Source organism: Sphaeramia orbicularis, chromosome 8 (assembly GCF_902148855.1).
Source record: "Sphaeramia orbicularis chromosome 8, fSphaOr1.1, whole genome shotgun sequence".
NCBI classification, from domain to species: domain Eukaryota; kingdom Metazoa; phylum Chordata; class Actinopteri; order Kurtiformes; family Apogonidae; genus Sphaeramia; species Sphaeramia orbicularis.
The window spans coordinates 5,750,304-5,805,271 of NC_043964.1; the positions used below are offsets into that span (position 1 = coordinate 5,750,304).

Below are 54,968 nucleotides of genomic sequence, written 5' to 3' on the forward strand. Positions count from 1 at the left end.
TAAGAAAAACAAACTAATCAGGAAGAATATTGTGAAAATTGCACTTATTTTTCTTAGTAAAGTTTATTTTTTTTATGGTTCATGCTATTCACATTTTTTAAAGGGTAGTTTGTAGATGTAAATATTTTCGTGTTCATGCAATTCTTTCATGTAATTGTACTTTTTTCACTCTAAAACAGTGTTTCCCAACCACTGTGCTGTGACATGGAAGTGTGCCATGAGAAATCGTCAGGTGTTGCCATGGAAGATTATCCAATTTCACCTGATTGGTTCCAAGGTTATTATCGTTAATGAAAACTAACGAAATGACGAAAACTAGAATTGTAAAAACATTTTGGTTAACTGAAATAAATAAAAACTACAATTAAAAGAAAAAACAATAACTAACTGAAACTGTATTGTGTGTTTACAAAACTAACTACGTAAAAAAACGTATGAAAATTATGGATAAAATTCCCTTAGTTTTCATCTTTGTCAATGTCGGATTGATATGAAATCGATTTATTTCCCTCAAGCAATTTTAGCTAGCGGCACTATATGATATTTAACGGTCCGTCACTTCTCGTCACGTGTCATTGAGTCGTCTTCTGGTCCCCACTCTACCTGGAAACATGGAGACTAAAGTTGGGAGAAAACAGCAGAGTCCTGTCTGGGATTTATTTGAATACAACGGCAGAGAAGAAGAGAAAAGATATGAAAAAAAGCTAAAACTAAACTAAAACTAAGCATTTAGAACAGGGGCGTCAAACTCAATTTCTTTCAGGGGCCACATTCAGTTCAATTTGATCTGCAGTGGGCCAGACCACTAAAATAATAACATAATAACCTATAAATAATGACAACTCCAAATTTCAAATGAAATTTCTGAAGGAAAAACAAGTACAAGTTTATCAATATTCTGCCTCAACTTATGATTTCTACATGTGCATTACAGATCAGATCTGCCAAGGCACAAAACAGGCAGAATATTGTTGAAATTGCACTTATTTTTCTTTAGACATTCCAGATTGTTCATATTTGTTCAGGTTATTGACATTTTATTGTTAAAGGATATCAGAATTTAATGTTCTTTGAAATAAATCAAAGAGAAAAAATTGCTGTTGCCATTATTTACAGGCATAATGTTATATTGTTTTTCTCACATTAAACCAAGATGAAAATTTGGAGTCATTATTTCTAGGTTATTATGCTGTTATTTTTGAGTTTGATGCCCTTGACTGTTAATATCTTCAGGGTAATTTTTTATATTTTGCACTTTGTAAATTCATCTTGCGGGCCAGACTGGACCCTTTGGAGGGCTGGATTTGGCCCCCGGGCCGCATGTTTGACACCTGTGATTTAGAAAATAAGAAAAACTAATAAAAACTAGCAAACCTGCTCTAAAAACTAATTAAAACTAACTGAATGAGAGAAAAAAAGGTCAAAACTAAATAAAACTAAACTAGAATGAAAAATCCAAAACTATTATAACCTTGATTTTTACTCTAAGCGAATGGCATGATGTAGATACGTATGACTGCACGCGCCAGTGATCCACTCTACAACAACAGTTTCCCTTTACAAAGTGAAAATGAATGTGAAGCGGCCCTGATGCAGTGCATTCTGTTGATGAAGCCCCCCTGACTAGTGATGTGTGGACCCACAGATTGGGCTGGTGCGGGGGGGCATATGCCTCTATTATATGGATCTCAGTCCGTAAACCAGGGTTCAGTCTGAGGGGTCGCTGACGCACTCCTCTCAGCTTTCTTGTTGCAAACACTCTGCATCTTTCTTCAATTCCTGCAAGAATATTAACTTTGTGTTTAACTAAACAGGCCCAGTTTTCACACTAAGTAAATTAAGACTATACTTGCATTATATTTCAATTAATATTCTTTTTGTGACATTTTTGTTGGGTGGTGTGCCTTGTGATTTTTCTAATGTAAAATATGTGCCACGGCTCAAAAAGGTTGGAAACACTGGTCTAAAACATAGAGAAAAGTTGGTAGTTGTTATTATTTCTAGGTTATTATAGTAGTATTTTACTGCTTTGACCCATTTGAGATTGAATTGGACTGAATTTGGCTCCTGAACTAAAATGATTATTAGTATCATAAGTGAAATTTTTGCATTTCACAAATTCATCCCATAGGCCTGATTAGAGTTTTTGTCAGGCCACTTTTAGCCCGTGGGCCGTATGTTTGACACCTGTTCTGTATACGATCCATTCTACTGACATCCCATAACCATAAACACATTTAACAAGTGCAAATATTAGATCTTTGTGTCATTTACAGAGCCCTAACATTACATTTTTATACCTTATATCAGTGGTTCCCAACTGTTTTCAGATTGTGACCTTATTTTAACATCACAAATTTCTGGCGACCCCAGACATTCAAAACTGAGACTTTTTTTTTTTTTTTTTTGCTAAAACTAATTTGTTTTTGATCATGTAATAGTTTGCTATAGTATGTTGCAAATAAACATTAATTTTAGAGGATATTTAGTCTATATAATGTATATTATTGTGGACAGAGGCAGTAAATCCAGGTGTAGATTACTGCACAAAGAGAGAATTGGATTTTCTTTGGTCAGGATATGTACAGTCAGTCCAGCTGTGATTTACAAGGAGGACAATTAATACTGAACAAACAAGAACTGAAACTATGAATTATGAAAGAGCTGCAGCATCTGAAACTGACCACAATGAACATTTGACAGATAAACAGAACCACAGTGCTGCAGTTTCAGCTTCACAGTTTGTCTGTTATGGATGAGGATTGTCTCTGTCAACTCAACATATATTTTTTATTAGTAAGTTTTTATTTTTATTTTTATCAATTACTAGAAATTTCAGGCGACCCCATTTGAATTTCAGGTGACCCCATGTGGGGTCCCGACCCCAAGGTTGAAAAACACTGCCTTACATTGTTCTTATTGTCCTGGTTTAGCCCACTTCAGACCGCTTTGGCCTGAATGTGGAACCTGAACTCCTGGTCTACGGTTCCTCATGCATCGTCAGCCTCCTGAACACTGGGCTTCTGTTCTCAGGTAAATCAGGGTCATATATTCTGAGAAGTCACACGTTTTACAAGCGGCTGCTTTTGTGCCGTTGCCTCCCTGAACTCAGGCTGCAGGCGACGTGGAGCCCCCATACAGGAGGCTTTTATTTTAACGACCGCAGAGGAATGTGCCGTTCCACCTGTACGTCCGTGACATCATCAGAGTCTGGCTTTGTCAGGTCGGAGCGTTTACGGGCTGTGTGCGTCGGGTCACCGTAAACACACGCAACCATCGGACTCATATACTTTACTGCAGCGACTGCATATCATCAGCCTCCGGGGTCTAAACACAGGAAATATAGGCTTTCAGTCAGAACACACATGTGCATGGAGGTCAGACTATCACCTGCACACACTGAGTTTTACACAAAAGGAGCTTTTACTTCGGAACACAGTTCACTGCACGTCAAAGTCATGTTAGTTCAGGTTCCACATTCGGTCCAATACGATCAGAAACAGGCCGGACCCATAAAATAATAGCATAATAATATAGAAAAAATGACAAATACAAACTTTTCACTACATTTTAGAGTGAAAAAAAAGGAAAATTACATCAAGAAAATGTTTACATTTACAAACTATCCTTTAAAAAATACGAATAACATAAACAACCTGATGTTTATTAAGAAAAATAAGTGCAATTTTAACAATATTCATTGTAACAGATCATAATTTATCTACAATTACACCAAACATGTAATAACAGACTGAATATTGAAATAAAAAATTGCTTTTATTTCTCTGAGGAGATTTCAGGTTATTTACATTTTTTGTGAAAAGATAGTTTATAAATGTACACATTTTCATGTAAGTTTCCTTTTTTTGCACTAAAACAAAGAAGGATTTGGAGTTGTCATTATTTATCATAAATTATTAATAATAATTTATTTTGGTCTGATCCACTTTAGATCATATTGGTCTGAATGTGGAACCTGAACTAACATGAGTTAAACATTATTGATTATTAATATCATCAGTCTAATTTTTTAAATTTCATAAATTCCTCCTGTGGGAGGAACTGGACTCTTTGGCGGTCTGGTTTTGGTCCGCGGGCCGCATGTTTGACATCCTTGTATTGTATTTGGTCAAATTACACTTACTCCCCTATAACATTTCAGGTTGTTCATATTTCTTCAGGTTATTCACATTTTTTGTGAAAGGACAGTTTGTAATGCTGCGTTTCCACTACATGGAACCGACTCGACTCGACTCGACTCGGGTACCAGGTACTATTCTATTACAGGATACTACAGACTTTACAGTACCTGGTCGTCATAGCGACGTTACTTCCATGTCGTCTGCTCAGAGTTGCTGTTAAACTCACTCGTTGTGTGTTGTCCCGTCTAGCTCATGCTGAATTTTTGCGTCGGCCACCAAAGACTGAATCTCCTGACTGAATGGTGTAATTTTACAGACTGTCATCGTGTGGATTCACCTACCGACATATTTACTGTAAACTTCTGCATCTGCTTTTGTAAAAGGGCGGGTCACAGAGATGACTGTCTGACCAGTCAGTGGTCTGCAGTGTTTACACGTCACCTTTTAGTATCTGGTCCCCAGTCCTGGAACCTCGGTGGAGGTGAGACCAAAAAACTAGTACCAGGTACCAGATTCCAGGTCCTTTTTTGTAATGGAAACGCAAAACGGCCGAGTCGAGTCGAGTCAAGCTCGGACCACATAGTGGAAACACGGCATAAAATTTCATGATGTAATTTAACTTTTTTTTTTTTTATTTTACACTAAAACAAAGAGAAACGTTTGTAGTTGTCATTATTTATATCATTATTTATATCATGAACTAAATTCATTGCTAATATCTTGAGTGAAATTTTCGCATTTCACAAATTCTGTCTGTGTCACATGAGTTTTTATGACATTTGGTGTTCTATACATACACATTCTCAACATTCGCATGTTATTCAACGCCATTAGATCGCATGTGAATTTTCGCCAAGATCTGCAGTTCACATAAACATAACCCTCACCTTCAGTGTGTGCTATTTGATGAATCTATTCAGGTTGGACAGGGGGATAATGACGGCATGAACAGACATGTGGAAAGCTTATAATGAGTGGTGTGTACTGGCAAGAATCTGGCGATACGATACAAATCACAATACTAGGATCACGATACGATATATCATGATCATGATACTTTTAAAAAGGCAATTTTTTGTTTGTTTCTTTTTTAAAAATGATTATTTCCTGGAAGAATTGAATCACACCTGAAATCTGCACAAATACTAAACACAATTTTATTTAATCAGAACAGGATCTAATGTTATATCACCAAATGTTCCTGTGTTCAAACTGAAATTCTGTTTTACAGACATTACAGTTTCAGATCCTGTTCAAATGTTCATATTCTATTCGTTCAGAACTAACATCAGAACAGTATTTTTGTGCGATCCCAAACAAAGGATCTACCATCGGCCTCTCAGACAGTAAAAAGTGCTTTTAGGATGCTTCCAATAACCATTATTTAATAAAACAATGTTAAATAATAATAATAAATAAGGTATAAACAATAATGAAAACCAAAACACAAAAAATGAACCTCCGCCATATTTGCATTTGAATAAATACCAAAAAATATCAATACAGTACTTTTTAACATCAGTAAAGTATTGTGAAATGAAATATAGTGATTTATTGCAGAACCGATATTTTCTAACACCCCTAGGCATGACATCACGTTACCCATGGGCCAGATCGGACTCTTTTGGCCTGCATGCCATATGTTTAGCACTTGTATCCTCAAGAAAATGGCATTGAATAACGTGAAACATTGAAAATGCGTAGGTCTGTTGTGACATACATCATCATTTACTGAGCTCAGTCTCTATAGAACACTTCATGAACCGTTTTTGCAGACAGAATTCGTCATTATGTGCTTTTTTTTTACCTTCTTTTTCTCCTCGCTCTTCACTCAATGCTTGAGTTAAACCACTATAATCAGCCAAATGAATGAACCGCTCCACTCCAGAACCAGGGAACCGGGGAATATCGACGCTTTTGATTGGATGGTTTCAAGCCTCGACATCTATCCAGACATTATACGGAGACAGAAAAAGAAAAAAACAAGTGCATGGGTCAGGGGGAGCTCTGGGTACAGCCGTTATTATGAAACTGGAAATGGGATTCTAATGTATTCAAATGGGAGAAGTGCAATTACGCTGTGACTGTTTGTTCAAGTGGAGGCAACAGAACATCTGCATAACAGGCCTTCAGGCAGACACATTTACATTTCACTTCACAACGTCCTCACATCAAAGTGGTGGAATGTCTGCGAAATAGGCAGGACGTCGTCATTTTAAGCTTCCCTTGGTTTGTACGAGCATCCTGGGATCAAAAAAAAAAAAAGAAAAAGAAAAAAACCTGCTGTTCGACTTCTGAAGCAGAGTTGGAGTGGAGCGGTGGCTTCTGGGGATCAAGCCCCCGAAGTTTTAGTTTTTCTAAAATAACTTCAGACTTATATAATTTCCCCCTCGGTCTGTCTGACTGCACCCACAACTAGGCCTCCACAAAAAAAAAACACAAAAAAAAAACATACAGCATAATTCTAATACTGCAGCGACATGAGCTGAAATGTAAAAACCTTAACATGGTCAAAAGTAGAGCTGTAAGAAAATATTGGCTCTGCAGTATATCGCGATATTTCATTTCACTATCCTGTATCGATATTAAAAAGTACTGTATTGATAGTTTTCGGTATTTATTCAAATGTAGATATTGTGGAGGTTCATTTTTGTTGTTCTTTTTTGTTTATATTTTATTTATTATCATTTAACACTCTTTTATTAAATAATATTAGTTCCTTTGTTGGGATCGCACAAAAATACTGTTCTGATGTTAGTTCAGAACTAGTAGAATATGAACATTTGAACAGGATCTGAAACTGTAATGTCTGTAAAACAGAGTTTCAGTTTGAACACCGGAACATTTGGTGATATAACATCAGATCCTGTTGGGATCAAATAAAAATGTGTTTAGTATTTGTGCAGATTTCTGGTGTAATTCAATTCTTCAAGGAAATAATCATAAAAAAAAAAGAAACAAACAAAAAATTGTCTTTTTAACAGTATCATGATATATGGTGTATATCGTATCGTGATCCTAGTATTGTGATTTGTATCGTATCATCAGATTCTTGCTGATACACAGCCCTAGTCAAAAGCACGAATGTCAAATATACAAATAAAAACCTATAAATAAATAATAATCTGATTTTCTATTTGTTTGAAATAGGGCTGCGACTAATGATGTCAATTATGTAGATTATTTTAAAAACTGATTGATTCATCGGATGAACACAAAAGGAGGGGGGGGAGCGGGAGGTATATACGTGGGTGGGGGGCGGGGCTTGTTCCATAAATGCGGTAACTGGTGTGAAACTGAAAGTGAAACTGAACTGTGGACGTCCGACTCCCGGCTTATACGCAGCTCTTTTACTCCAGAGTTTACAGGAAATTTTCACAACTTCTACAACGTGATATCACGAATTGCGTACAGATAACACACCACTTTTAATTGATGTGCTATCTGTACGCATTATTAGCTTTCACGCCGCGTAAAATACCACACGATTAGCGGTTAGGGTTAGCGGTTATGGATATGTAAACCAGAGGTCCTAGCGTACATTGACACGCGATCAAATGGCGTTAAATACACGCAATAGGATGAAAATGCGTACGTATACAACACCAAATGCCATAACAATTGTCGTTACATACAACGTGATTTCATGAGATCAGTCTGACTTCTAACTTATATCTGCTGGGCCCCACGGTTTTGGCATTTTTACCCCCTGTTTACGGTGCCCCAGGTTAGTGAGCACTAGCCCGCTACCTAGACTTGCTATGGCTAAAGACTAGCAAGATATAGTCTTCAACCAGCTCCGGTTCTAGGCTATCAAACTAGCGTTGCATGTCATGTCCAGTCAACGGTAGGTAACGTTAGTCTGGTGGCCTGAGAAACAGAAACGGATGAAAATATTATAACTGCAACAATAGTGTCTAACTAGCTAGCAGGCTAAAGTAATCATGACTCGTCGGCTATCTTACGCTAATGTTTACATTATGTTCCTGGTGGCCACTTCAACCCTGTTTACCTGAAACGTACTGCGTCGTGGGAATTTGGCCATTTTTTCATCCATATTCAAGTTTCGTTACATAAGTGGTGCACAATGTTTGGGTTTCATTGTCAACTCTTTTAAGAATCGATTTGGATCTGTTTAATCAATTCGTTGTTGCAGCACTTGAGTGAAAAAAGTGAAACTACTTTATGAAAATGTGAGATAGATCTGTAATTTTAGCTTCTGTAAATCTCAGTTTTTCCTTGAAAAGCCTTATTTCTATTTCTTTAAGGAATACTGTTTTTCACGCCTCATTTTTACTGTTTTCTCAGCGTTGGATAAAAACCTCACAACAGTGATACAACAGAGACCGAATGAAAAGAGGTGTTAAAGAGTGGGACAAAAGACAGAAACAGCAGCAGCAAAAACTAAAGCAGCACTGACTGAGTACTGACGACAGGACACAGAGGAGGGTAATCCAATGATCAGCGTGGATGGAATCGAAAACAAATCACACAGAACCTGATCCTCTACCTCCACCTTCATCCAAACATCCTCTACCTCCACTATCACCTCTGGACTTCCACTAACAACTGCATGTTATTAAAAGAATATGTGACGAAAGATTCCCGTCACAGGCTTCCACACAGAATAGAATAGAATAGAATAGAATAGAATAGACTTTAATGTCATTGTGCTACTCCAGTCAGTGCAAGAATATCAATTTGTAAAAAAAAAAAACTAATACTTCAGAAAATAGAGAATATAAAAGTACATAAAGACTAAAAAGTAACATAAGAAAATAGAATATAAAATTCAGAAAAGTAAAATAATAAAAGAACTGAAAGTAAAACAAAATAAAATAGGCATAAAATATGAATACACGCAATATTTACAATATTAACAGTATGTATATCTATGAATATTAATAGTATTAACAGTGTGTATATATGTGAATATTAATGATATTAACAGTGTGTATATCTGTGAAAGTCTATATAAAATAGTACATTTATATCTGAATAAATACCGAATACATATTGCATTGTTATTTTAAGAACAGAGGATTATTGCACGTCTAATTGCACATAATTCTCATTTTTCAGGGTTAATGCACATTATTAGAACTGATACATGGAGGACAGTGACACCAGAGTTATTTTTTCGTTTCACAGTTCAGTGTGGTGTTGAAAACTGTCGCTATCCCATCATGCTTGTGGTCTGATTGACAGTGATCAAAGGCTGTAACCTTGCGTGGGCGGGTGGTGTTCGTTCATCCAGCGTACATGGCTGACTGCTAATGTCCTGGAACTCCTCCACAGGTTCACTAAATAAACCCCCGCTATGTGTCTGCATGTCCGCCTATGGGAGTCCATGCATTACACCGGCTCCTATAACCTCAAATCTGTATTCGTTTGTCTGCTCGTCTTTCCTGTTCTTGTTTTTTCCATTATCGTGGTTTCCTGTGAGCGCTGTCACATAACCACGTATGCACAACATGAATCCAAATCACCTTTTTTGTCCTTTTTACGCTGTTATTATTCAGGTCGCAGGATTTCCTACTGAACTGTACATTTTAATTTTACAGAAAAAAAGAAAAAAATAAATGAAAGAAGAATGAGTGATGAGCAACTGCAGAATCATAAAGCAATGAATAATTAAATGTACTTTTTTGGTCTTTACTAGTATTTGTACAGTTAGCTAACAGCTCCAATAAACACCCGCTGTTTTGGACGTTTACTGTGTTGACTGTAAAACTGTACAAACAAAAACAAAATGCATATTAAATCACATATCATTTTTTTATGAACAAAGAATATGTAGAGCTACTTAACATTATGTATCATGGCTTTAAATTATGTAAAATATGTTTAAAATTAGCTTAAAGTTAGCTACAGTTCCACAAAAAGGAGTATGTGAATGCTACTAATTAGCGCGATGCTAAAAGACATTGAAAAGCCCATATACATGCTAATGCTATTAGTATCTTACGTTTTTTATACAAAATCAGGTACAAAACAACACAAAGAGCGTCAACTGAGTGTCTAGGGTGAGTAAACATTTTAGTAATTTGAAATACTTACAGACAGGTATTAGTTTTGGACCAAATGAAAAGTAACAGGGTTTAAATAGTGACTGAACTGAGAACATGTCTTTTTATTATGAACAAAGAATATGAAAAGCTATGTAACACAATGCGTTATAGTTTTATATTATGTAAAATATGCTTAATAATATCCTAAAGTGAGCTACAGTGCCCAAAAAAAAAAAAAAAAAAAAAAAAAATATATATATATATATATATACATATATATATATATATATATATATATATATATATATATATATATATATATATATATATATATATATATATTGTAGTGGCTTCACCTTTAATCACTACAACGGTGTGGAAGGGTTCAACCTGTTGTATTTCCGACGCGTGAATGAATGAATGTTCGGCTGGGCTTCTTTGTGTTTGGATATGTCAATCCATTTATTTTCCAGTGTAAAAGTCCAAGTGTTCATCGCTGTTCACGATTGTCTTTCTAAATACTCTCGACATATAAACAAAATAGGCTTCTTAACACAAAAGAAGACATTCCAAAAGCCGACCAACTCAGTCTCTTTCTTTCATGTTCCACGGTCTGAAAATTGTTTGGGGCTGTCCTCACACACACCTCGCCCACCTCACACAGCAGGTATATGTAAGTTTGCCACGCCCAAGATGAATTGCACCTGTGGCAATCACAGCCACACCCACTAAACAATTAGTAAACTAAGGTCAAAACAAAAAGAGGAATAAACAAACAAAACTGTATTTTGGCCCCAACATATATGTATATATATATATATATATATATATATATATATATATATATGTGTGTGTGTGTGTGTGTGTGTGTGTGTGTGTGTGAATGCTAGTAATTAGCGCGATCCATTGAAAAAAATTCTTTGAAAATCCCATATACATGCTAGCGCTATTAGCATCTTATGTTTTTACACAAAAACCAGGTACAAAACAATACAAAGAGCTTCAACTGAGTATCCAGGTGAGTAAACATCTTAAATGAAATTCTTACAGACAGATTTGAGTTTTGGGCCAAATTAAAAATAACAGGTTTTAAATAGTGACTGAAGTGAGAACATGTCTTTTTATTATGAACAAAGAATATGTAGAGTTTCAAAACATAATCTGTATCACAACAATGTATCACAGCTTTGTATTATGCAAAGTAGGCTTAATATTATCTTAAAGTTAGCTCCAGTGCCAAAAAAAACCAAAAACATATGTGAATGCTAGTAAATAATGTAATGCTTTGAAAATCCTATATACATGCTAACACTATTAGCGTCTTATGTTTTTACAGAAAAACAGAGTATGAAACAACACAAAGAGCATCAACTGAGTATCTAGGGTGAGTAAAGATCTTAGTAAATTACAGTACTTACAGACAGATATTAGTTTCAGGCCAAATAAATCAGGCCAAAATCTAAACCCTATTCCTTTTTTACACTGGGGTCAGTTTTGACACCTGTGAGATACAGTTAATGTGTATGTTGTGTTAATAATAAGCTGAAACAAAATATTGTTGAAATCATACTTATTTTTCTTTATATCCGGTTGTTCAGTTAATGTAATTTTACATTTTTTACACTAAAACAAAGAGAAAATCAGATTATTATTTATAGGTTACTATGTGACTGTTACTAAATGTTTGTGTATTTGTGGATCCACTATAAGTTGTGTTACTAATAAGCTGAGATGTAATGTTGTAGAAACTGTTGTTATTTTTGTTCTATTCTCTAAAATTTAACAATATTCTGCCTGTTACCAAATGTGTACATTGTGTCTAATACACAGGTGTAAATGATAAGTTGAGACATAATATTGTTACTTACTTTCCTTATAAAATTCAGTTTTTTGTTTTTGTTTTTTTTGTTTTTAAGTTTTTTTGTGAACAGATAGTATGTAGATGTAAATATTTTCAATATTTAATGTTTTATTGCATTAAAACACAGATAAAAACTTGGATTTGTGATTATTTCTTGGTTATTGTGTTATTATTTTACTGGTTTGGTCCATCTGAGGTCATTTTGGTCTGGATGTGGAACCTGATCTGATGTGACTTCGACCCCCTGTTCTAAACATACATGTGTTTAGCATGTGTTTGATCCATTTCTTATTGAGGCGTTACTGACACTGTGCGCTGATAAAAGGCTGTGAACACTTGTGTCTGAAGGTGAGATGGACTTCGGGGTCAAACCACAAACCCAGTAAGACTCCATTGATTTACCGGAGGCTCCGCCCCCTTCCCTCGCTGTCATAACTCTTCCGACGGCAGCAGATGGCGTCTTGGTTTTTCCACTTGCTTTTCCTCTTTTGCGGTCTCCTGTCGTGTGTTAATGATTTAACGAGTGAGACCTTCTGAGAAACAGACTCATATTCCTAATGGAGCTAGAATTCGGTCGCACTTATTTCCCTTAATTATTTCCTGAACTTTGCCCTTGAGGTTTTACCCCCTGACCCAGGTGGTTTTTCTGGTCCAGTCCAGGTGGTAACGAGGCCAAATGTACCCGACTGATCCATTAAAATAATAACATAATAACCTATAAATAATGACAACACCAAACTTTTCTCTTTTTTTTAAAGTGTGAAAAATATGGAGTAGGGTTGGTGTCAAAATATTCATGTGCATAAGACAGATATCCTCCTGAGACCCAGTAAGTAAACATTTTCACCATTTTACATTGAATAATTGCCTTAGTTAGAAACAGCATGATGCAACAGTTTTTTCTTATTTATTTATTTATTTATTTATATCATGTCCTTTTCAGTGGACTTTTTTTTCCTTTTTTTTTTTAAGTAAAGCTGTGAAACTCTTGTCTGCCACAGAGGACAAAATGCATTGCGCTGTCTCAGGATGTCATATACGTGCATATTAGCCTAAAGTTGTGCAAAAAATAAATATAGTTGTGCAAAAAAATAAATATTTGTAAACTCGTGAAAGAGTTCAGTTGTATAGACTAATATGCACGCATTTCTATCTTATGCACACAACTATTTTGACACCAATCTTACCCCATACTGGGATATTTACCGTTTGAAAATGTGAATAACCTGAACAACCGGATATTTATTAAGAAAAATGAGTAAAATAAAAAAAATAAAAAACAAAAACATAATAACCTAGAAATAATCGCAAATCCAAGTTTTTATCAGCACAAAAACTTTTCATCAAAAAACAAGAGTTTTGGTGAAATTGTCGTTTTTCCATTAGGCAAATCTTTATCAGCATGTTATATTCACGCAGTTTGAGGGTCAATGAAAAGCGATTATTGACTGTCAATATCCTCCGTGTATTTTTTGTGTTGAAGGACCAGATTGGACCATGTGATGGGCCAGTTTTGGCCCACGGACCGTAAATTTGACAAACCCTGACTGAAGGTATCCCTGGGCCATTCCAGTCCAGTTGTCCCCGTGGACAGCCTTTAATGGGTCCTGATGAGGCCAGAAGCTCCAGCGTTAACGTCTGATTGGCAGGAGCTGGATTCAGACCTGCACAGACCAGAAAACTGGACCCGGATCAGTGTTGGAGGACTGGACTTGGACTTGGCTGCTCTTAAAGTTGACATTACAAAAGACTTGAATCAATAAAATCTTGGCTTGATTTCCACCCGTCCGTCCGTTCTGTGTCCGGTGTCTTTCCCGTTAACTACATCCAGGAGGTTTTTCCACAGTGAAAACGATTTTTATGATGTGGTTCTGAAAAATGCAAAAGCAACAAACCCAAAAAAACAAACAAAAAAACCCAGATCATATGTGTTTTCGTAGCTACACGTCATTGACCTTTTGACACAGACTTTAGTTTAAATAAACATTTCACACATTTACATGTAGAACACAATGGTTTAGACCCTCAGAGGTCCTGGAGTTACAGAAGCACAGCTGTTGAAGTTGGACTAAAACCACATAAAAAATGAGGATTTGATCCTGGACTTTAGTGCTTTAAAGGGTTCAGGGTTTCAACTGAACTCACACAGCAACAATAGGAATTTCAAGACAGTTAAAAAAAAAAAAGAAAAAAAGAAACAAAGTCTTGTTTCTGACAAATGATCCATTTTTTTTCTTGTCAAACATGATTTTCTGCAGATTTTTTTTACATACATTTCCAACTATGTCTGAATAAATATTGCGGCTAATATTACACCACATTTAAAGTTCAGTGTATTTAATTTTTAGCAAGTGTCTGATGTTTTATGGAAGGAGACTGTTGTCACGGCAACCCACCCTGCCATCAGTAACGATGAAGAGGAGGAGGAGGAGGATGTCCAAATGTTATTGGACTATGTTTTGTTAACCCTGTAAATCCTGAACCATTAAATCATTGACAGAAAATTCTAGTTCTTTGAACCTGGAGCCTTTATTGGTCCTTCTGAGCAACCAAAAAATAATGTTTTCAATATCAGTTTCCATGCGTGAGTTTCAGTTTTGTATCATATTTGATCCATCGGGTCTCAGTGCTCAAATATTATTATTATTTTTGAACAAACAAAAACATAATAGAACACAAACATGTCTAACAAATGGAGAATTCCTTTTCTAAATGGTCCCAGTTCTTCCTCCTTCCTCATTAATGACAGTCTTGTAGTGTCACTGGAAAGACCTGAATGAACTCCTCCCCCTGGTGGATTATCTGTGTATTGCATGTATCTAATTGTATACATCAGGTTTTTGAAGAAAAAAAAAAATCACATTGCTCATGTAGAGGGCTTCAAAACTCATGGATCAAATATGATACGTTTGGAGTTATAGGGTTAAAGCTGTTGGAATCATTTCTAAGCAGTCGACATCTTGGGTGCCTACTTAGCGGTGCTTGTGAATGTAAAGGCAGAGTGAACACCAGGCCGTCATCCAGGCTCAGTTCTGGTTCTGGTGCAGGTCACAAACATCGTACCCCCCTCAAATACAAGTTTCCGAAGGTAGGGGAAAGGAAATGAGGTGCACAGCAATGGGAGACGAGCAGAGTCGAACCAGTTCCACCTAGTGGAAATGTGGCAATAGAGGAATTAGTAAAATGTCTTCAGTTTCACTTTCACTGTACCCGGCGTCATCTGTTCTTATTGTTTGTACATACTGTATATGTTATAATTTCTGTACAGAGATGGAAATATAAAAGACAGTTAATGCAAACACATCTGTTTCTACTCTTTATTCCCTCACCCAATGAAAATCGATAAGAGAATCAATAAGGAATCGGATCAATAAGCAAATCGATTATGGAATCGGAATCACTAAATTCTTATCGATTCCCATTCCTAGAGTTGGGTCAGACTGCATTTCAATATGCTGCCCCCCCCCCACACACACACACACATGGAATGCCCTGCAAAACAACCTACATCTATCTGAACTTGTTACCCGTCGGTGAATTTAAAGCTATTTTAAGGAGAGTGAAATTAATGAGCTTGGTCAATGTAACTGTTTTTAAACGTGCACAAATGGTCATTTTGTCACTATCGATTGTAATTTTTTTTTATTATGTGTTGATTATGTCTTGTGTTGTCAGAAACTGTGTGTTCTGCTGCTTTTCTTGGCCAGGTCACGCTTGAAAAAAGAGGTTTGCAATCTCAATGAGGCTTTTTTTTTTTACCTGGTTAAATAAGGATATATATATATATATATATATATATATATATATATATATATATATATATATATATAGATATATATATATATATATGTACATTTCATGTAAGATCTGCTGTAAAATAGAGGAATAGAAGCAGGAGTCGGATGTTGAAAGCATGTTAGTTTCAAGTTGTCGCTTCACGCCAGCGTGTAGTTATGTTAGTTATGGACCACACCCCCACGTATATAACCGCTGCCCCTAGCCCATGTACATACTCCACCCCCGGCTTCGACAGATACTGACTTTTATGAAAGGACCACAATGTTTACCTTCATGGGGCCCACAATTGCTAGCGGCACCCCAGACAGACATAACATCATCTCATTTGCATTTTCTCTGGAAATTTGACTGCATGTAGACTCATACAAACCTACAGAGGTCGAAACAGACATTTAACGCAGTTATATGTCATCATGTTTGTTCCGCGTTGCACCTTTAATATTCATTTTAATGCATGATGTGCTCGACTGACGTTCCAGGAGCTGTTTTCTGAGCTGGAATTGTTGAAATGACATGAGATTGGATTAGTTTTGAGGAATATCCCTTAATATCCAGCCCTGTCCTTCTGCCTGCAGCAGTTACTGATGCCTCCGACTGTTGTTTATCGCAGTGCTGCCCTAAATTAAGTTTCAGCCTCACTGATCTGGATGAAAATATCCATTTACTGGTATCACACAACACTGACCAGACCTGTTCATCTGATACAGCAGTCTGTGCACTGTACTTTCCATTCTAGACACAGAAAAAACAAAACAAAAAAAAAAACAGTCATGAAGTCCTGATGTACGGCCTGGTTTATGGACGGGAGGAAGCATGACATAATAACCTTAATAATGACATAATAACCTTAAATAATGACATAATAACCTTAAATATAATATAATAACCTTAAACATATAATGACATAATAACATCAAATAATGATATAATAACCGTAAATAATGACATAATAAGTGTAAATAATAACATAATAACCTTAAAAAATGACATAATAACCTTGTATAATAGCCTAATAACTTTAAATAATAACATAATAACCCTAAATAATGACATAATAACCTTAAATAATAACATAATAACCCAAAATACAACAAAAACAAGCATTAAAACTGCATTTAATTTTGCTACAAAATTTCGTTTTTTGGAAAAGGATAGTTTGTGAATGTAAATATTTTCATAATTTAATGTTTTATTATATTAAAACAAAAAGAAAAAAATGTCATTATTAATATTATTAATGTTATTTTATTTAAAAAAAAAAAAAAAAAAAGTTTATTTAACAGGGACATTGTACATTAATTCACATTACTGTAAATGCACCAGAGTTAGAATAATACCTATTAACTAGTAACTGGACACATGTTAATTTTCACTCTAAAAGTTAGAATAACATTGTAAACATACAATTTTAAAACAAAATTTTAAAATACCTAAACACAGACAAATACAATATAGGTTCTGCAATACAAACTTTACAATTAACCACACATCAAAGTAAGGAAAAAATAATTAAAATACACTTGGCACTTATTAAAAAACTACAACAGAGACTGGACTACAACATTTCTAATGTCGGCATCTTTAATTATTAACAGTTTGATTTATAGTTTATTATGTTATAATTTTACTGGAGATCAAATTGGGTTGAATGTAGAACCTGGAAGAACATCCCTGTTTATTTGTACAGTGTCCCAGACATGACCCCTGGGGGACGCCACGGTATCAGAGCATAAAGGAAGAGGAGGAGGGTTGAAGTCTTTACTGCAGGACTGAATCCTCCTTCTGCATCCCTGTTCTCCTCTGAACCAGCTCCTTTCTCTTTCCACCTGGAAAAATAGCAGGCAATGAAACCTGATACAGGGTGGGAGGGGGGGGTGGGGAGGGGGTGGGTTTGGGGGCGGTGGGGTGCGGAGCCGGTGGCTGCGTCCGTCGTTGCTAATGGAGATGGATGTGGTTGAGAATTGTCTCCAAACGGCCGCCTCCGTGGAGGAAGAGGGGAGATCCATTTTCTCTGGGTTTGGTAATGAGAGGGGGGGGGGGGGGGGGTGGGGTGGGGGTGGGGGTGAAGAAGTGCAGAGAGGATGGGATGGAGAAAAGAAAGACATGACGGAAGGAAAGGCAGCGGAGGAATGACATGTTGACAAGGGAGGAAGATAGATGATAAGACCAGCAAAGCAGAAGGAACTGAAGGAGTGATGAGGTTCAGACTCAACAGATAAATCCACCATCAGTGGCTTCACTCTAACGTCCCCACTCTGTGTGTCGTCCAAACGTCTGCGTCCTTTTATTGGACCGTCACTGCGTTATCAGTCCATCACCACATTTAAAGAGCTTTGGGCAAAGAAGGGTTTCAGCGATAACAGCAACAGCGGCCCGGATAAGACGCAGAAAAACCAGAACCAACGACAACAGGAAGAGACGGAGATGCAGGAAACCAGAACCTAGAGGAAACCAGAACCTAGAGACGGAGCTGTAGAAAACCAGAACCTAGAGACGGAGCTGTAGGAAAACCAGAACCTAGAGACAGAGCTGTAGGAAAACCAGAACCTAGAGGAAAACCAGAACCTAGAGACGGAGCTGTAGGAAAACCAGAACCTAGAGACAGAGCTGTAGGAAAACCAGAACCTAGAGACGAGCTGTAGGAAAACCAGAACCTGAGACGGAGCTGTAGGAAAACCAGAACCTAGAGGAAAACCAGAACCTAGAGACGGAGCTGTAAGAGAACCAGAACCTAGAGACGGAGCTGTAGGAAAACCAGAACCTAGAGAAGGAGCTGTAGGAAAACCAGAACCTAGAGACGGGGCTGTAGGAGAACCAGAACCTAGAGGAAAACCAAACCTAGAGGAAACCAGAACCTAGAGACAGAGCTGTAGGAAAACCAGAACCTGGAGACGGGGCTGTAGGAGAACCAGAACCTAGAGGAAAACCAGAACCTAGACAGAGCTGTAGGAAAACCAGAACCTAAAGACGGAGCTGTAGGAGAACCAGAACCTAGAGGAAAACCAGAACCTAGAGACGGACTGTAGGAGAACCAGAACCTAGAGGAAAACCAGAACCTAGAGGAAAACCAGAACCTAGAGACAGCTGTAGAAAACCAGAACTGGAGACGGGGCTGTAGGAGACCAGAACCTAGAGGAAACACCAGAACCTAGAGACAGAGCTGTAGGAAAACCAGAACCTAAAGACGGAGCTGTAGGAGAACCAAACCTAGAGGAAAACCAGAACCTAGAGGAAAACCAGAACCTAGAGACGGAGCTGTAGGAAACCAGAACCTGAGACGGGGCTGTAGGAGAACCAGAACCTAGAGGAACCAGAACCTAGAGACAGAGCTTGTAGGAGAACCAGAAACCTAGAGGAAAACCAGAACCTAGAGACGGAGCTGTAGAGAAACCAGAACCTAGAGGAAAACCAGAAACCTGGAGACGGAGCTGTAGGAAACCAAAACCTAGAGGAAAACCAGAACCTAGAGGAAAACCAGAACCTAGAGGAAAACCAGAACCTGGAGACAGAGCTGTAGGAAAACCAGAACCTAGAGAAAACCAGAACCTAGAGGAAAACCGAACCTAGAGACGGAGCTGTAGGAAAACCGAACCTGGAGACGGGGCTGTAGGAAACCAGAACCTAGAGAAAACCAGAACCTAGGAGAGGGTGTAGAGAACAGAACCTAGAGAAAACCAGAACCTGGAGACGGAGCTGTAGGAAAACCAGAACCTAGAGGAAAACCAGAACCTAGAGGAAAACCAGAACCTGGAGACGAGCTGTAGGAAAACCAACCTAGAGGAAAACCAGAACCTAGAGGAAAACCAGAACCTGGAGACAGAGCTGTAGGAAAACCAGAACCTAGAGGAAAACCAACCTGAGGAAAACCAGAAACCTAGACGGAGCTGTAGGAGAACCAGAACCTAGAGGAAAACCAGAACCTGGAGACAGAGCTGTAGGAAAACCAGAACCTAGAGGAAAACCAGAACCTAGAGATGGCTGTAGGAAAGATGATGGTGTTTCCACGGTAACCGTGGAGCCTCTGAACATCCAAATATGGTCATATTGATGACCATGAAAGATGAAGAACTGTATTTTACACCAGTTATTGAGCTGGACTGATAGAATTAGTGGATTTGAAGTTCAATTCAATTATTTATATCAGTGGATGCTTTCATTTGGGTCTTGAGGGTTAAATATGAAGCATTTGTTTTTTCTTACAGTGTTTGACAGTTTTCGTCGTCTCAAACTGTTTAAAACCAACAGTTTGTGGTCACGTTGCTTCACCCCCATAAAAACCATGGAACCTCTGTGTGTTTTGACCAGAATATAAAAGTGTAACGACAGTCGGCTCCACTCACCTCATCTTAATGATGTGATAATGAATATTGACTGTCATTCACACACTGGGCTGTTATCGTCAGGTTTCCTCTGCGATTTTGGCCCAACAGCTGTCGCTAAATTCCTTCGATCTGTTGTTGTTGTGAGAAATTCGCAGTTTTAGAAAAATTAACAGACACACACGTCCTATGAATGAGTTTGTGAGATTTGTCACTGATAGATTCTGATTATGAACATTTCAACTTACACTGTAAAATATAACAGGTTATTTCAACTTAAAAATATGAGTGAAAAGGGGCTGCTTTAAAGTCACAACACATTCTGTTATCGCACATCAAGTTGTCTGTTTATTAGCTGAACTTTCGGGAGAGTTTTTTACTTAAAATGGTTCATTAATAATAATAATAATAATAATAATATATAATAATAATAATAATAATAATAATAATAATAATGACGTGGTGATGATGATGATGATGAGGATGGTGATGTGATGAAGATGATGGTTATGCATAATGTTTATGTTTACGCATTTGGCAGACGCTTTTTTCCAAAGCGACTTACAGGGAAAACCAATTAAATCACTCAATCAATCAAATTTTATTTATATAGCGCCAGATCACAAAAAGTTATCTCTTGACATTTTATATATAGAGTTGGTCAAAACAGACTCTAAGTCAATTACAGAAACCCAACAGAATGTAATGATGAGGAGGAGAAGGAGGAGGAGGATGATAATATGATGATCATCGTTCATCCTTATCACCACCAGTATCATCATCATCATCAGTACCATCATTATCACCATCATCATCATCTTCATCACCACCATCATCACCATCAATCAACATCATCATCATCAATCATTGTTATATTATTATTATTATTATTATTATTATATTAATAATAATAAAATAATAATAATAATAACAAGAAGAAGGAAGAAGAAAAGTAATAATAATAGTAATTTTTTTTATATTCTTCTTCTGCTTATTATTATTATTATTATTTATTATTATTATTATTATTATTATTATATATATTATTATTATTATTATTATTATAGTTCACCACTGTCATATTCTCTTTGGCTCTAGTTAAATTTTACAAAAGTAGAATCTATTACTTCCAGTTTATTTCAGCTGTTCTTCTGTTCATCCTGCAGAACTTTTCCTTCTTCTTCGTTCTCGTCTTGGTGAGAACAGGCTGTATTTTCTTTTCCCAGGATGCAACAGTCAAAGTCATTGCATAAACATAAACATCATGAGTCGTGCGTATCCAGCGTCGTCACAATGAGCCCCAGCGTGCGTTCACTTCACTGACCTCACCGTAAAATGATACGCAGGCGTTGAGGGTGAACATTTTGGAGCACTTATCTGTGGACTCCATATGGAGGCAGAGACGCTTTAATAAAGGAACACAAACACATCATATCAGAGCGAATACAGTCAGCAGACATCGGCCAAGTTTGGTTCATTAAAACGGTCCGAAGGCTGGTACCGTTCAAACCATGTGGACACCAGAGGACTGGGCTTTACTGTGCAGACCGTATCCTCTGTGTTCTGCAGTCGGACTGTGGGACGCACTGGAAAGACTGCGATAAATACTGGAAAAGAAAAGAGTTTACACTGAAGCCACACAGCGTTGGTCCACTTCCTGTTTTAATAATTATAGTTCAGTCGTAGGAAAAAAATTAAACATTTCAACCTTGGTGTGTTATTGGAGGACAGAACAAGACTTTTTACTTTTGTGAAATTTTTCTAAATTTTTATTGTTATGTAGAAAACCAAGGTTAATGAAGTTACCGTATTTGGTTTCTTACCCACAAGTGGCAAAACAAACAAACAAAAGAACAAGATGTATATATAAAAATACAAGAAAAAACTGTCCTCACTGTAACTGTCGCTGTCACTGTCTTGTAATGTATGCAGAAGTGACCAAAATAGTCTCTTGCCCGAAAAAAGCCCTGTATAGAATAGTTGTAGGAATACTCAGAAAAAAAAAAGAAAAACTCTGAAATTCAACATTTCAACCTCAGTGTATTACTGGAGAACCTAACAAGACTTTATTTTGTGAAATTGTTTAGAAATGTTTATTGTTATATAGAAAGTCAAGGTTAATGAAGTTACCATATTTGGTTCCTACACATAAGTGGCAAAAACCACAACAACAAGTATATATAAAAAATACAGGAAAAACTGTCCTCACTGTGACTGTTGTTGTCACTGTCTTGTAACGAATGCGGAAATGACCAAAATAGTCCCTTGCTCAATAAAGGGTTAACCCTTTATGTGTCACTTGTAGAAATACTCTGAAATTCTAACTTTCAACCTCAGTGTATTATTGGAGGATGTAATAAGACTTTATTTTGTGAAAATTTTCAGAAATTTTATTGTCATGTAGAAAATCAAGGAGAGATTTTTTTTTTTCAAATATCAATTTCAAGATATAAGTTTCAATTTTGTATCATATTTGATCCATCAGGTTTCAAAGCTCAAATATTGTTATTTTTGAACAAACAAAACATAATAGAACACAAACATGTCTAATAAATAGTTAATTCTTTTCTAAAATGGTTCCAGTTCTTCCTCCTTCCTCATTAATGTCCGTCTTGTAGTGTCCCTCTAAAGGCCTCTGGTGAATGACTCCTCCCCCTGGTGGATTATCTGTGTATTGCATGTATCTAATTATATACATCAGGTTTTTCAAGAAAATAAATATCACACTGATCATGTAGAGGGCTTCAAAACTCATGTGTCAATATGATACGTTTGGCATTAGAGGGTTAAATGTTTGTGTATTTGTAGATCCTCTGTGATGTATAAGTTATAATGAACATGTATAAATGATAAACTGCGGCAGAATATGGTTAAAATTACACTCACTTTTCTTAATAATTTCAGTTTGTTCATGTTATTCACATTTTTTAAAGGATAGTTTGGAGATGTAACCATTTTCATACTGTAATTTTACTTATTTTACTCTAAATGATAGATAAAAGTTTGTATTTGTCATTATTTATACATTATTCTGTTATGATTTGACTGGTTCTGATCCACTTCAGATCATACTGGGCTGAATGTAGAACCTGAACTAAACAGTTCTGACGTCCTCGAGTTTAGTCGTGTCAGCTCCACCTCCAGGGTTCCATGACGTCTTTCGTATTTCTCCGTCCTGTGTTTAAATCCAGGCCGTTTGTTTGTGTCATGTGGTGTCCAGAGCCGGTGTGGACGCCGCCCTCATGTGGACGCCGTCCAGCAGCTGTAGGACGGACTGAAAGGCTGATCCACATCCAGGCCTTATCAGCCAACATCAGCACTGAGCTCATGGATAATACTGTTCTGGATGGACAGGAAAAAAACCCAGCAGCTAAAATCCAAAAAACTGGAGGAACGCCCGAAAACAGAAAAGTGGAACATGCTTGAACTGTTCAGATGGTGGTTTGTGTTTCTGTGAATCTACAGGAGGTTTTTTTTATTTCTGTGTATTTATGGAAGTGTTCCTTATAAACATGAACACAGTTAAATACATCTGCAGAAGCAGGAGGAGTATACAGGTCCATGACAGAAAGGTGTTAAGAAAAGAAAAGAAAAGAAAAGAAAAGAAAAGAAAAGAAAAGAAAAGAAAAGAAAAGAGAAAAGGTAAGATAAGATAAGAAAAGAAAAGGAAAAAAGAAAAGAAAGGGTAAGATAAGAAAAAAGAAAAGGAAAAACAAGGTACGAAAGAAAAGAAAAAAGAAAAGGTAAGATAAGATAAAATAAAAGATAAGAAAAGGAAAGAGAAAAGAAAGAAAAAAAAGAAAAGGTAAGGTTAGGTAAAAAAAGAAAAACATCTAAACCATTTAATCCCTGTTGGTCCATTAGTTCTATCAGTCCATGTCAGTCATTGGTGTAAAACACAGTTCTTCATCTTTTCATGGTCATCAGATATGACCATATTTAGACATTCAGAGGTTCTGTAGTTGCCGTGGAAACACCGTCATCTTCTACAACACTGACTCTCCAGTCAAAACCCATGGAGTCGGATCAGTGACAGTGGACGGACTCAGTTGTTTTTTCTCTTTAGTTATTGAAGTTTGTGCTGATAGTCTGGTTCTCTTCAGGTTTTCTGTTTCTAATAGAATGAACCTCAGCTTTAATCTGAGCTTTAATGAACATCTACACGATCAGTGAATTAAATATAGGAAATACCAGATTTTTACTGACAAAACACAAAATTCAAGGGATGATATTATAATAAATGGACATAAAGCACTTAAGAAAGGTTCAATCTAAAAACCAAAGTCATTCAGAAACTGCCACAGAAGTACAACTGGGCCTTTAAGGGTTAAAAACCAAAACCAACCGTATGTTTCCACAAACTGACTCAGTGTCTGAATAAAAGATAAAACTCATGTCTGTTGTGGAATCATCATGTTTTGTGCTTCAAACCCAAACTCAGTAATGGACCCTGTTTATCGCTAACATCCGAAACATTTGGACGTGTGTTCGATTCACTACAGAGGGATGAGATGAAAGACGTGGACTCTAAAAAGGAACTAAAACTGTCCGAATAATGGGACGGAATAAACAGTTTATTCTGTTTAAGAGGCAAAACAGAAAAAGGAAACAGTCAGATAAAGTCCACATGGAAACAAAAACCATTAAACAGACCCTGAATTTAGGACGAACGTTAAATAGTAATGTGATACCGTTTATTCATGACAAAAACACGCTGTTAAGCTCAAAAACACTTGTTCCTGTTCTGTCCAGTACCATGTGGTGCCTTTAACTGAAGTGGACACATACTGTAACTGATACAACAGCCCCCCTGGTGGACAAACACAGGGAGGTAGAAGCCTTTAGTCCCATAAACCTGTCAGAGTCCATACAAGTGTTGTACACCAAGGTTCCAACAGTTTTGGATTTTTCATTCTAGTTTAGTTTTATTTAGTTTGACGTTTTTTTTTCTCTAATTCAGTTCGTTTTAATTCGTTCTTAGAGCAGGTTGCTAGTTTTTTACAGGGTGGGGAAGCAAAATGTACAATATTTTGAGGCAGGGATTGAAAGACAGTGTATGACCAAGTTAGTTTATGAAAGTCATGAGAATTTATTTGCCACAGAGAAAATGTCCATAATAGAAAATGTGTTTATTCTATGTGCCCTCCTCTTTCTCAATAACTGCCTTCACACGCTTCCTGAAACGTGCGCAAGTGTTCCTCAAATATTCGGGTGACAACTTCTCCCATTCTTCTTTAATAGTATCTTCCAGACTTTCTCCTAATAGTTTTGCTCATAGTCATTCTCTTCTTTCCATTATAAACAGTCTTTATGGACACTCCAACTATTTTTGAAATCTCCTTTGGTGTGACGAGTGCATTCAGCAAATCACACACTCTTTGACGTTTGCTTTCCTGATTACTCATATGGGCAAAAGTTTGTGAAAAGGTATGGATAATAGTGTTAGGTATGATTATGACATCAGTATATGTTTGGTTTTCAAAACAATTGACGTAGTGTCTGCTGAGAAAAAACAACTAAATGTTCATTGTAAATTTTGCTTCCCCACCCTGTATTAGTTTTCAGTTTTTTCTAAATGCTTAGTTTTAGTTAATTTTAGTTTAGTCGTCTCTTTCTCTTCTTCTCTGTCGTCGTATTCAAATAAATCCCAGACAGGACTCTGCTGCTTTCTCCAACTTTAGTCTCCATGTTTCCAGGTAGAGTAGGGACCAGAAGACGACCGGAAACCACAAGTGACGGACCGTCAAGTGTCGTATGGTGACGACAGAAAAAAGCTAGAGCGAAATAAATCGCTTTTGTATCAATCTGATATTGACAAAGACGAAAACAAAGGGAATTTATCCATAATTTTATATGTTTTAGTTTTGTAAGCACACAATACAGTTTCAGTTAGTTATTGTTTTTTTCTTTTAATTATAGTTTTTATTTATTTCAGTTAACGAAAATGTGTATATATTCTAGTTTTCATCATTTCGTTAGTTTTCGTTAACGATAACCTTAGTTTACACTGAAAATTACTACATATTATAACAGTATATTTGAGTCTTGATTGTCTTTCTATTGTTTTAACAGATTCAAACTGTGAGACTTTATGGACACCCTGTAAATTAACGTTTGACATACAGGGTTTTTTTGTTTTTGTTTTTTTAAATCAGCGCTGTCAACCTCATTTTAGTTCAGGTTCCATTCTTTTTTTTTTTTTTTTCCTTTTAACTTGTTGGGCGGGGGGGGTGGGGGGCGAAGACCCTCACAAGAAATTTCAACAATACTAACAATAACAACCATGGTGATAATTATACGGTATAATAACTAGTTAATAGTAAAGTTAATAACTTGTTCTAGTTCAGGTTCCACATGCAGCCCATATGATCTGAAATGGGCCAGACCATCAGTTCATTTCATTGATTTATTTATTTATTTTTAAAGTAGTCACTCCAAACTATGCACTATGTTTAGAAGTGAAAAAAGTAAAATTACATCAAGAAAGTGTTTAAATCTAGCAACCTATCTTTAAAAAAAAAACATTTCCTAAGAAAATTAAGTGCATTTTTAACCAATTTTCTGCCCCAGTTTATCTTTTATACATGTTCATTGTAACGTACAGATCACACTGGATCTACAAATACACAAAACTTTAATAACAGACGAATAGTGGTACAATTACATTTATTTCTTTCAGACTTTTCAGATTGTTCATATTTGTTCAGGTTATTCACATTTTTATGAAGGGCTATTTTGTAAATTTACACATTTTCATGTAATTTCACTGTTTACACTAAAACAAAGAGGAAAATTTTGGAGTTGTCATTATTTACAGGTTATTATGATAGTACTTGACTAGTCCAAAGTAAGGCTTTTTCAGTGTACATTTTGCAAAATTTTTACAATTCATACTACGGAGGGAAGTGGACTCTTTGGTGGGCCAGTTTTGGCCCATGGGCCGTATGTTTGACACCTGTGTCTTCTCTATAAAAGTCAATTGTTGTAGAATATATATGTTTATGAAACTGCACTGCTTACAGTTACAAGAAATAAAAACCCTTTGTTTTTTTATTTGTGTGTTGTCTTTTTTGGTCGTTATAACAGCTCTAAATCGTATTAGCTCTTATTATAAATTAGGTTTTTACATCTACATTTTTTTTTTCCCATAACCTTAAAATGTTTAATAAATGTTGATCCACTAATCCTATTAATACATGTCTATAACTGATGTAAAACACAGTTCTTCATCTTTTCACGGTCATCAGATATGATCCATTTGGACGTTCAGAGGCTCTGTAGTTACCATGGAAACACCGTCATCTTCTACAACATTGATTCACCAGTAAAACCCATGGAGTCGGATCAGTGACAGTGGATGGACACACTGGGTTCATTTATGGATATTTTTGCTGATAAAGTCACTTTTTTTTCTGATATAATAACCCTCAACTTTACTCTGAGTTTTAATGAACATCTACATGATCAGTGAATTAAATACAGGAAAATACACGATTTACATTGAAAAAATGCAAAATACAGAAGGTAATATTAGAACAATCTATCAGTCAATCAAATTTTATTTATATTGCACCAAATCATAACAAAAGTTTTCTCATGACACTTAAAAATATAGATTTGGTCTAAACCAGACTGAGGCCAATTTACAGAAACCAACAGAATCCTCCAGGAGTAAAGACTAGTGAGAGGAGACAGAGGGACGGAAAAAGGACCTTTAACAGTTTTCACCTGGAGCAGTAAGCAGACTGAGGAGGACTGACGTCTGCCTGGACCAGCTGGGGTTAAAGAGAGAGAGGAAAGGAGGAGAAAAGAGAGAGCGATACAGAGAGAGGGGGAGAATAAATGGTGTTACACTCACTTAAGAAAAGCTGAATATCCTCCTGAGACCCAGCTGTTCTTTCTGTCCTCTGTGGTGGACAACAATCTCATATCTTTATTAAAAAAAAACAAACAAACTTGTCCACTGCAAAAGAAACATTTCATTTAAAAATATTACCTGAAGAACTGTGGCATCATAACGTTTCCAGTCAGACAATTATGGTAATTTAAAAAAAACCAAAATCTTTGCTTACAGGGTCTCAGGAGGATCTAGAGAACCTTCATTTGGGATCTGACTTCAGTTCTGGGTCTTCAGGGTTAAATGAGTCAAAAGTGGACTTTGAGGATCCTTCTGGCTGTTTTCTCTAAACTCTTCGATGCTTCTGCAGGCTGGTCTCCAGACTTTTCTTCAGTTCTGCTAAATCCAGTCTGATCTCCTCCAGAACGTCCAGCTTTGATAGTTTTTCACTAATAGTCGCCAGAACGCGTCCCCGCCTCTGGGTCTGAGACCTGGTCCGGCTCGGGTTCTCCTCCATAACACGACTCCATGGTTTGTTCCAGATCTGAACGTAGAGTCGATGAAGGCCTCCAGCTCCTCCAGGCTGGTGCCCCCTGTGGTCCTGCAGACCTCCAGACCTGAACCCCCCCTCAGGACCTCCAGACCCTGGGACCCCCCTCAGACCTCCAGACCTCCTCAGAGTCCAGTCCCTACACACAAGAGCCGCCCGTCGCTGACATTGTCCTCTTGTCAGCGTCCTGGTCTGGGCTGGAGGTAGGAAACCAAACGGCTGTAGGACATCTGAGGCTGTACCTTTGACCTTCAGGGTCGCGGACACAAACCAAATGGGGCAGGTTTACCCTGAACCCCATCTGGTCCACCTCGGTCCACCACGGCCCGTCTGTACCGCAGACCGCTGAGGCTAAGCGGGACTTGAGGACCCGTCTGTCCAGGAACCTGGTCCAGGTCCCCGTTCGTCCTGAAGGTAACACCGCCATCGGACCAGCTGCATCTGGAGTCTTGGAGCTGATTGGTGGAGGCGTGGCCGGGGGCGGGTCAGATGCTGTGGACGACAAAATACACCAATGGGTGAGTTCAAACAGGAAATACAAACTCCAGCTGTGTGTTCTTATCTGTCCACCAGGGTCTGCTCGTCTTTTACGACATGTGGTCCCTCCCATGTGTCCCCCGATAGTGAAGCTGATGATTCATTTTATACGGATTTCATAATTTGGCTAAAATATGACGAAGGCAATTACGCTATGAGGCTAACGATATGCAAAAAGAAACTGCACTGCATACAGTTAGTTACGAGAAATGTGGGAAAATATGTGTATTTTTTTTCTTCTTCAGCATAAATATGATCAGGTTTTCACATTCGGAAATACCTGTTTATGACAAATATTTGTGAACCCGTTAACGGTATTAGCGATATTAGCAGTATTAGCTCTGTTAGCAGTATTAGCGGTATTAGTGGTAACAGCTATTCTATTCTATTCTATTCTATTCTATTGTTATCTATTCTATTTTATTTCATTATTTACTATTCTATTTTATTTTATTTTATTTTATTTTATTTTATTTTATTTTATTTTATTTTATTTTTTCTATTCTATTCTATTCTATTCTATTCTATTCTATTCTATTCTATACTTTCACTGTAAATATAGTTCTACCACAGACAAGCCAAATATTTCTAAATGTTTCATGTATTAAACAGAACGGAGCAGTTTTATCTCGGTTTGATTTATTCCAAACTAACCAAATGCAGCTGAACGACCATAACTGACCGAGAACCAGTAAACTTCTTAGATGAAAGCTCAGTGTATCAGAATGTCTAATTTATATCATATGCAAAAAAATAAACTGTACATATAATAAACAGCATTTTTTGTCTCTTCTAAATGCATAAATGTGACCTAAATATGATCAGATTTTCACTTTCTGACTCTTAAACTGAACCCAGACTCAACCCTCTTAAATACCTGTTTGCTGCAGATGTCTGTGAACTCATTCCTTCTGTTTGACCAAATATTTCAGCATAAACTTCAACTAAACGTTTCCAGTAACAGTTCAATGCTCTGAACTTTCAGTGCAAAACAGTTCTGCTGCAGACAAGCCAAATATTCTATAAATGTGACCAACTTGTCACGTATTTGACAGAAAAATCTGCCAACGGAGCAATTTTACCTTGGCTGGATTTATTCAAACTAAACAAATGCAGCTGAGCGACCATAATTGACCTAATGTGGAAAAAAATGCAGGACGAAGATTGTTTTTCCTTTTAGTCAAAACTAAAGCTCTTCTTCCAGATGTCTTTTTTTTTTTTTTTTTTTCACTTTGTTGAAATTCCTGTTTTACAGCGTCAAGTAAAGTCAATTACAAATACCTCAGAATTACATTTAAGCCCTTGAATAAATATTGGGCGTTAAATTCATATTTTATAACAATGGTGTGTGCAGGGTGCGATTTGTCAAAAAAACGGTGGGGGGGTGCTCTTTTTTTTTTTTAACTATATACTGATATTTCACATATTTCTTTGTTTTTCTGTGTAGATCAGTGGTTCTCTACCTTTTTTGAACAAACGCCCTTTATGTTATCAAACCGGATATTTGCCATTGACATATGCTGCTTGATATTGATACTTATACACAGGGTGCGATTTGTCAAAAAAAACGGGGGGGGGGGGGGGGGGGGGGTGGGGGGGGCCAGTTATATACATGGGGGTGCGGTCCATAAACTAACACTAGCGTGAAACAAAAGTGAAACTTTCCATTCTTTCAACATCCAACTCCTGGTTCTATTCTTCTATTTTTCAGCGGATATTACATGAAATTCTCACAGCTTCTAACCTGTATCCACTGGACACACAAATGCTGGGCCCCATGAATTTTCACACTACCCCACGGTAAACGATGTAACGATATGAAAATTTCAAATTACGGTTAATGTGACCAAAACTATCACAGTTATTATTATCGCAGTATTGTTGAAACTGCTCAAAATGTTCAAAAAGTACTAATACACACACTGAAAGATTTAACCAAGTTGTATTTAAAAGAACAAATTAAAACTAAAAAAAAATTAAATAACTGGTACAATGTACCTTCTGTTGGCGGAAACATTCAATATTAACCCTTAGTGGTCTGAGTCTATTTTGTCCGTTTTTCAGTCCTTTTGATTTTGCCTTTATATACTATATAAACAAATGTTTACTATACCCATGTTTGGGATATGTTTTCAGCACAACTTCATCTATATCATCTGTCTATTATTTTTATTTTTATATTTTTAACCTACTATAAAAACACAAAAGGACAAAAATAAATATAAAATCTGATCTGAAAAATGTATATAATTTATTGCATAAATAACACACAGATGCTTAACAAAGCTTTTCAAAAACTTTAGAAGTGAATATTGGTTCCAAATATTAGGTATAGAAAATCAAAACTGTAATAAATTAAAACTATACTCAAATATTTGACATTAAGCAGATCTTTCCATAGGGTTTTCTCCCCTAAAAGTGTGGTAATCAAACATGGTTATCATGATAATTAGAATTTAAACGGTAATACTAACCGTCTGCAATTTTACCGCAGTTTATCGTTATACCGGTAATCGTTACATCCCGAATACTGTGCCACCATAAATGAGCCCCTTTTCCATCAGACTCCCAGAAACTTCTTATTACCAGGAACTTATTGACCTGAGTAAAAGAATCCCTGGTAAAATGCATGGTTAGTGTTTCCACCACACCTCAAAGTTCTTGGAAATCAGTGCATCTGAAAACCAAACATAACGTCTCCATCTGCTGCTGCTGAGGATTCAACAGAGGTTCTACTCACAGTGGTGGGTCAGCTGATGTCCACCGTGGTCTTCTGAGTCCTTTCGGTCCAGTGTTAGTTCCTCCATCAGCTGTTCTGGTCTGGATGACACACCTCTGGTCACATGATCTCCTCTGCGACAGACGTCCATCCTGTCGTCCACCATCATCTCCTCTATCAGCTCCAGTAGCTGTCCAACCTGAGCTCCTCCGTCCCTGTGTTTGTTGTCTAGAACGTGGTACCTGTTTCCACACTTCTCCACCAGCCGCTGAAGCGCTTCCCCTTCGCTCTCGATTCGCTCTTCCACGCCGGCGTCTCCGAGCCAATCCCCGAAGCTGAACAGAACCAGGGCCCGCCTCCACGCCTGGACTCCGCCCGCCTCCAGCTGCTGCTCCACGGCCTCCCTGTGTTCGTCCCTGAAGCGGCGCTGGCATTGACCACCAGGAGGACGGCGCTCAGAGGTCGCAGGAGGTCAGAGGTCACGGAGAAGCCTCCCGGCGTGTCCGTCACCGTCAGCGTCCTTCCGCCAACTTCTCCTTGTTTTCGGACGCAGGAGGTCGTCTGGACGTCTGCGTCGAAGCTCTGTCGGCCCAGGACAGTGTTTCCGCAGGAGCTTTTACCGGTTCTCCTGCCGCCGACCAGGACTAAGCTGAGCTCTGACAGGGGGCGGAGCTTCTCTGGAAAAGAAGATGGGTCAGTCAAAGGTCACAGGAACAATGAAAATCAGTTCAGCAGTTCGGCTTAATTTCACGCCAGTTCGACACCACTGATCGTTAAAATCTTCAGTATAATTTTGTTCTTTCTAACTTCCTCTGGTGGTCCAGTATCGGACCCCCCTGCGGCCTGTTTTGGCCCCCAGGCCTTATGCTGACCCCCCTGGTTTCCTCACCCATCTGAGTCCGACCCTTCCTCCTCTGCTCCTCCTTCCTCCTCCTCCTCTCCTCCCTCCGCCTCTCCTCCTCTCCTCTTCCTCCTCTCCAGCGTCTCCGTCACCCTCCTCTCCACCTCATAGTGCCAGTTCCCGTTGCCGCCGGCGACCGTTTCCTCGATCTTGCCGATCAGTTCCCGGACCTGGAAGCCGTCCCCTCTGGTTCTGTTGTTGATGACGTGGTACCTGTTGCTGCAGCGGTCCACCAGCCACCGCAGGGCCGTCCCCTCCGTCTCCAGGTAACGCTCGGCGGTGGCGGCCCCCAGCCAGTCCCCGAAGCTGAAGACCACCAGGGCTCGGGCCCAGACACCTTCACCCAGGAGCTCCACGTGTTCCTGAGCGGCTCTGCGGTTGGTTTCGCCGAAGGATCTGTCCACGCGGACCACCAGCAGGAAGACGTGAGGCCCCGGGGGACACCGGGACAAAGCCAGGACCAGCTCCCTCCGGTCCAACACGGGGGTCTCGTGGCAGAAGTAGTTCCTCCACCAGCCGGGGGTGTCCACCACCGTCACATGTCTGCCAAATACCACGCCGTCCCCCACCCGACAGCGGGACGTCCGGCTGAACGGCGGCATGTCCGCTCTGCCTAAGATGGTGTTGAACGTCGACGATTTCCCAGAACCCTTTGCTCCGACCAACACGATCCTGATATCAGTCATGGGCCGCAACCTCTCTGAAAGGTAAGGTAAGGTAAGGTAAGGTGGTGAGTAAGGTAAGGTAGGTAGTAAGGTAAGGTAAGGTAAGGTAAGGTAAGGTAAGGTGAGGTAAGGTGAGGTGAGGTAAGGTAAGGTAAGGTGAGGTAAGGTAAGGTAAGGTGAGGTAAGGTGAGGTGAGGTGAGGTGAGGTAAGGTAAGGTAAGGTAAGGTAAGGTAAGGTAAGGTAAGGTGAGGTGAGGTGAGGTAAGGTGAGGTGAGGTGAGGTGAGGTAAGGTAAGGTAAGGTGAGGTGAGGTGAGGTAAGGTGAGGTGAGGTGAGGTGAGGTAAGGTGAGGTAAGGTGAGGTGAGGTGAGGTAAGGTAAGGTAAGGTAAGGTGAGGTGAGGTAAGGTAAGGTGAGGTGAGGTGAGGTGAGGTGAGGTAAGGTAAGGTGAGGTGAGGTGAGGTAAGGTAAGTAAGGTAAGGTGAGGTGAGGTGAGGTAAGGTAAGGTAAGGTGAGGTAAGGTACGTTGAAATAAGATAAGGTAAGGTAAGGTAAGATAAGATAAGATAAGATAAATGATAAGATAAGATAGGTAGAGTAATAAGTTAAGATACATTTTTCCTTAGATATAAGGTTGTACATTGTTGTTCACACTTTCTTAATGAAATTTTCCTTTTTTTTTTTTTTTTTTTTTACACTAAAACAAAGAAAAATTACATTCTTATCTATGACTGTGCTTTCAAACCTACGGTCTGTGGGCTAAACCTGGCCCACTAAAGGGTCCAGTCTGGGCCATGAAACACAGAAATGACACTAAAGATATTAACAAACATTTTTGTTCAGGTTCCACATTCAGACCAATCTGATCTAAAGTGGGCCAGAACCAGTCAAATAAAAACACAATAACCTATAAATAATGACAAATACAAACTCTTCTCTTTGTTTTAGTGTAAAAAAAAAAAAAAAAAAAAATACAATTCTGATAGAAAAATAAGTAAATACTAAATAAATATGAACAAACTGAAATATGTTAATATAAATCAGTGTAATTGTACTAATATTCTGTCTGTTATTAAATGTTTTGTGTATTTGTAGATCCACTGTGATCTGTGCGATATAATGAACATGTGGAAATGATAAACTGAGGCAGAATATTGGTAAAGTTAAACTGATTTTTTGTTCATAAATTTCAGTTTTTTTATGGTTGTTCATGTTTTTCAGATTTTTTAAAAAAGACAGTTTGTCGATATAAACATTTTCATCATGTAATTTCACTTTTTTCACTCTAAAACACATTGAATCATTTGGAGTCGACCTTATTTCTAGGTTTTTTGTTCCTATTCGTCTGGTGCGGTCCGACTGAACCCAGACTTCCTCTGAGTTCAAAGGTTTATGCAGATGACTGATCAAATCTCATGTTGAATCCATGTTCCTGTGGAATAGATCTGATGGGTCTGATGACCTAACAGCGACCACCCTTCCCTTCAGTAGATAAAACTGGTCCCAAACCTGCAGGGGAAGGACCCCGGACCCATGTCATGTGGTCTACCCTGAACCTGAACCACTTCCATCTGGACTCCACATTCCAGGGTTCAGATGCAAATCCAATGACCCTTTTGTTCCTTTGGTTCTGGAACCGTTGAACTCTGATATGAATAATGGTCTGGATGAAGGTAAGTCATGTGGTTTCTGTTTCACGGCTCAAAAGAAATTAAGCTTATCTGAATCGGAATCTTTTTTTTTTTTTTTTTTTTTTTGGAGATTAACATTTTCAACAAGAACCAGAGTGTGAAGGACAAAGACATTATTTGAAAACTGAACACCAGTCAAATTCAGGGTGAAGACAGAAGATAAAAATGCAAAAATGAGCATATACATCCAGGTCTTTATTTCTGTAACTCCATCAAACTCTCAGGTTTATTGTGTTAATGCTATAAAAACATGTAATGAGTTTGTCTTTGACCCATGAACTACATTTCCATAAAGTTTCATCCTGTTTAATTATATGTAAATATGAAGGAAGGAGGTGAACGTATAAACTAATGCCCATGTCATCATCCTATGTCTATTTGTTTTATTTATTTATTTATTTGTATTTTTTCATTTTTTCATTTATAGCGAACAGGTGCTATATTAATATTGACTGTTTTATGTTTTTTTCCGTCACCTGCCTAAAGACTGCTGATAAAAGGAGATATTTTGACTGATTCTAGTCATATTTACATGGGTGTATTTTTTTATACTGTAATGTTCATAAATATACATGGTCCTTATTAAATAAACCAATAAAATAGATAGATAGATAGATAGATAGATAGATAGATAGACAGACAGACAGACAGACAGACAGACAGACAGACAGACAGACAGACAGACAGACAGACAGACAGAGACAGACAGATAGATAGATAGATAGATAGATAGATAGATAGATAGATAGATAGATAGATAGATAGATAGATAGATAGATAGATAGATAGATAGATAGATAGATCGATCGATCGATCGATCGATAAGTATAAATACATACATACATACATGAATAAATGAATGAATGAAAATAGGTGAGTTTTCATTGAAAAAAATCTAAATCTAACTCAGTGTATTTTTCTCATTTCTAGTCCAAATATCTCATCACACTTAAAATCAGACAGAACCACCTAAAGAGGAACTTTCCGGTGAGATACAAGAAATCTTGAATTAAGCAAAAAAAAATCTTGAATTTAGCAAAAATAATTAAGCTTCAATTAAGCAAAAAAAAAAAAAAAAATCTTGAATTAAGCAAAAAAATTAAGCTTGAATTAAGTAAAAAATAATAATAATAATAATAATCTTGAATTAAGCAAAAAAATCTGCCAATGGAGCTAGTAAAAATTATCTTGGTATGGTATATGGACATATGTGCAAAAGTTTACCGAGATTTACTCAATGTTGAAAAAACCAAAGTGCGTAATGTCGGTTTTTCCATTAAATCACAAATGTGATGATTTGTTTATTTATTATTGCGAGATGTCAGTAGAAGTCATTCCATAAACATGAACATAAATATGTGTAGTTTTGAATCTAGAATGCTGGTTCCCCCTCTATCTCATACCAAATAAAAAAAAAGTGGTTTCCTGGTGTGTCCACCACACCCACATGTTTCTTTAAAACTCTTCTTCTTCTCTTGTTACAACATCCGTCAACATCCTTTTTTTTTTTTTCACGTGACTCTAGTTGCGCAAAAAGGTCTTTCCATTGCAGTTTTGCATGATATACCAATTTAACTATGATCGAAAAACCACCTCTTGCAAGCACAAAAACTTTTCATCAAAAAACGAGTTCTTTGGCGAAATTGTAATTTTTCCATTCGGTAAACTTTTATGTGCAAGACATATTTATGCAATTTGAGGGTCGATGGAAAAGCGACTCCAGATAAACCCACATGACTGGACAGACTATTAAACTACATCTGTATCCACACCTGCTCTGGTAGGGGTGTTAGAAAATATCAGTTCTGCAATATATCGCAATATTTAATTTTGTGATACTGTATCGATATTAAAAAGTACTGTATCGATATTTTTAGGTATTTACTCAAATGCAGATATTGTGGAGGTTCATTACTGTTTTTTGAATGTCTTTTTTGTTTATATTTTATTTATTATATTTAACATCTTTTATTAAATAATTAGTTCCTTTGTTGGAATTGAACTAAAATACTGTTCTGTTGTTCGTTCTGAACTAATAGAATATGAACATTTGAACAGGATCTGAAACTGTAATGTCTGTAAAACAGAATTTCAGTTTGAACACAGGAACATTTTGTGATAGAACATTAGATCCTGTTGGGATCAAATAAAAATGTGTTTAGTATTTGTGCAGATTTCTGGTGTAATTCAATTCTTCAAGGAAATAATCATTTAAAAAAAAAAAGAAACAAACAAAAACTTGCCTTTAAACAGTATCATGATATATCGTGATATATTGTGATATATCGTATCGTGATCCTAGTATTGTGATTTGTATCGTATCGCCAGATTCCTGCCGATACACAGCCCTAGTCAAAAGCACGGATGTCAAACATACAAATAAAACCTATAAATAAATAATAATTTGATTTTCTAGTTGTGTGAAATAGGGCTGCGACTAACGATGTAGATTATGTAGATTATTTTAAAAACTAATCGATTCACTGGATAAACACAAAGGGGTGGGGGGGCTTGTTCCATTAATGCGGTAACTGGTGTGAAACTGAAAGTGAAACTGAACTGTGGACGTCCGACTCCCGGCTTATACGCAGCTCTTTTACTCCAGAGTTTACAGGAAATTTTCACAACTTCTACAACGTGATATCACGAATTGCGTACAGATAACACACCACTTTTAATTGATGTGTTATTTGTACGCATTATTAGCTTTCACTACACGTAAAATGCCGCACAATTAGCGATTAGGGTTAGCGGTTACGGATATGTAAACCAGGGTCTTAGCGTACACTGACACGCGATCAAATGGCGTTAAATTCAATTCTTCAAGGAAATAATCATTGAAAAAAAGAAACAAAAAAAAATTGCCTTTTTAACAGTATCATGATATATTGTGACATATTGTATCGTGATCCTAGTATTGTCATTTGTATCGTATTGCCAGATTTTTGCCGATACACAGCCCTATTGTCTGGGGATGAGCTGTCAATCAACGCCAAACGGACCCTCCCACCACCTCCAAACATTCATACACATTCATACGCCAGTGTGAGTGACACTGGAGGCAAAGTGGGGGGGGGTGGGGGTGAAGTGTCTTGCCCAAGGACACAGTAACACATGACTAGGACAGAGCAGGACTCGAACCCCCAACCCTTGGGTCATTGGTGGACCTCCTGCCCTAAACCTCAGGTGGATGTGGCGGTCGTCTCACCTCTCATCAGAGCTCGGTGTTCTTTGACTTTGGCGAACCTCCGCCGCGCCCTGTCCTCCACCCGCCTCCTCTGCTCGGACACTTCCTGTCCCAGACGTCCCTCCAGTTCAAACTCTCTGTTCCCATTGGCTCTCACCAGTTCCTCCATCTTCTCCAGCAGTTCCTGGACTTGGGCGTCGTCGTCGTTGAAGGCGACGCTGTGACACCTCCGGTCGCATTTGTCGCTCAGCCAGCGCAGACCCGCCCCCCCCCGCTCCACCACGTCCTCCGCTTTGACCAGTCTGCGTTTGTCGTTGAAGGTGAACACCACCGTGCAGTGAGCCCACACCGGGTCCCCCAGTAGCGCCACGTGCTCCTCCACCGCCCGACGACGCTTCTCTTCTCCGAGAACGCCGATCTGGCTTTACCACGATGAGCAGCACGTGAGGGCCTGGAGAGCACATGGACACGCTGCCCAGGACCTCCGCCTTCACCAGCTCACATGAGTCCTGGACGCCGAAGTCGCACCACCACCCGGGAGAGTCCACCACCGTGAGACCCGTCCACACCGCGCCCAGTCTACGGCAGCTCCACGTCCTCTCCTTGGTGACAAACTCCTCTTTGCCTAAGATTAGGTTCCCCACACGACTCTTTCCAGAGTTTCTGCCTCCGAGGAGGACGATCTTTAACTGAGAAGAACAGCAGACGTCCCCTGAAAAACAGACCAGTTTAGGACGGGGGTGTTCCACTCACTTTAGTTCAGGGGTCACATACAGACCAGTAAAATAAACTTCTGGGATCCGGGTGAGCAACACTTTACACTTCATGTTATATGTCAGAGTTAAACTCCTACATTAACACCCAAGTGAGTAGAAAATACACACTGACACATTTAACCTTTAACACTTGACTAGAACCCAAAATAACTAGAAAAGCACTCGCAGAGCGCAGACCTCCCCAAGGCAGATCAGCCCCCCCCCCCCCCCCACGATCAGCACCAAAATTTTATCATTTGTTCCTTGTGCCAGTATCAACATTACCTGAAATTTTCATCAAAATCCTTCCATAACTTTTTGAGTTATCTTGCTGGCAGAAAAACAAACAAACAAACAAACAAAAAAAGACAAACAAACAGACAAACCAGATGAAAACATAACCTCCTTGGCAGAGGTAAAAATGGATATGTACCAGTGTTGGTGTAAATCTCTGACATATGACAAGATGGAAAAAAAAGGTAATCCAATTTTTATGCAGTATATCAGGAAAAATACAATTTTTTTTTTCATCAAAAAATATGGTTTGTTTACATTACAAACATGGCGTTTAAAGGGATAAAAAAAATTACAATTACTAAGTATTTGGTATTTTTGGCTCAAGGTGATGAATTACAAATATATAAAAAGTAAAATAAATATTTATGTGTGTTTTATACATTACAACTGTATTGTGCAGATTATGCACTAAAACAAAGAGAAATGTTTGGAATTGTCATTATTTATAGGTATAATCAAAATTATAATTTTTTCACATTAAACCAAGAGGAAAATTCCGACTCATTATTTGTAGGTTATCATGTTGTTATTTTACTTTAGTTCATAGTGGTCTGAATGTGGAACCTGAACTAAAAACCAGTTTAACACCATTAACCGTTAATATCTTCAGTGTAATTTTTGCACTTTGTAAATTCCTCCCATGGGCCGGACTGGACCCTTCTGTGGCCGGTTTTGGGCCACGGGCCACATGTTTGACAGCTCTGGTTTAGAAGAAAGACTACAGTGAGATGGGCTGAGGGTTTGACTAAATTGGCCACAAAAATCTAATTATTTTGCAAAATAATTCATTGAATCTCATTTTAGGAGCTGAAAGAATTAGTCTATGAGTCACTTATAGGTTAATTAATATCTGAAATTATCATATTAGAATGAAGGTCATTATTCTTTTTTAATTAAAGTATTTTGTATTAATAAAAGAAATCTGACAATGTGGTAGGAAAATAGGCTTGGATAGGTTTATTAAAATAGAAAAAAGATAATTAGGTCTTAAAACTAGGGGGAAAAAAATCACAATTTAATTAAAATGCACTCATTATAAATAACCAAACACATTTATTTAAGACTGACATAACTTTTTGGTTAAATTTAGAGTATCAAAGTAGATCTAATATATTTTTAATGTTCTTTTGGGAAACCTGTTTGGTAAGATTATTTTTCATTTATCTTCTAAAGACTCATTTCCCAGAAACAAAGCTGCTGTAACTTGAAGATCATTGATTATTGGTCAATTATCAGTCAGTGTCAGTTAATCAGTCACTTATTTGTGTAAAAAAACCTGATACTTTTGTCTTTGTTCATCACGAATGTGTTTGTATTTTATTATTTATCGTCTTTAAATCTTGAAATTAGAGCAGTACGAGACTGTAACTTGTACAATGTAGAAGAAAATAAAACAAAATACAAATGAACCACAACAACAACAACACAAAAAAACACTAGATACAGAGCTGACACCGACATTAACATTTAAAGGTTAAACAGTCAACAGGAAATATACGGAACATAAGTTAAAAGAATTCAACACAATAATTAAACATATATTAGTACATGCTGTTGACATTACCTGGTTTTATTAAATAGTAAAAATCAGAACTTACATGTGGACAGTTCACTGGTCGCCATCTGGAAAATCAGCTAAAAACTATGTTTTAAAACAAACATATTTTATTCACGTGTGTGTGTGTGTGTGTGTGAGATCCTGGAGAAAATGGACAAAGCTCAGTGGTTTGAGTTTTATGGGTTTATGAGTCTGAAGGTTGAGTTTAATGAGTGATCAGACAGAAGGAAGGAAGGAAAGGAGAGGAGAAGGAAGGAATGAAGGAGAGGGAGGGGAGGGAGGGGAGGAGGAAGAGGAAGGAAGAAGGAAGGAAGAAAAAGAAAGAAGAAGAAAGAAAGAAGAAGAAAGAAAGAAAGAAAGAAGAAAGAAGAAAGAAAGAAGAAAGAAGAGAAAGAAAGAAAGAAAAGGAAAGAGAAAAAGGAAGTGAACTTCTGCAGGAAATCCACCGTTCCGTTCCATAAAACCTCATTTTCCAGTGTGACTGGTGTCTTTCTCTTTCAGTCTGCTGACTGTGACACAGACAGAAGGAAACAACAGACTTCCACTCACATGTTTCAAATACACTGATGCTCATAAGTTGGAATCTTTGTTTTTTTTAAAGGCGCCGCTCAGTCATATTGACCCATAAATGCATTTGGACTCGTTCACAGACAGTGGGATAAAAGCCTGAAACACTGCAAAACACTTCATTCATTTTTCACAGGCTGATGAATCACTCAAACAGAAGTCAGTTTGTTATTTACAGTAGAACATTAATATCTGCAGAAAATGTCGCCATCGCCGGTGGCAACAGCGTGCGATGCAGACGGCAGAGACACTAAACCACACCCACTCCTCAGTTCAACCTGAACACGCCTCAGGAAAATGATCAGACTGGGATTTAACACCCAAGTGGGTCCACAGAGTATGGAGTCTGTCCAATACACCAGGAGGAAGAAGGGCATGGGGGTCAAACATGAGGCCACTGGACCACACCCAGCCCACCACAGGGTCCAGTCCAGCCCCTTTTCATTTATATGAGTTCAGGTTCCACATTCAGTCCAGTTCAACCTCAAATGGGTCAGATCAGCAAAATACTATCATAATAACCTGTAAATACTGACAGTTTCATTTCTCTTTGTTTAGTGTAAAAAAAGAACATTGCATGAAAATGTTCTTATCTTTTCACAAAAAAATGTGACTAACCTGAAAAAAGTACAACGGGTATTAGGGCCACATAAAATAAAAACACTAGTCACTACAAGAATAAGTTTAAAATACTGAGATAAGACACATAATTTTAAGAGAATAAAGTCGAATACAACAATAGTCATAATTTTATGAGAATGAAGTCATAATATTATCAGAATAATGTCGTCATATTTTGAGAATAAAACCATATTACAGGAATAACGTTATAATTTCAATTTAAACTTTATCATAACTTAGGACAGTAAAGTCGTACCCACTCGTCGCATAATGGAGAACTTGGAATCTTTTGTGAGGTTCTACTTTCATTTGGGATTTACGTACGAAGGCCAAATACTGAGCCTGTAAGCCCCGCCCACCATCAACACATTAGCATTAGTCGTCGTATTTTAGGAAATAAAAAGACTATGTCAAGGATCTAATCTTGTTTAATTTTTATAGCTTCTATTTTTATACCTCGAGCTTTTTTATTTTATTATTATTATTATTATTATTGTTATTATTTTGTACTTACATTTGTATCTATATATTGGAAATGTATTATATATTATATATGTGAAGTGTGACTATTTTTTTTTATCTTACTTTTTTTGTAATATTATGTATATATTCTGTTCAATTGTTCATTGTTCAAAAAAACCCAAAAACTTCAAGCGCCATCTTACCTGGGGACGTCACAGCTTTTCAGCGCCAACTAAAGGCAAGGCAAAAATATCCTACAGCGTTTTCAGGGGTTTTGTGTGAACACACTACTTCCCACGGTTCTGAAAATATTTTCAAAACAAAAAAGAGATAGATAGTGTTTGTTTCCGTGTGGTTAAAGCTTCCGTTTGAACAGCCGCCGTACATTAATAAACTATTCTAACCCTGACGCCCCTACTAAGATGGCAGCGCTTTGGTCACATCTCGCGAGGTTTCATTTCCTATCTCCGTTTTTTGTTGTTCAAGCCCCGCCCCCTCCAGTACTCTGTTACTTAACACAGAGTCGACTTCAAACCAGTGACGCCGCAGGAGCTACAACTAAAGCGCAACAATGGGAGTGGTGACAATACGAGTCGAATACTGGTAATCACGGCTTTAATTATAATGTTATGTTTTTTTTTATATTCCACTTGATGCACTTCTGTTTGTGTTTGTCTAAATCTGAGAGCAGATTGACATTAACGCTAGCTTCCATTAGCTTCCAGCCTAGCTAAAATCAGTGTATTAGCATTAGCATGAGTGAAGTTTACAGATGAAACCACTGAATAAAACCTGTTTTTTCTGTGTTTTTCTTTCTTCTAGTGGTAAGTGAGGATACGCTCCCCGCTATCAGGAACTCGCCCGTGTGGTTAAGGGTGAGTTTCCCGATGCGGAGGTGTCAGGCTTCGTGGGAAGATCATGTAAGTAAGGTTTAACGTAAATAATTCAAAGCACTGATGGAAAAGTCATCACATAGGAAGTTATTTTAGCCTTAGCTTTTACACACACACCCCATAAAGTAGATGCAGGAGTAAACAAAGGCAAAGATCATTCCAGAACGCACTAGCCCTAATCTGATGTCATGCTCTTTTGTTTGCTTTAATAGCCAGCTTTGAGATTGAAATCAATGGGCAGCTGATCTTCTCCAAGCTTGAGTTGGGCGGATTCCCATACGAGGATGATGTGAGTCACGCAAACTCTGCAGAAAACCACATCACAACTGGAATATAAACAACACAACTGGACTTTTCTATAGTTAATCAATATTATAATTAAATGTGTCCATTCTGTGCAACTTTCTGCACATTTTCTGCAACTCAGAGGCACCCCCTCCTTACATTTATCTGATAGCTTTAGGTATTTCTCAGATTACAGTTTTTTCCCCATCTTATGCAGTAAATATAGGAATAGTTTGACATGTTATTATTTGTATTTGGACAGGACATTGCACATTAATGAACGTAGTATGTAATGTTAATGTTACTATGCCAAAGTTAGCATAAATGTTGACTTGCACCAGTTAAAAAATAAATAAATTCATATCAACATTACTATAGTCAAGGATCAGAAAAGCAGTCCAGTCATAATGATGCTGTTATTGTGTGTATGTATAATTTATACAATGAGACATGAAACACTTAAATATGTATTATTTGATGACATGAAACAGGCTTATTGTACAGTCATTCAAATGAGTAAAAAAATGTAATTTTTAAGTGAAATCTTTATTTTGAACATGTAGACAGTGAAAGGAAAATATCAGTAACGATACATAAACGGTTGATAATTGAACAAAAGGAAAAGAGAAAAAAAAACAATAAATAAAATTAAACATGCTCGAAAAGGAGTGGCAAGAAGTAAAAACTTACATACTCCTACCCCCAATCTGTACTCCTTATGATCTCTGTATAATATCAATTATTATTTTATATGAATATCAATATAATAACAATAATAATATAACAATATAACACATCCTTCTTCCTATATACACTAATAATATAATAATATCCATTTACAAATTATCATACCAGTACCAGCAATCTCAGATATTAATAAAAACTAAAATAACAAACAAAAAAAACCCATGTCTATATATATATATATATATAAATACATATAATATTCTATATTGTCCTATATAGTAATGAATATATATAGATGGAGAGACAGACAGACTTTATTGATCCAAACTGGTAAACTGTTGTAAATATATACATAATGTAATATATAATAATATACACACAAGCGTAGACTGTGATTCATGTGGATTTATTGGTATGTTTTACAAGCCATTGTTAAATGCAGTGAAAATATTGGCCTAAAATCCAGTCAACATTCACTATTTATTTATTTGCACATCACAAACAACATGAAAAAATAAAGAAAAGAAATTATCCTCCAAGTAACACTGTTGTGCAGGAGAGGATAAATACCTCCCCAGAAATAAACAATACACAAAAAAGAAATAAAGAATAAAAAATGATACAACTGAAATAATAATTAAAAGTAAAAACTTCAAATCAAATGATATAAAGAACATCTATTGAAAACCTGATGCAACACGAACAGACCAGATGCAATGATGTTTGTACAGACTATGGTTCGTAGAATTGTTATGAAGTAAAACAGGTTGAGCCTGAATACTCCAGGTGATAATGTCCCACAGTTCTGCACACATGGAAACAAACTGCACCTGAGAATAGAAATGCACTGTTGTGTTCCAAACACAAAGTACACACTCAGCCAGGTTGGATAGAGCTGTTGTTTACACTGATATCACAGATTAGACATGTCCCACATCAGAGATTAGACATGTCCCAAAGTGACCCTCCTTTACCCAGAGGACAGTGGGGTACAGTGGGGACTGAGTGGGCCAGCTGTGTCTGATGTAGGACAGACGGTACTGTTTACTGTCATGAGTGTCAAAGATGAGACGAGTAAATATGAACTCGGCATATGATTGTGATTTTTGTGATTTAGTGATTTATTCCGAATATGCAATGAAATTTAACATATATGCACTTGCAAAACATAGATAATAATACAAATATCAAGAATCATAACACTCTTAGTCAGAAGAAAAGCACAATAATTCCATTTACATGCCAAAAAGGGGTGGGAAGAAGTATAACTTATTTAATCCTACCCCCTCTCCCTACAGTATTATTAATAATAAATGTCCCTCTTCCTTTTACATTACTCTTCTATATTATATATCTATTTACACACAAACACTACACACACACTCATTCCCATATACATATATACGTTTATACATATACACACATACAAATACACATATAATCTTTACCAATGCCTTTCTTAGTTGTGCTGGCGAATAAATAAACAAATAAGAACTAACTCAAGGAACTAATATATACATAAACAACAGTGAACAATGGTGACAATTAATAACCCTCTTCCCTATATTTGTGATAAACATGTTCTTCTAAGTGTTTTTGAATTGTCTTCTGTTTGAACATTCCTTGTGCTCCTCCCTCAGTCTATTCCAGACTTTAACACCACACACACATATGCTCAAACTTTTCCTAGTAGTGCACACCCTCTGAATTTTGAAATTAAATCTACCCCTAAATTAAAACTCCCTTCCCTTTCAGTGAATCATTTCTGTATGTTTCCTGGTCGTAGATTATTTTTGGCTTTGAATATCATTTGTGTGTTTGTATATGATTTGTGTTGTTTGTATATGATTTGTGTTGTTTGTAAGATCAAATATGATCACAATGGTTTTTCACATAGTGATCAGTATAACGACCAATAACTAGAAAAAATACCCATAACTATAAACCTGTGCCATCTATGGAACTATAGAATAAACACTATCAACTATATTATATATATATATATATATAATATATTATATATATATATATATATATATATATATAGATATATAGATATATATAGATAGATAGATAGATATAAACACTATCAACTATATGGATTATAGATATATGCACAGATACATCACAGTATAGTTACATTGGAATTCTTGTGCGTCTCCCTGAGCCATGGAATCCAAAGGAAAAAAGACATGAATAGAAACAAAAGTTAAACACATCAGACATATAAAACAGTTATTGCACAAACAGACACAAATACACACTTGTAAAATAGAGTACAGATCAGAAAAAAGTAATAATAATAATAAAAGTACTGGAAAGTAAAAACAAGTAATGGTACATTTGAATTAAAGTACTTACAGATGCATTGAATGTTTTTTGAACATAAATTAAGTCCAGTGCTCCAGTTTTAAATGAACTCTGCTCCAGTTGAACTTTAAAACAAACACATCTGCTTTAAACTTTGTCTACCATACATTTGCATCCATCTCTTCACTCATACAAAAACCTGTTGCTCACTGTGTGGTTTTTTTCATTGGTTGTTGTGACTCCGCCCCCCTCTCTAACCCATGTGACCCCTCCTTCAGATAATGAACGTGGTGCAGAAGGCCCACGACGGTCAACCTCTGCAGAAGATCAGCAAAAGCCGCGCGCCCTGCGTCATCATGTAAACTCCTTCGTGTCCGCCGCCTCCAGCGTCATCAGGAACGGCCCGCCACCACATCCGGTCCACCCCGGTCCTGGTTCTGGACCGGGGTTCAGGCCTCGTCCTAAAGTCCACTCCCACCAGAGACGAGAGCTTTGAGCAGACTCCGCCTCCTGTCGTTGTTGCCGCCGTGGAAGTCCAGGCTGTTAATGATAACCGTAGCCTCAAATATGAAAATATGGTTACGGTTTGACGAGACGCCGGGTTTTCCCTCCGACGGAAACAAAGAGCAGGAGACGACGCAGCAGAAGAGTCCAACGGAGCTCCCTTTGGTTTTACTGACGCCTCATTGCCTCCTGTTCTCTTTTACTGCCTGATCTGTGTTGGGTTTTTTTTCATATATATTCATTTCCTGATTCTGCTTGCACTTCTGCCACTTCCTGTGCAAAGAAAATGCAAACTAGAAGTAAAAGGAGTTTTTCAGCTCCTGCTTCTGCACCAGGTCTACGCTGAATTATGCCGAATAATGTTTTAAAGCAGGGACGTCAAACTCATTTTAGGTCAGGTTCCACTAATTCCAATTATAACATAATAACTGATAAAAAATAAGGACACGACAAATTTTTCTGTTTGTTTTAGTGCAAAAAACCCCCATTAATTTATGAAATATTTACATGTACAAACTATCCAAAGAAAAAAGTGTAAATATCCTGAAATTTCTTAAGAAAAATAAGCGATTTTTAACAATATTCTACCATATGTGCATTTCAGATCAGAAATACAAAGCACTAAATATTTAATAACAGGTAGAATACTGTTAAAATTACACTTGAGTTTCTTTTTCATATTTGTTCAGGTTATTCACATTTTGTTGTTAAAGGATAGTTAATGTAATATTTTCATCATTTAATGTTTTTTTTTTTACACTAAAATTTTTTTTTTTTTCACATTGGCGTAATAACCTTTAAATAATGACAACTCCAATTTTTTTGTTTTGTTTTAGTGCAAAAAATAACATTAATATATGAAAATATTTACAAAGTATCCAAAAAAGAAAGTGTAAATATTCTGAAAAAAAACTGAAATTTCTTAAGAAAAATAAGTGATTTTAACAATATTCTAACGTGATTTTCAGATTGGAAATATAAAGCACTAAACATTAATAACAAACAGAATATTTTTCAAATTATACTTAATTTTCTTTTCATATTTGTTCAGGTTATTCACATTTTGTTGTTAAAGGATAGTTAATGTAAATATTTTCATAATTTAATGTTATTTTTTTTGCACTAAAATGAAGAAAATTTTGGAATTCTCATTTTTTTCACATTTAGTGTCATTATTTGTATTGGTGTTTGTGGAACCTGATTTAAAACCAGTTCGATGCCAGTAACTGGTATGTTTGACACCCCTGTTTTAAAGCATTAAATTCTGACAAACTGGAAAAATGGAGGTACTGTTGAATAATGTGTAATCGGTGAATGCAAAAACTCAGTCTTATAAATAAACGTCTGTCTTCATAGTGGTTAAATCTATACAATAGTCTTAATCTGTCTTTGTCGCAGCATTTTTCCCCCCCAAAAAAATTAAGACATTTGATTTTAAGTCGGGTTGATCATGTATTTTAACGTCTGTGCAAAAGTCGTGTTTTTCCAGGTTTGAAATTATCACATATATTTGTTTCTCATTCTTTTTTTCTTCAGATAAAACAACAAAATACAAGAAAAATATGTGCATCGGCTTAAAAAACAACACAAATAACTGAACTAAATGGGTTTTAAAGGTTAAAGTTTTAATCTGATGTGACCTTTGACCCAATGACAAGAAGCAGCACAAACAGAAACATCTGACGTGTGTTGAATGAAACCTGGCGTAAAATGTCAGAAAATTAATGTGATAAACTTAATTTTAAGGTGAAAGAGACTGAGAAATCCATATGTGTGGTCGTTCAAACGTGACTAAACCAACCGAACTATCGGACTTTGACCCAGAACCGTCTGCACGAACGCCTCAATGTTCTGTCAAATGTGAAAACTGACCATGAAGACTTTGAATAAATGTAACGTTTGTGTAAATACGGTGGATCTGTGTTTTTTTTTGTTTTTTTTATATCACCGACTGATGAGCTGTTGTGTTCATTTTCGTTAGCGAACATCTACGAAACTACCGGTCAGGTTCATTTCAATTTTTTTATGTATCTTTCTCGGGACGATTTCTACAAAGTTTGCTCACAGTTTTAAGAAATTAAGATTTTTGATGAATTTTTGAAATATAAAAACGTTCTTTTCCTTCTAATGGTCCATATTTAGATTACATTATTATTATGAGAAAAAAGACCAAATTTTGACTTTAATCTTTGAATTCTGATTTTTTTTTTTTAAATTCTGACTTTAATCTCAAAATTCTGACTTTTTTTCCTCAGAATTCTGACTTTAATCTCAGAATTCTAACTTTTTCCTCAAATATAATAAAAAAATATACATTGGACTTACATTTTTATTAATTTTTTCCCAGTGGTCCTAATCCTTTTCCGTATAAAAGTCCTCACAGTTATTATCAGTGTTCAGTTCACAACTATGAGGATAAAAAATAGTCTCCTGTTCACAGTTCTTTAAACTAGGGGGCGACAAATTCAACAAAGTCTGTTCAGTTTTTGACCTTTGGCATCTGCTAATTTAAGATTCAAGATTCTTTATTATCGTTTAACATCGGTTTGATGAAAGAAATTATGACCCAAAGGAATGATGGTGAAATAGACGCTTAAAAACACACACATTTCAAATAGAAAATAAAAACAGAGTAAAATGCAGACAATAATAATAATATATCAACACAGAAGATGAGCACAAATGACTGAAAGGTAAACAGATTATTGCACATTAATGGAATCAGAATACTTTATAATAATAATTTGTGTTACAGTCGCACCAGTCAAGTAAAATAAAAGTAGCAGAAAAAATACTATCAATACAACAAAAAGAAAGAAAGGGTTTACATCTTATTTTTCTACCAGACTGATTTTATTGTAGAAAGTAGAAAAACTTGTTAAATATTTGTGAAAAAAATAAAATAATTAAAAATAATAATAAAAACAAAATTAAATTCACTAGATATTTTCAACAAATATGAATTTAGGCTTTAAATCTACTAAAGCTACATGTAAATTTTACCATATTTTAATGCATTTTAATAATTTTTCAGGTTGTAATGTGCATGTGTTACCACTAGAGGGCACAAAAAACACCCAGTCATATGAGGAACATGTTTTTTTTCAGTTTACCTTCCTCATATGTGGATGCAGGGTCTCAGAATGTTAATTTATCACATGTGTTCATTAGAAAATCAGAAAACATCAGTAAAACATCATGCATTAGTACTTTGTGTCTGTTTTAGAGATGAATTCTGGATAGTTTTTGTCAAACTGGGAAAAAAAACAAATGGACTGTGGTGTGATTTAAGGGACGTTCATTAAAACTATACAATTATAAACTCATAGATAGATGTAAAATAACGATAAAAACACTAAACAAATGTAGTGAAGTGTAGTGAACCAGCATAAATAGAATATAGGTGGTCCCACAGTGGGTGATAGTGGGCCCCAGTGGAAGAGACGGAGTCAGAGGACTGTTATCTGTGGTGTCCATGTGTCTGCACATACATTAGACTGACACTCCCTGTCATCGAACGCTGGTCACAGACACACAAAACTGCACAAACGCAACAAACACACAACACACAACGTAGGACAAATGGGATTGTGTTTGTACAGAAGGCTCCGAATGCAGCGTCACAAAGAGCAGCAGGAAATACACGTCTGAAGTGAAAAACAGGGGATTTATTTGGATTTTATTGTGGAAAATAAACACATTTGAACAGTTTTGCTGTTATTTTCATGATCAGGTTTGAAGGTCATGAACAGAAGCAGAAGGCAGCTGGTTTCATATTCAGTGTTCCATGTCGTCAACTTCTTCAAATAAAAGCCGAAGTCATGATTTCAAGTAAAAAGTAAATAAATTAAAAAAACTCTTCCAAATATACAGGGTGGGGAAGCAAAATGTACAATATTTTGAGGCAGGGATTGAAAGACAGTGTATGACCAATTAGTTTATTGAAAGTCATGAGAATTTATTTGCCACAAGAAAATGTCCATAATAGAAAATGTTTTATTCTATGTGTCCTCCTTCTTTCTCAATAACTGCCTTCACACGCTTCCTAAACTTGTGCAAGTGTTCCTCAAATATTGGGGTGACAACTTCTCCCATTCTTCTTTAATTGTATCTTCCAGACTTTCTGGTAATAGTTTTGCTCATAGTCATTCTCTTCTTTCATTATAAACAGTCTTTATGGACACTCCAACTATTTTGAAATCTCCTTTGGTGTGACGAGTGCATTCAGCAAATCACACACTCTTTGACGTTTGCTTTCCTGATTACTCATATGGGCAAAAGTTTCTGAAAAGGTATGGATAATAGTGTTAGGTATGATTATGACATCAGTATATGTTTGGTTTCAAAACAATTGACGTAGTGCCTGCTGAGAAAAAACAACTAAATGTTCATTGTACATTTTGCTTCCCCACCCTGTACAAGTATATAATCTTTTTTTTGTTTTTGGAAAAACCTGCATAAATGATGTCATTAGTTAAAGAAGGTGATGTTATTTCAGTTACTTCTATTGATTATGATCATATGGAATGAAAATGCAGAACTGAACCCTCAGTACCCTTAACCCCCCCCCCAAAAAACAACCCCTTTATTTAATTTATTCAATATTGAAATAATTTTTATCATAATTTCAAAAGTTGTAGCTGTTGATTTCTGAAAAATCTTCCAGATGCAGTTTCTTCAACTCATACTCAGGAAGAAAAATCAGACTTTAAATGGTGATTAGATGTAGATGAAAACACGTTGGAACAACAGCTGACATGGACTATTGTTTATTTTGTTTTAATCCTAATACACTGTCACCTGTAAAGTTGAAATAATTTTATTTAACTATTATCAGCATTAATTCTCATTATCTATTTTGTATTCAGTACATGATGACTTATTTCATGTATTTTTCTAAAAAAATGTCAAGTACCCCTGGGGGTACAGGTACCCCCCTTTGGGAACCCCTGCTGTAGACTAAAGGAGTGGACGGTCCATCCATAACCTCCTCAGACCCAGCTCTGTGTTTTCTGTCCACATTTGTGAACAAGAGTTTCACAACTTCATACAAAAAAACAAAAGAAAAGTGTCCACCACAAAGGACATTCCATAAAAATGTGAAAAAACTGCATCTGAAAAAACTGTTGCATCATGATGTTTCCAATATATGCACTGATTTAATAAAAAACAAAAAACGCTGGTACTTTGCTGACATTTCCTGGGTCTGAGGAGGTTAAAAATAGGATTATATCTGACGGACTGATTTTTTTTTTTTTTTAATCTTTATTTCGAACATGTAGACAGTGAAATCAAAACAAAAATCAACCAACAAAATATCAGTAATGATACATAAAAGGCTGATAAGTAAACAAAAGAAAAATAAATAAAATAAATGAACATAAATTAAACATGCTCGAAAAGGAGTGAAAAGAAGTAAAAACTTATGCACTCCTACCCCCAGTCTCTGTTCCTTATGACCTCTATATGAATAATAGCAATTATTATTTTATGAAGATCAATATCATAATAATTCAATTCAATTCAACTTTATTTGTATAGCCCAATATCACAACAAGGTTATCTCTATAATAACAATAATAATAATAATCAAACAATATCACACATCTTTATTCCTATATACACTAATATAATAATACACATTTATAAATTATCATACCAGTATCAGCACTTTAAGATATTAATAAAAACTAAAAAACAAACAAAACACATATACATATACAATAAATAAATAAATATTCTGTATTGTCCTGTATAGTAATATGATGCTTTTATTTAATTCCGTGGCATTTCTACGTCTGTAAAATTAGGTGATCCTGTCATAAATGAAGAAACGGGAGTGAGGTGTGAGTTCAGAGAATACAGGATAAAACAACCAACGAGAAACTGGGACTTGAATTTCAAATATCTGCGCCGACCAATAAGAAACGGCGTCTTCAGAGACCGGCTCTATCAGTGTCCGAACAACCAGACTGGAGGGTTATCAACGAGAACCAGAGCTGGGACCCCCAGGACCCGCCCACTGACTGGGGTGACGCTCAAACACACAAACCAAGTCCACCGACTGTTAGGGTTTCTGAAGAAGTTTACACATTAAAACTCACAAAATCTAACTGAAGTCTCACAGAATGTCACAAAGCACTGGTGTCAAACCTTTTTTACTCCTGACCCTGTTTTAACATCACACATTTCTGGCGACCCCAGACATTCAAAATGGAGACTTTTTTTTTTTTGCTAAAATTAAATTTTTTTTGATCTTGTAATAGTTTCCTATATGTTTCAAATAAACATGAATTTTAGAGGACATTTAGTCTATATAATGTATTTATTGTGGACGTAGGCAGTAAATCCAGGTGTAGATTACTGCACAAAGGGAGAATTTTATTTTCCTTGGTCAGGATCTGTCAGTCAGTCCAGCTGTGATTTACAAGGAGGACAATTAAAACTGAACAAACAAGAACTGAAACTATGAATTATGAAAGAGCTGCAGCATCTGAAACTGACCACAGTGAACATGTGACACACAAACAGAACCACAGTGCTGCAGTTTCACAACCACAGTTTGTCATGTCTGTTATGGGTTGGGATTGTCTCTGTCAACTCACCATAGATTTTTTATTAGTAAGTTTTGGGGTTTTTTTGTCAATTACTAGAAATTTCAGGCGACCCCATTTGAATTCCAGGTGACCCCACATGGGGTCCCGACCCTAAGGTTGAAAAACACTGTAATAATCCCGAACAGCCAGAGATTAAAAATACTGACAGGAGGTTAAAGCAGTTCTTCCATCTTAGTTTGTTCATGCTCCTCCATGTGTCCAGACCTGGTTCAGTTCGATTTTACTTGGACTCTACAGTCGTTTTCACTCGTCTGGTGTTTGAACGATGGTTTTAGAAACACAGTCCACATCCGTAGGTTCTGTGGCCTTTCCCCAGAGTTATCAGGGTCATTCTGTTACATTTCACCGACAGATTTAATGTTATTGTTGGAAAGAATCGCAATTTTTACACCCAATAGATACGTAATCTTTCTGTGCGATCCTACCTTCAAAGACTTCGTACAATGAACAAAAGATATAGTACGGAATGAGTTAAAAGCATCAAAATCTAAATTAGTTTACATTAGTGAAATAAAAAGTGAACTTTTGTCAGTTAAATAAAGGTTGGATTGAATGAACAAACCACAGATTGATGGTATCGTATTTGTCATTTCCATCTTTACACTTTACACTGTTTCTTGTAGTTTTTCTTATGTTTTTCTTTGTTTCTTGTAGTTTTTCTTGTGTTTTTCTTTGTTTCTTGTAGTTTTTCTTGTGTTTTTCTTTGTTTCTTGTGCTTTTCTTGTGTTTTTCTTCCATATTCTAAAGGATCCTGTGTTGTTTCCTGCCTCTGGTCCATCTGGGTTCCAGTATCTGTGGTCAGACTGGGTCAGACCGGTACTGTCCTCCTTCAGAAGATGCTGAACCTGATCCTGGACCCGGGATCACCTTTCATTTTTGTTCTTTTTCTGCAGATGAAGGACAGAGGAAGTCCTGTCCTCCATGGGGGGGGAATCCCTGTTGCGTAAACAAGATGACGTGTGTTGATGCTTTCCACCTGATATTGAACATTACCCCCCCTTTGCCCCCTGTTTGCCCTCTTTGCCCCCTTTGCCCCGTCGGTGCCCCCCAGCCTGGATGAGGTCTTCTTGGACCTGGTCCTGCCTGAGGGCGGGGGCTGGGGTATCCCCCTGTTAAGGTGTTTGGGACTGATAGGCCTGTTTGTCCGATACACTGGCCTTATCTCCTTCGCCCGCCATCTTGTTGCTAAGCACCC

The 54,968-nt window shown here is 36.9% G+C and overlaps 1 protein-coding gene, 1 long non-coding RNA gene and 1 pseudogene across 2 annotated transcripts; 2 read left to right on the forward strand and 1 right to left on the reverse strand.

Annotated features, from left to right (window-relative positions):
* Window positions 1–9,625: 9,625 nt before the first annotated feature.
* On the forward strand, window positions 9,626–24,315 carry LOC115423402 (uncharacterized). The gene is made up of 3 exons (XR_003935964.1): window positions 9,626–9,638; window positions 20,472–20,477; window positions 24,235–24,315. It is a non-coding gene; the product is annotated as an uncharacterized LOC115423402 (long non-coding RNA).
* Window positions 24,316–28,314: 3,999 nt separating this feature from the next.
* LOC115424128 (GTPase IMAP family member 8-like) lies at window positions 28,315–39,044 on the reverse strand (annotated as a pseudogene).
* Window positions 39,045–42,966: 3,922 nt separating this feature from the next.
* On the forward strand, window positions 42,967–47,438 carry LOC115424980 (migration and invasion enhancer 1-like). Its single transcript, XM_030142405.1, has 4 exons — window positions 42,967–43,080; window positions 43,300–43,397; window positions 43,583–43,659; window positions 46,931–47,438. Exons 1-4 carry the CDS (start codon window positions 43,049–43,051, stop codon window positions 47,012–47,014), a joined length of 291 nt encoding a protein of 96 aa, XP_029998265.1. The 5' UTR covers window positions 42,967–43,048; the 3' UTR covers window positions 47,015–47,438.
* Window positions 47,439–54,968: the final 7,530 nt, after the last annotated feature.